The 72,089-nt window shown below is 40.2% G+C and overlaps 2 protein-coding genes and 1 pseudogene across 2 annotated transcripts; all 3 read left to right on the top strand.

Annotated features, from left to right (window-relative positions):
• Positions 1-21,246: 21,246 nt before the first annotated feature.
• On the top strand, positions 21,247-50,718 carry LOC124511667 (zinc finger protein 850-like). Its single transcript, XM_047079057.1, has 5 exons — positions 21,247-21,255; positions 42,860-43,021; positions 43,109-44,684; positions 44,769-44,888; positions 50,660-50,718. Exons 1-5 carry the CDS (start codon positions 21,247-21,249, stop codon positions 50,716-50,718), a joined length of 1,926 nt encoding a protein of 641 aa, XP_046935013.1.
• A 3,443-nt stretch (positions 50,719-54,161) lies between these two features.
• Positions 54,162-60,365, top strand: LOC124511666 (KRAB domain-containing protein 5-like). Its single transcript, XM_047079056.1, has 3 exons — positions 54,162-54,176; positions 59,650-59,776; positions 60,259-60,365. The coding sequence occupies exons 1-3, from the start codon at positions 54,162-54,164 to the stop codon at positions 60,363-60,365; spliced, it is 249 nt and encodes an 82-aa protein (XP_046935012.1).
• A 4,584-nt stretch (positions 60,366-64,949) lies between these two features.
• On the top strand, positions 64,950-65,525 carry LOC124511665 (zinc finger protein 829-like; annotated as a pseudogene).
• Positions 65,526-72,089: the final 6,564 nt, after the last annotated feature.

Genomic DNA, 72,089 nt, shown 5'->3' with positions numbered 1-72,089 from the left:
TACTCCATCGTATATATATGCCACATCTTCTTTATCCATTCATCTGTCAATGGACATTTGGGCTCTTTCCATACTTGGGCTATTGTTGATAGTGCTGCTATAAACATGGGGGTACATATGTCCTTTCGAAACAGCACAACAGTATCCTGTGGATAAGTGCCTAGTAGTGCAATTGCTGGGTCGTAGGGTAGTTCTATTTTTAGTTTTTTGAGGAAACTCCATACTGTTTTCTTTTTTTTTCTTTTTTTATTAAAAAAATTTTTTTTATTAACGTTTATTTATTTTTGAGACAGAGAAAGACAGAGCATGAACGGGGGAGGGTCAGAGAGAGAGGGAGACACAGAATCCGAAACAGGCTTCAGGCTCTGAGCTGTCAGCATGGAGCCCGATGTGGGGATCGAACTCACAGACTATGAGATCATGACCTGAGCCGAAGTTGGACGCTTAACTGACTGAGCCACCCAGGCGCCCCGTCCATAGTGTTTTCCAGAGTGGCTGCACCAGCTTGCACTCCCAGCCACATTTTTTACATTGGTAAAGATTCTCTCCAGTACGAATTCAATGGTGATGAAAAAGAGTTGAGTGATGGACAAAGAGACATATGTGGGGGTCATAAAATGCTCCCCTTCAGTAGGGAATTGTTTACTTCCTTTTTTTTTTATTTCTATTTTTTTATTTTTATTTATTTATTTATTATTATTATTAAAAAAAAATTTTAACGTTTACTTATTTTTGAGACAGAGAGATACAGAGCATGAACGGGGGAGAGGCAGAGAGAGAGGGAGACACAGAATCAGAAGCAGGCTCCAGGCTCTGAGCCATCAGCCAGAGCCTGACGTGGGGCTCGAACTCACGGACCGCGAGATTGTGACCCGAGCTGAAGTCGGACACTTAACCGACTGAGCCACCTAGGCGCCCCTCCTTTTTTTTTTTTTTTTACGTTTTTATTTTTGAGAGAGAGAGACAGCACAAGCAAGGGAGGTCACAGAGACAAGGTGACACAGAATCTGAAGCAGGCTCCAGGCTTAGAGCTATCAGCACAGAGTCTCCAATGTGGGTTTTTAACCAACACAGTGTGAGATCATGACCTGAGCCCAAATCAGATGCTTAAGTGACTGAACTGCCCAGGCACCCCGGAAATTTCTATTTTCAAAAGTAATTGCCACACGACTTTGCAAAGTAAAGGTACTTTTTACATTCCTCTCAGCAACATAGACGATTTCTAATTCCTTAACATTTTTTGGATATTTGGTGTTATCTTTTTTTATTTTAGTCATTCCAGAAAATATTGAGTGGCTTCTCATTGTAAAATATGAAATGGTGTTACTACAGTTATCCTGGTGACTCAAAATGAAACTACTTAAATGTGTAAAGTTGAACAAAAGTCAAAATGGATGCATTCAAACATCAGTTGGCTTGATATTGAAATAACCTTTTTCCTCTCTTCTGCAAAATGTCCCTCCTCCTTCTTAGCCTTTTTTTCAGGAAGCCAGCACCACCTTTAAAACATGATGAACAAGACCAGCAGTGATGTGGGGAACAAAGGCAAAAGAAAAATTAAATTTTCTTACTAGTTTCAGCCCATTGACAAGTCCATGAGACAGGCAGAAGGACCTTCCTCTGGGAGCTCAGCCGCCTAGATGATGAGTCTTTGGTAAGAAGAATGGGCCACCTTAGGTTAACAGTATCCCAATCTCAAGGATCCTGTAAGTCTACATTAACATACTAAAATTCCTTTGGAAACTTCCTTTCTCTACCCCCCAAGATATATTTTGGCAGTCATACTCCAAACATCTGGCCCATGGATATACATTTGAAGGGTCTCATGACTGAGTTTTTTCTAAAAAGTAATGAATGACCTTTTCCTAGCAGTAGCTAGCCCCCTTAAGTTCCTGGAAACCTTGCTTCCAAAAATTCCTTAGAGACCTATGATGGGAGAAACAAAGGCAGATGGAAATGGTAGATAACATTAAACCTCCTTATAACTGGCAGCTCATTAGCAAGTAGTTGAGGCAGGCAGAGTCTACCATTTCTCCAGGAACTCCCTACTGTCTTCATGCTTTGCTAGAAGGAAAAACCATTTTAGTTTACAATAGCTAGGCCTCTAGTATCCTATGAATCTTTAGCATAGGACAATCCATTTGGGAACTTGCCCTTGACTTTACTTCCCTCAACTCCTAAGCATATAATCTGTCTCTCCTCAGGATCTGGAGAAACTCTTCTGCCCAGGGGTCCTGTCCTAGGGCTTTAATAAAACTACCCTTTTGCACCAAAGATTTCTCAGGAATTCTGTCTTGGCCTTTGGCTCTGGACCCCCACCTCCACTCCAAAACCCCATCAACTTACACTATCCCCAACTTGAAGTCCTATAATGAGTCACCTGTCACAACCACAGTGCAGCTCTTTCTGCCCAAAGGACCTGTCCCCATGTTTTAATAAAACCATCTTTTGGCACTGAAGTTGTGTCAAGAATTCTTTTTTGGCCATTGGCTCTGAAGGCCAAAGCTTCAAACTACTTCAGTAGCACAAACACAATTCCTCTTGAAACCAGCTAGACCCTGTATTTCCCTACATAACCCCCCAGCCCTTCCCTCTGGGTGGCTTGCAGTCCTGAAGGCCCTAATGTGCTCCAGTCTCCTTTGCTTGACAAAGCAAGAAAGCTGTTGTTCCTCTTTACTCCCCACTATTTTTCTAATTATGTTTTGGCTCTGAAGCACAGAGGTCAGTTTCCACAACAGAATGTGTAGGAGAGGAAAACTTTTTTCTTGCTCCCTTCTCTATTCTTTGGCTGGTCTAGTAATTAAATTGACTTAAGACAGATTCACAAGACAAAACAATTATTTCTTAATTATGGGAACCTTAAAGATAGGAGTCTCAAAGATGACTGATGCTTATAACATGGGGACATTGAAGAAGGCAGTAGGAATTTAGAATTTCAGAGCAGGAGAAATATATTCAATACAGAAGAAAGCAAAGAGCAACTGATTGTCACATACTGGTTTGCCACACCAGGCACCAACGTCTTATGATATGAACAGTTAATCTCTAGAATTAGCTCTCTTCCTGGTACAGTTGTCCCTCCTAATTTATTCTTGGTTACCATATCAGCCTCGCAAAAGAAGGAACTCCTGGAGCACCTGGGTGGCTCCATAGGTTAAGCATCAGACTCTTGATTTTGGCTCAAGTCATGATCTCCTGGTTGTCTGTGAGTATGAGCCCCACATCATGCTCTGCACAGGTAGTCTGGAGCCTGTTTGAGATTCTTTCTCTCTGCTTTTCTCTCTGCCTCTCCCTGATTGAGCAGTCTCTGTCTCTCTCAAAATAAATACATAAATTTAAAACAGAAAAGGAAGTCCTTCATTTGCAGCAACAATAAACTTAGAGGTCGTTTTGTTTTTGTTTGTTTGTTTTACGTTACATTGAAGCCATAATGCAGCCCCTTTAGCCAAGTAAGCAGTCTTTACCATTTTTTTTTGTTTGTTTGTTTGTTTTTAAATTTAATAGTGTTTTCATCTTGAGAGAGAAAGAGATTGCAAATTGGGGAGGGATAGAGGGAGAGAGACAGAATCCTGAGCAGGCTGTTTTCTGCCAGCATAGAGTCCAAGGTGGGGCTTAAGCTCCGGGAACTGTGAGATCATGACCCAAACCAAAACCATGAATCAGATGTATAACGGACTGTGCCACCCAGGTGCCCCAGGGATCATTAAGTTTTAGCATGCACCTGTGGCCTGCGTAATTGATTAACCAAATCTTTCTTTGTAGATGTGTATATCATGCATTGTTTCTTAGACTTTGGTCCCAAACCCTCTTGCCCAGCCTCCCCCTGTGGCACCAATACACAACATTCCAGCACCCAGTAATGTTTGTAGCTGCCTGAATTGGGTCTACACACAGTTAAGAGGTGTTACACATTACTGTCCTTCCCTTTTACTGCTTAACTGCCCTAAAGTGCCTTTAAAAAAATTTTGATCAGGCAGAAACCTTGAAGCTGGATTTTGGACAAGAGTCTGCTTGCTTCCCAAGTGGCCAGCTTCGTAAAAGGAGCTCCTATTCCTTTTCAATGAAGCTCCTGTTGAGTATTGGCTTTTCAAGTGACTGGCTACCAAATGGGTGGTTAGGTCACAAAATTGTGGAATCATTGGTCAGGAAAGAATTCTTGAGATGTTTTATGGTGCAACTTAGTAAGTTCACTCAAGTAGCACAGGGACAGGATCTGTGGGCAGAAAGAGCTGCACTTTGGCTGTATGAAGATGATGGTTATATACTTAGTGCTCAAGGGGGTGGGTCATGCAGGGAGTATTAGATCATAAATGTTGTTTTCAAGTTTCCACTCCTGAAACTACTATTACAGGATTTCTCTGGTGCTTATCATTCAGTCCAATATTGATAATCAATCAGGTATAGATGCAGTCATGAGACACTTTAAGAATATAGCACCCAGGGGCAACTGGATGCCTCAGTCAATTAAGCATACAACTTTGGATCAGGTCATCATGTTGCATTTCCTGAGTTTGAGCCTTGCTTTGGCCTCTGTGTTGACACCTCAGAGCCTAGAGCCTGCTTTGTATTCTGTGTCTCCCTCTCTGTCTACCCCATCCCACTCATGCTCTCTCTCTCTCAAATTAAAAACCAAAAACATTAAAAGAATTTCTTAATCCTCGGGCTCCTGGGTAGCTCATTCGGTTAAGCTTAAGACTTTGGCCCAGGGCATGATCTCATGGCCCAATGATTTGAGCCCTGCTTAATGTTCTGTGCTGACAGCTCACGGCTTGGAGCTGGCTTTGAATTCTGTGTCTCCCTCTGTCTCTATCCCTCCCCCACTTGTGCATGTGCTCTCTCTTTGTCTCTCTCTCAAAAATAAATAATAATCATTAAAAGATTATTTTTTTTAATGTCACATGGCAGACTCTATGTTGAAGGTGAAGAAGCCTCTTGGACAATGTTACAGGCAGGATCAGCAAGGTGTGTGCTGTGATTCCACAAAGCACAAGTATCCCAGGTACATAACCCCACCATAGGTTGGGTCCACTATAGATGGATGGGTAACTCCAGGGATTCTGATTCTAGCTGACAGGTACCTCCTTCCTGCCACTTACCCCATGATTAGGGTAGTCACGTGCTCTGGGCTCTGTACCTGTTAGAAATTAGTGGGGTCACAATTCAGTAGTCAGAAACAGCAAGTACAACTGCTTCAAACAGTCCACCGAATATTTAGCCAGAAAGCCATGGTTTTCACAACCGTTGCTCTTCTGGAACTGATGCTGCCTGGGATCTGAGAATCATTCTCAATACGATGAGAATTATATTAATCATGTTGATTAAGCACTGTAGCACCGCTTCTCCTACATATCAGTGCTCACTAGTTCTGTGTGCCTCCCCCTTCAATACTCCCTGCTTGGTAGGTGACTTTGTAGATAGTCTTTGGACATAAGTCTACCTTATTCCTGTAATGCCAGCCTCCTGAACAAAGCAAATTTTCCTTTCCAACGGTAAAAATTGGTAATAGGATATCTCACTAAAATGGAGTCAGGGGATATGGCAGGAGATCTTTCTGGTAGTCATCTGCAGACCCAATAGCAAGGGTTGGACTTGATCTTGCTCATGGATCCTACTTATCTATTCCAGCTGAAGGAACAGATGCCTTCCTGATGTTTAAAAAATACTTTGCTTCTGGGACACTGGCATGGTTCAGTCCGTTGAGTGTCTGACTTATGCTCAGGTCATGATCTCATGATTTGTCAGTTCAAGCCACCTGTCAGTCTCTGCCCTGACACTGTGGAGCCTGCTTGGGATTCTCTTTCTCCCTTGCTCTCTGTCCCTCCCCTACAGGTGGCTGGTGTCTGTCTGTCTGTCTCTCTTTCTCAAAATAAATAATTTAAAATATATATATTTAAAAAAATACTTTCCTTCTGCCTGGATGTTTGTTCATAAATGAACTGACTTAGCTAGAAGTAATTTAGATCTTCTGTGGCCATTACTGGTTTCTTTGATCTTTCCCAAGTTATTGTTGTCAAAGATGACTTGCACGACGACCAAGGTACAAAGTTGACAAAACTGAATGGGATTCCTATCTTAATTGATGTTTTCCGGCTTCAAGCACTATCAGAAATGGAACATTGCCTCCTTCCTACATACAGTTTTCAAACAAAAAAGATAAGCAAACTATAATGACCAAAAAGAGCTTCTGTGATCTGTTCTTCCCCTCCCCCATCTACTTTGTCAACAGACACTCCAAAGCCACCTTGTGCTCAGGCCCCACCTCCAGTGCCATCTTCCTCTGTTCTCCCCTCACCTCCACTTTTTTTTTTTCTTTTCCTCCACTTTCATTCTACCTTTTGCTGCACCTTCCTGTTCCCTTAAGTTCCGTCTGCTTTCTTCTCTCCTGAACCTATTAAAACCTGCTCCTTTAAAGGTAAGTCCTTTGAAGAATTAGGTGGACCCATAGTTTCTTTTTTTATTATTTAATGTTAAAAAATTTTTTTTCTGGGTTTATTGTGGAGTTTATTATTTTTTTCTTACGGAAAGAGTTTAATTTACATTTTTAATTTACATCCATGTTCACCTATACTGCAATAATGACGTCAGAAGTAGATTCCTTAATGCCCCTTACCCATTTATCCCATCTAACCACACAAAACCCCTCCAGTAACCCTCTGTTTGTTCTCCATATTTATGAGTCTCTTCTGTTTTGTCCCTCTCCCTGTTCTTATATTATTTTTGCATCCTTTCCCTTATGTTCATCTGTTTTGTATATTAAATTCCTCATATGAGTGAATTCATATGGTACTTGTCTTTCTGTGACTGGTTCATCTCACTTAGCATAATACCCTCTAGTTCCATCCACATAGTTGCAAATGGCAAGATTTAATTCTTTTGATTGCCAACTAATATTCAATTGTATAGATATACCACATCTTCTTTATCCATTCATCCATCAATGGACATTTGGGCTCTTTCCATACTTTGGCTATTGTTGATAGTGCTGCTATAAACATTGAGGCGCATGTGTCCCTTCGAAACAGCATACCTCAAAACAGCATACCTTGGCTAAATACCTACTAGTGCAATTGCTGGGTGGTAGGGTAATTCTATTTTTAATCTTTTGAGGAACCTCCATACTGTCTTCCAGAGTGGCTACACCAGCTTCCATTCCTACCAACAGTGCAAAAGACATCCTTTTTCTTGGTATCCTTGCAAATATCTCTTATGTGCTGAGTTGTTAATGTTAGCCATTCTGACAGGTGTAAGGTGGTATGTTATTGTGGCTTTGATTTGTATTTCCCTGATGATGAGTGATGTTGACCATTTTTTCATGTGTCGGTTGGCCATTTGGATGTCTTCTTTGGAGAAGTGTCTATTTATGTCTTTTGCCCATTTCTATACTGGGTTATATGTTTTTTGGGTGTTGAGTTTGAGAAGTTCTTTAGAGATGTTAGATATTAACCCTTTATCTGATATGTCATTTGCAAATATCTTCTCCCATTCCATTGGTTGCCTTTTAGCTTTGTTCATTGTTTCCTTCACTGTGCAGAAGCTTTTTATTTTGATGAGGTCCCAGGGCTCCTGGGTGACTCAGTTGGTTAAGCATCCGACTTCAGCTCAGGTCACGATCTCACCATCCGTGAATTTGAGCCCCGCGTCGGGCTCTGTGCTGATGGCTCAGAGCCTGGAGCCTGCTTCCAATTCTGTGTCTCCCTCTCTCTCTCTGCCCCTCCCCCGTTCATGCTTTGTCTCTCTTTGTCTCAAAAATAAATAAACGTTAAAAAAATAAAAAAAAAAGTATTTTGATGAGGTCCCAATAGTTCATTTTTGCTTTTGTTTCCCTTGCCTCCAGAAACGTTGAATAAGAAGTTGCTGCAGCCAAGGTCAAAGGGGTTTTTGCCTGCTTTATCCTCAAGGATGTTGATGGCTTCCCATGTTACATTTAGGTCTTTCATCCATTTTGAGTTTGTTTGTGTGTGTGGTGTAAAAAGTGATCCAGGTTCATTTTTCTGCATGTCACTGTCCAGTTCCCCCAGCACCATTTGCTGAAGAGAGTGTCCTTATCCCATTGGATATTCTATACTGGTTTGTCAAAGATTAGTTGGTAATACGTTTGTGGGTCCTTTTCTGGGTTCTCAGTATTGACTACTTCTTAGATTTTAATTTCCACTCCTTGTGATTGTATCAATAATAGTTGGAAGTGGAGGTTTTTTTTTTCTTTCTTTTTAGTGGACGCTTTTTAAATAAATATCGATGATTTATTCAGGATTGTGTTGGTTAACATTTCTTTTATTCTTGTTAGACAATTCTGTAACCATTCTTCATTTTGTCTGATAGGTTCCACAACATTAATTAATTTTGTTTTTGTTTTTTATATACGTTTTCTGCTTGTGGATAACAATTTTAAACTCAGTACATTTTACAACAGTTTAAGGTTTAATTCAAATAGGAATCAGCCATATGTCAATTGCCAATAAATTACTTTTATATTTGTCTATATTAATATTACCCATACACTTTTTGCTTATGATTTACCTTGTTTCTTTTCTTGGTTAGTGATCAGTGGTTGTTTTATCCTGTTTTGGTGAATAGTTATAGTAGAATTAAGGTCATAATCTATTTCTGTATGGAAATATATTCCCATTATATGAGAAATGCCGTCTTAAATAGAAGGTAATATTTTAAAACTCATAACTGTGTATCAACTTTAAGTTTTATATTTTACTCTTAATTGTGGTTGAAACATATGCTATAAAATTTACCATTCTGACCATTTTAAACTGTAGCGTTAAGTATACTTATGTTGTTGCAAAACCAATCTCTGGAATTTTCTCATCTTGCAAAACTGCAACTCAGTGCCTCTTAAACAACCACTTGCACGTTTGTATCTATTCTCAGCCCCAACTACATTTTCTGTCACCCTCCTTCTGTCTCTTTTTTCCTTCCTTTATTCATAAGGTTCACTACATTACATTAGTCGGTTAAGTGAAATCAGTGTATCTGTCTCTGTGACTCATTGATTTCACTGAGCATAATGTCATCCCATTTTAGCCACGTTGTATAATGTGATGAGATAGGTTCTTTCAAAGCTGAATATTCTTCCAGTGTGTGTATATGGTGGTGTTTCTTTACCCATTCATGCACCTGTGAACATTCCTATTGCTTTCCTTATTATTGGGTTTTCTGAATAATGCTGCTAGCAATCTACTTGTGCACATGTCTTTGCAGAACCTACTTTGAATTCTTCTGATGTTATACCCACAAGTGGGATGCTGGATTTTATAATATTAATTTTTTTTGACAAACCTTCATCTTGTTTTCCAGTGTAGTTGCACCATTTGTGTTTACTCTAGCAGTGTATAAGTGTTCCAGTCTGTCCACATCCTTTGCAACATGTTTGTTTAATAGTCCAAAGTAAACTGGTGGAATGTGATAACTCACTGTGGTCAGATTTATATTTTCCTAAGGGATAATGGTTTTGAGCATCTTTCATATGGTTGGCCACTTGTATATCATCACTGGATGGTGCTCATTCTATCCTCCCTCCAAATTTAAATCGTGTTATTTGCTTTCTGGTTGTTGATGCACGAGTTCTTTCTCTATTGTGGATATTACCTCCTTCTGCTCTAAGTGCTCTGCAAAAAATTTCCTTCCATTTCACAGGTTGTCTATTCATTCCTCTGTTTCCTTGGAATTACTTTGTCTGAATTCCGTATGTTTGAGTATATTGTGTGTCTTTTCACTTGGCTCAAGAAATTTTCAGGGGCGCCTGGGTGGCGCAGTCGGTTAAGCGTCCGACTTCAGCCAGGTCACGATCTCGCGGTCCGTGAGTTCGAGCCCCGCGTCGGGCTCTGGGCTGATGGCTCAGAGCCTGGAGCTTGTTTCCAATTCTGTGTCTCCCTCTCTCTCTGCCCCTCCCCCGTTCATGCTCTGTCTCTCTCTGTCCCAAAAATAATAAATAAACGTTGAAAAAAAAATTAAAAAAAAAAAAAAGAAATTTTCTGGTCGTTTTGTTCAGTATCTGACTGTTCAAGAGCATATTGTTAAGCTTCCAAGTGTTTGTGGAATTTACAATTTTCCATCTGCTCTTAAAACTTAGTTTCATTCCATGGTGGACAAGAAACATACTTGTATGATGTCAATCTTCCCAAATGTCTTAAGACTTGTTTTGTAGACTAGCACAGTATCTATACAGGATGATGATCAGTGTGTAATTGACAAGGTTGTGTATTCTGCTCTTCCTTGTTGGAACTGTCTCTTGATGTTTACTATGTGTAATTGGTATGTAATGTTGCTTAAGTGCACTTTTTACTGGAGTGCAATTCGGTCTTTCTATCCAGTTAAACTGGAGTGTTGACCTCTGCTACTCTTATGATGCTGTTTACTTCTTGCTTCAATTCCGTCATGTGTGCTTCACATGTATGGGATCCTTGACGCTAGGTGCACACATAAATATAATTGTTATAGTGCCCTGGTGATTTCATGACTTTATATAATGTCCTTTTTCTCTTGTTGACACTTTTTGACACTTAATGTGTATTTGTTTGATAACAGTATGGTCACCTATGCTTTCTTTTGGCTCCCATTTGCATGGAATGTCTGTTGACACACTTTTACTTGCTTCTTATGTGTGTCCTTAAGTCTACTGTGAGTCTCTTATACACAGGAGGCTGTAGGGTTTTGTTGTTAACTCACTGAACCAGTCTATGCTTTTTGATTGGAGGACTTGAATCCCTTTACAATCAATGTTTTACTGAAAGGGAACCACTCCTGCTACCAATTTTTGATAGTTTTCTGTATTTGTTGTGGCTATTTTATGCCACTTCCTCGCTGTTCCTGTGTCCCATTATGTTTTTGTGGTGTTTGTAATGACATGCTTTGATACCATTCTCCTATCTTTTCTGTGTCTTCTATAGGCATTTTCTATGTGGTTTCCATGAGAATGACTGAAAACCTCTCACACATGCCATGTCCACCACTGCACCACCCCCTTTGTCTTACCGATATCCCAAATTCTGTCTTTTATTTTGCATACACTATGATACGGATTCGTGATTTTTATAGTTTTAAATTTTTTAATACTCTGTCACAGAAATAAAAGTGATTTGTGGTCCCTTATTACAAACGACAGATTTCTCTCTTTGTTTAAGTATTTCCATCAAGCAGAGAGTTTGATATGTTCCTTTTGGGTCAGTTACTTCTACACTCTTTGTACTTTAACCAGAATTTCCCTGTAATTTTTCCTGTAGACTTTCCTGGTAAACTTGTAAGGGTTTGTCTTCATTTCTGGGAAATGAAAGGGAATGTGTTCATTTCTCCATTTTTCAAGGATGGTGTTACCAGTTACAATATTTTGGTTGATTTTTTTTGTTATTTTAGTACTTGAGTGTATCATCCTATGCCTACTTCCTATAGGATGTGTTGAGAAACCACTACTAACTTACAGTGGATCTGCTGCACAAGATGAATTGTTTTTCTCCTAGTGTTTCAAAGTTTTGTGTTCACCTGTGATTTATGATAGGTTAATTACAGTGTGTCACTGTGTTTATGTCTCGGCACTTATCCTGTGTAATAATTCACTGAGCTTCTTGCATGTTTGTTTCTTTCCACCAATGTGGGAATTATGAGCCATTAGTTTTTCATGTAAGCTTTCTGTCCCCTTTGACTCTCGTCTCATATGGGTGCCCTTAATGTGTATGTTGGTTCACTTCTTGGTGTCCCCTAAGTCCCTTGGACTCTGTCCTATTCCAATGTTAATTTGTTCCCTCAGTGGGTAATTGAAAACAAGGGGCCTTCAAGTTGTCCGATTCCTTTTTCTGCATGATCAAGTCTTTTCTTAACCCATTACTACTTTTTTTCTTCTTTAAAAAATTAAATATATATATGTATGTAATCTCTACACCCAACATGGGGCTCAAACCAAGAACCCTGAGATGAAGAGTTGCATGCTTTACCAACCAAGCCAGCCAAGCACTGCCACCCCTTCTACAGGTTTTCAAAATGCACTTACTGGGACTCTTTAACTCCTAAATTTTGTTGCAATTTTTTGATACTTGCTGTCAGTTTGAATTTTTATTTTGGCCATACATAGTTTTCCTGATATCATTTATTTCCCCATGTGTTCTCTCTTCTTCCTCCATGAGCCTGGTTATGATGATTCATATATGTGATTTTATATATGTGATTTCCTACAGTGTGTATTTTGCTGTGTGGGGCTCATTTAACTTAAAATGTCCTCTAGGATTATTCTGTTGCTGCAAAGAGAAAGACTTACCTCTTTCTGAGGCTTTTAGACAAACCACAAATTAGATGAGGGACCTCTACCTGGAAAAGAGCTAATACCAGATGGGAACTTTTTTATTTTTATTTTTTTTATTTTTATTTTTTTCCAACGTTTATTTATTTTTGGGACAGAGAGAGACAGAGCATGAACGGGGGAGGGGCAGAGAGAGAGGGAGACACAGAATCGGAAACAGGCTCCAGGCTCTGAGCCATCAGCCCAGAGCCCGACGCGGGGCTCGAACTCACGGACCGCGAGATCGTGACCTGGCTGAAGTCGGACGCTTAACCGACTGCGCCACCCAGGCGCCCCAGATGGGAACTTTTTATAAAGCATTACCTGCCTGCCATGGCAAACATTGGTTTGCCAAACATTTACTGTTTCCTTTTTCCTGTGAATGCCCTTCCCCCTTTTTGAAATTCTAAATCCTACCCATTCTCCTTAAGACCCAATGGAATGTAAGCATCACCTGCCTGACCTTGATCATCATATCATTGATGTTCCTCTAATTAAATAGTTTTCTCTTGTGGAACTGTCTCGTGTCAGTTTAATTATTGGAACCACCAAAGAATTGAGAAAAGATGAAGAAAAATGTTTTCCTCCTACACATTCATTCTCTTGTTGAAAACTGACGTGTGTACTTCAGAGCCAAAATAACACTGTGAAGACAGAGTTTGGGATAAAGAGGAACAATAGCTTTCTTGCTTTGACAGGTGAAGGAGGCTGTAGCAGATTAGGGTCTTGAGAACTACAAGCCCACCCAGAGGAAGGGGCTGGCGGGGTTGTAGGGAAATAAAGGATTCATCCGGGTTCAACAGTTATTGTGTTTGCCCTGCCATCCTTGTTCATGTTTTCAGTGTGGTCCTCAGTGTCTCATTAAAAAAAAAAAAAAAAAAAAAAAAGGGTAAGAGGCGCGCCTGGGTGGCTCAGTCATTTAGGCATCCCACTTTGGCTCAGGTCACGATCTCACAACTTGTGAGTTCAAGCCCCACTTCGGGCTCTCTGCTGTGAGTGTGGAGCCTGTGTCAGATCCTCAGTCTCCCTCTACTCTTCCCCCACTCCTGTGCCTCTCTGTCTGTGTCTCTCTCCTTCCCTCCCTCTCTCTCTCTCTCTCTCTCTCTCAAAAATTAGAAAAAAAATTAAGGCTAAGAAGAGATGAGTGGAGGTTTACCCAATGGAAGAAAAAGGTTACTTGGTTAAAAATCAAGCCTCCCTGATGGTTTAATGTCGCCAGTTTTATTTTTGTTCAACTTTATACTTTTAAGCGATTTCTGTTTCAGCCACCAGGGCAACAGTTTTAAGACCACTTGATATTTACTGTGAGAAACCACTCAATGTTTTCTAGAATAGCTTAAAAAGAAAATAGTGTAACACCAAATGTCAATGAAAATAATGAACAACTCGAATTATCGCATGTGGCCAATGGGAGTTTGAAAAGTATGTCCTATTTGGATAATTATTTGGGGGTTGATGTGGCAAACAAAGGCTGCAGGAAATGGCAGATAAAATTAAATTTCCTTATAACCTGCAGCCCATTGACAACTACTTGAGGCAAGCAGAGTAAAAGTTTCGCCAGGAATTCTTTACTGTCTTAATGCTAATGCTTTGCTAGAGGGAAAAACAACTTTAGCTTGACAATAGCTAGGTCTCCATATCCTGTGAGTTTTCTTTCGCATATGGAAATCTCTTTGGAAACTTCACCTTGACTTTGCCTCCCCTGATTCCCAAGTATATACTCAGGGTCTCTTCAGGGTCCTGGGACAGCTCTTCTTAACCTTGGGTCCTGTCCCCATATTAAACAAATCCTCTGGGTGCACCAAAGATGTCTTCAAGAATTCTTTCTTGGCCATCAGCTCTGGACCACCCCCCTATCACCCCAAACTTCCTCATTCACATATATCAGGGAAAGCTCCATTTGTAAAGGTGTCTCCTTCTGTGAAGCAGAAAGAAAGAGAATGTGTAAATTTACAGAAACTGATCAGTGGAGAAGGCATGGATTGAAATCTGGACACTAACCATACATATTGTTACTGTGTTTTGCTTGCTCACTTCCCAAATGCTTCCCAATAGGATCCTGTGTGGAGTTTGCATTAATAATCATTGCTGCTACCCTCCCCCTCAGATTCCCTCAACTGGTGTGGGTGGAAACAACAGTGTTGTTTTAGTGAAGTGCTCCAGGGGATTCTGTTAGGGGATTTTTTACATCAATACCCAGGATTCAGGGACTTGTTTTCTCAGCGATTCAAAGAATAAAGAGGTGGACACAAAATGAGCAACAGGCAAAAGTTTATTAGACTATAAGAGAAGAAGACTGGTAGGAAAGCTCTGTTTACAGAGGGGGGCCATTGAAATGTGAATACCAGTGACAATAAGCAAGGGCCTTTGTGGTATAAGGTTCTAGTCTCTCCCCCCTTCCCTTCCCCCTTGTTCCTTCTCAAGTCCTACACTTAGTGGATTAACAACTCCAGGTGCTGGGCTGTCCCTTCCTGATTGGCTCATTTCCGTTGCAGGAGGGGTGGTCTATGGCCGTATTGTTCCTTGTGGGTTTTAAGTTTTATCATCTACTGCTAGTTTTTAGTTAGGTCTTTAGTCAAATTCCCGAGGGGGAGTAGGTGGTGTCTGTTACATTCTTATGAGGAACTTTACAGCTGAGGGGGTTTGCTGTAGTCAGACATTCCCAGCATTGTTCCAAAATGTGTTTTCCCCACCCAGGGGCCTCAGGTCCTAATGGTTCCCTTTCTCCCTACTGAATCCTATCTTTTCCTATGAAAATGTGAAGAGAAGCCAGAGTTAAGCCGAAAGGCTTCCCATTAATTTATCAGAGTTGAGTGCAGCCTTTGGCTCAAGGGTCTCCGGTACAGGAGATGGGGAGGGTCAGGTCCATGTAACACACTGCTCCTATGCTCAAGCAGAATTTGTGGGCTTCTGTGGGAGGGGAGGCCCCCTGAAAGCAGAGACAGGAAACTCAGAGGCTGGTCTGCACATGGGACACCGTAGTTTCTGAACAGCTCCTGACACAAAGGATGAGGAACTTGGGTCTTTTTTGCATTTCAAAGCCCTGCCTGCAGGTGACCAGGTTACTGGTGAAGAGGTTGCAGTGGTGGCTTTAAAGGCATTTGCTCCCACTTCAGCTGGGATTTCTCCACAAAAATCTTCTGAGAAAAATCTTGAAGAGGAGAGGAAAGGAGAAATGGCCAATTCTCAGGTAAGCCTTGAGTCCATTGCAAGAGGACCTGTCACCTTGTTCTCAGGATAATCCATGCATGTAGAAATTGCAGGGCACCTGGGTGGTTCATTCAGTTGAGCATATGACTCTTGATTTAGGCTCAGGTCTTGATCCCAGGGACCTGCTATCCAGCCCTGCATCAGGGTTCCTTCTGAGCTTGGAGCCTACTTAAGATTTTCTCTCTCTACCTGAGTCCCTGTCCTCCATTTGCATGCATGCTCTCGCTCTCTCTCTCTCTCTAAATGAAAAACTTGTAAATACATACCAATGGTTTTATTTGTTTAGTTCTTATGGTTCTGTTTTAGGTTTTCACCTAATTTTTAAATTTTTTTTTCAACGTTTATTTTGTTGAGACAGAGACAGAGAGCATGAACGGGGTAGGGTCAGAGAGAGAGGGAGACGCAGAATCCGGAACAGGTTCCAGGCTCTGAGCACAGAGCCCGATGCGGGGCTCGAACTCACAGACCGCGAGACCACGACCTGAAGCCGCAGTCGGATGCTCAACCGACTGAACCACCCAGGTGCCCCAGGTTTTCACCTAATTTTTAACATTTCAGAAATGATATTCTAGGTTATGTCTTCAGAACACTCCTCCCCTATATCCCAGAGACCTCTCTCCCTTTTCTCCAACCTGGCTTCCAGTAGGGCAACAGCAGTTGTCACTTTAAATTAAATTCCTACAAGTATTGAAAATATTCCCTTTGTGACAGATCCAGAGAGGAAGGTGTTGAGGCCAAGTGTCCTGTTGCTGGTGGGGTCTGGTCCTGGGATAGCAATCAAGGAAAACCATTCCCATTTAGGTCTTATCCGAATGCTTTCTCTGCCCCGGGTAGAGGAGGATTATGAAAATGCACAAATACACAAGATGGATATGAGTCACAGAATAACTTAGAATGTTGCTGCTCTTGAGGATGTGGAAAAGCTATTTTAAGATACACGAGATATTCCAGGACATTGCAAGTATATGCGATAAAGTCTGTATAAATCCACGGTGGCCTTAACTTGTTAATATTATGATTTACTGTTTGGGGTCACAAGAGCACACCGCAGATCCGGTGTCCTGAGGTATGCCTTAGGCACTGATATCCATTTGTTTCCTTACAGCTGATGTTACCTTCTATTACTTGGGTTTGTGCTCTCTGCCAGATTCCTCCCCTGTAATGTTCATATTTTCCTTATCAGTTGTGATGACTTTAGGCTGATTCCCTGAGCAATTTCCAGACACCATCACATTTAAACTAGAAACATCTTTCTCCTAGTTTCTCTTTTCTTGTATTCTTTTTCCTTGTACCTTTTTTCTCTTTTAAGTTTATTTTGAGAGAGAGAGAGAGAGAGTGAGACCAGGGGAGTGGCCAAGAGAGAGCCAAGTCCCAAGTAGGCGACACGGGGCCAGCACTGAGTGGGACAGGGGGCTCAAACTCACAAATCAAGAGGTCTTGACCTCAGTCTAATTCAAAAGTCAGAAGCCTGACTGAGCCATCCAGGCACCCCGTCCTTGTAGTTTCTGAGGAGGAGGACAAATGCAAAACAAATGTGGATAAAATTAAAATTTCTCACAAGTTACAACCACCGGAGAAATACTCAAGACTGGCAGAGGAAGATACTCCTCAAGGAATTCACAACTGCCTTAATGTTGATGCTTTTCTAGAGGCAAAAAGCAAGCTTAGCTTTACCATAGTCAGACTTCTGGGATCCTGGAAATCTTCTTTAACATACGAAATCCCTGTAGACACTTATATTTCCCCCCCCAACTTAAAGTATATAATCAACAGTTCCTCTCAATCACACTGCAGCTCATTCTTCCCACAGATCCTGTCCCTGTGCTTTTACACAAACAGCCTCATTTACCAAAAAGGCTCAAGACTATTTCCTTGAACATTGACCCCAGGCCCACCTCACATTAGTTCCCACCAGACAATGAAGACCCTCAGCGTTGTGTAGTAGATGTAATGACCTCTGGGGGTCGAGGTTCTCAATCAGTCAGACCTTCATCCTTTGTGTTTTTATTTTGCTGCATAGTCATGACACAGGCATACTCTATTTACTTCTGTGTGCTTCAGAAAAAGAAAGAAGAATCACATAATTACCATGTTTGAATGTCTTAAAATCCTGAAATAAAACAGCACAAATGACGAATGAAACAAAATCTTTAATGAGGGGCACGTGCATGGCTCAGTTCATTAAGCGTGGGACTTCCACTCAGGTCATGATCTCACCATTCCTGAGCTGGAGCCCAGCATCAGGTGAACAGCCATGCCTCTCCATTTCTCTCTCCCTCTCTCTCTGCCCCTCCTGGTATTCTCTCTCTCCCTGTGTCTGCCTTCTCTCCCTTCCACCCTGTCTCTCTCTGTCTCTCTCTCTCTCTGTCAATCATAAGTAATAATTAATTAAAAAATAAAATTTAAAAAAGCTTTCAAATAAACACTATATTAGCAGATCATGGAGTACTACAGTCAAGACAACTCTTGAGATACTCTGTGGTGCCAGATAGTTTATTGAAGTAGCACAGGGCAGGACCCGTGGGCAGAAAGAACTGTACTTTGCATGAAGCTTCTATGTTCAAGGGGAGGGTAGGTGCACAGAGTGTTCAATCACAAATGTTTCTTTAAATTTCTACGTGTAAAACTGCTTCTGCAAGATTTCTCTGGTGCTTACCATTCAGTTCAATATGAAGCAGTGGTGACATGTACCCGTGGTCATGAGACCCAGTAAAAATGTAATAACCAGGGATACCTAGGTGGCTCAGTCACAGCTTGGGGTTCTCTCCCTCTCTCTGCCTCTCCACCTTTCATACTGTGCTTACCCACGCTCTCTTTCACAATATAAATAAACTTAAAGAAAAATGTCTGAAACAGCCTTTATTTGATGAATGTCCAAATAATACAACTGTATGTTAGCTTTCTGTGCTAAAGGTGAAAATTTTTGATTGTATCCTTCATCATACTAGAGTCAGAAATAACTGTTTTATTTGTATCTTAATGTGTGTTTGTGTTGATAGTGTGAGTAAAAGACCTAAGCATCATTATCTACAATTAGTTTTATGAGTTTCATGTCACTGAAAATATTTTGTTTGTTTTTGAGGAAGAGAGAGGCAGGGGCAGAGAGAGAGAATCCCTAGCCGGCTCCACACTGTCAGCACAGAGCCTGAGGTGGGGTTTGAACTGGTGAACTGTGAAATCATGACCTGAGCCAAAGTCACGAGGTGGACACTTAGCCACCTGAGCCACCCAGGTGTCCTTCATTGAAAATGTTTCCTAGTCACCAGTATACTTTTCTACGTTTAATATCTATACAACTTCTTTGAATATTTATGGATGTGAGCATGGAATGTATAAAGGTGATGAATTTTGTGTGCATACCTTCTTTCCATCATTCTTCAGGTTTGACACCTGCTATGATCATTTGGTTAGGGGCCCCTCCGTATATTTTAGGTGTCATTTTAGGTCAACTCCAGGTCAGATGACCTGAGTTAAAACCTGATCCCTACCACGTACTGGATGCTTGAAAAAAATATTCACATGGAAATAGAAGAATAATGTGTCTGTTATCTTAGATTATGATTTATTTTCCAATAAGTTATGAAAAACTGTGAATGCTCTCTACTAACCAGGAAATGCTTGGAAAGGTTTATTGCCTTTCTTGCTATTCTAGTAGAACCTGTAATTGCTATGAATCCCATTCAGTTCCAAGTTCCCCAAAAGTTCTTGTCTTTGAGTTCTACTTCTTCGTTATTGAAATATGTATCTCATGGCCCATAGACTAATCCCTTGTTAGAAATGCAGACATCTACCCCACCCTAGAACTCCTGAACAGTATCTGCATTTTAACAAGATCCCCAAGGTCCTGTTGTGAAATTCTAATTCATATTAGAATATGCTAAATACATTTGTCACTCCCCAGAACTTTCCATTTAAGAAATAGATAGCACATGTACTGTATGATGTAAATACAATATTCAAAATGCATATGCCTGTGTTGATGCCTTCATTTTACAAATTCTCTTGAATAAACACAGTATTTATAAAGGTTCTTACCTCCAAGGTAAAGAATATACTAGAGCATAATACTGGGTGACAAATAATCTTACCTCATCAAGCAGAAACCTCACCTAAGCCAGAACCAGTTCTCCTGATATAACTGAACTAATAGAAGTTCAGTCCTTGGTGAATCACAAAAAAACTATACCAGGTGAGGATGTGAGCAAAGCAAAAATGATTTACAAGAAACAAGGAAATCACAGGGAGGAACTTCCAAATCAGATACTCACGGAGGAAGGGGGAATGGTGTCCTTTCATTTAGGGTTAGCGTGGATATTCAGAAAGGGGAGGCCATCATCTTATGCCAAGTGGAGTATAAGGTTGCACATAAGCCTTAAGAGAACAGTTGTGTACATACTGTGCATATTTCATAGGAAATGAGGTTTGTGCTCCTCCTTGGGAGAGATTTTAGGATTATAATGAGGTAAAAGGGAGCTCCTGGGTGGCTGAGTCCATTGAGCATCCTACTCTTAATTTAGGCTCAGGTCAGGATGAAAGTCCTGAGATCAGGCTCCACTCTGAGCATGGACCCTGGTTGGGATTCTGTCTCTCTCTGCCCCCCCTCCACTTGTGCATGCTCTATCTCCCTCAAAGATATAAGATTTAAAATGAAATGTTTGAATGAGATGAAGGGAACTGTACTCACTCCGTAGCTTAGTCTATTATGCATTTGCTTAGGTGTGAGTCAGGGGTTAATCTCCAACTGAGCTCATCCAAGCTCTTCCTCAGGGCAGTCATTACCTTTTGTTGGATGGTTTCTGTTTCCACTACAGGAGACTATACCCATGGGGAGTTTTTTGTGAAGTAAAAGATAAGATAGAAAAAGAGGTTAAGTACAATGTGGAACTAAGATCGGTGGGTACAAACACAAGCATTAAAGTCAGGTCTTGGAGGCCGGCTGGTGACATTAACTGCCTCTTTCATTTGACCTAGCATTAGGAACTCTGCCTGTGGCCACTTGATAACTGTGTTTTTTATTGCAGGGATTGCTGACATTCAGGGATGTGGCCATAGAATTTTCTCAGGAAGAGTTGCAGAGCCTGAACAACAGTCAGTGGGAACTGTACAGGGATGTGATGTTAGAGAACTACGGACACCTCCTTTTCTTGGGTGAGGAATACTCCTTCCACATTGCCCAAACCATACTCAGGGATTTGTTCCTTCCCTTGAAGACTGTCTCTTGGAATCTTCCTCTTTGCATGACTGGGATTCAGATCCCTGCAGTCAGGGAAAGAAGCAGGGGTTTGTGGATGTACAGAAAAATCTCCATGGTGTTTCCTTTTCAGCTTTACCTTCCCTTCCTTAGGGTAACATCATCATTTCTGTACATTAATGACAATTCTAAAGGCTAAGTGGCATAAAACGGTATCTCTTTTGTCTTAAATACCGATTTCTACTCATTATTGTCATGGTAGTACTCGGAAGTGGAGGTCAAGATCTGAACATGGAAACTTCATCCTGTGTGTTCTAAAGAGGATGTTGGCCCACAGCATTTGGGAAATCATTTTCAAGCTTCTACTCTGTCCTCTGTGCTCTACTAAGCACAATAGTGGATCAGAAGTTAGAATCCCCAACCACACTCATATTCTTTTTTTCTAATAAACAGGTCTTGTTGTGTCAAAGCCAGACCTGGTCATCTTTTTGGAACAAAAGAAGGATGTCTGGGCCGTGAAGAGAAAGGAGACAGTAGCTACACACGCAGGTAGGTGGGAATGAAGCGGATGACAGAGGTGAGGTCCAGTCATGAAGGAGGAATTGGACCTCAGAATGTGGTTGAGCAGCTCTCCTTGAATGGAAATTAGGTTGGAAAGGCCAGTATTAGGTCTCTCCTTTCACATCGGGCATCTGCTTTCCAACACATCATGCTGTTACATTCTCAAAGGATTGTTCTTCAGTTTCACTGATGGTCCTTCACGTCCATAGTGAGGTCTTCCAGAACCTTATTGGTTCTCCATTGCTTGGAGGTCTTGGGGAAATCTCTGCATTTCTGAGGAAGTCTAGGTTAATCCATTTCTGACTTCTGTTTTGCTTCTTGTGTGAAGTGTGTGAGGGTAGTGGTGTGCATCTTGGGGTTAGGTGCAGAGATCCCAGGAATGCTAGAGGGAGACATCACAAGTTTTCTTGTTGATCCTTTCCAGGATTAAGGAGGCTTTCATTTTAATCATACAAAATAGAGGCCCAGTAATTTCATCAGGTAATAAAGCAATTCCCTAAAATGAGAAAATCTCGTCCTTTTTTTCACCTCAAAAGTTTATTTCTTGGGCTGCCTGGTTGGCTCAGTTGGTTAAGCGTCTGGGTTGAGCTCAAGCCATGATCTTAGTTTGTGATTTTGAGCCTTGCATCAGGCTCTCTGCTGTCAGTGAAGAGCCTATTTGGGATCCTTTGCTTCTGTGTCCGTCTGGCACATGTTCTCTGTTTCTCAAAAATAAAATATAAAAAAAAAAAAAAAGGAAGTTCAGGATGCCTGGGTGACTCAGTTGGTTAAGAGTCCATTGCATTTGGCTCAGGTCATGATCTCAGGGTTTCTGAGTTGAAGCCCCACTTAGGACTCTTGGCTGACAGCCCAGATCATGCTTGGTTTCTCTCTCTCTCTCTCTCTGTCCCTGCCCTTCACCCACTTCCTCTTTATCCCTCTCTCAAAATAAATAAGCTTAAAGTGTAGGTTCATTTGCTTTGTATTAAGTAAAATAAGAAATTTTCACTCAATGTGTTGCATTCCTCAATGGTGAAATAATTTAAAGCACCCATTATATTCATATAATTCTACATAAATTAATGCCATTACTAGTTAAAACTCATGGCCTATAATAAAATCTCAATTGTTAGTTTATTTCTTAATAATTGAATCCTTTTATGATTTTTGTGTTGTATGATATGAAGTTCCTGTGACTTTGTCATATGTTTTCATTTTGAGTAGTTGTATATGAGATTCCTTTATGATTTATTATATCAATAGTCCTGATATGACATGGGCATGTGCTTTATGAGAAGTGAGGAAGACAATTAGTAAACTTCCTACATTTAGAAAAAGAGTTTTAATTATAAATGTAATTTCACTTCAGGAAAAATTAAGTATTGTTTTTTTTTTTTTTTTTTACTTTTCTCAGAATGTATATGTATTTAATACCAAAGATTTTTTTGATAAAGTGATTGTGGACCTATTTTACAATTTTTTTGAAACTTGTTTATTTAGAAATGAAAGGTTTTGGGGCACTTGGTTGACTCAGAGGGTTGAGCATCTGAGTCTTGATTTCAGCTCAGGTCATGAGTTCATGGTTTGAGTTTAAGCCCTAAGTCCATTTCTGCACCCAGTGTGGAGCCTGCTTGGAATTCCCTTCTCTCTCTCCCTCTCCCTACCCCCACTCCCTTTCTCTCTCAAACTTATTAAAAACTTACAAAAAAGAAATGAAAGGTTTTTATTTGTTTGATTCTAAAGATTGGATTATAGGGGAGCCTGGATAGCTCATTTGGTTAAGCCTTCAACTTCAGCATAGGTAATGATCTTGTGGTTTGTGACTTTGAGCCCCGTATCTGGCTCTGTGCTGAGAGCTCACAGCCTGGAGCCTGCTTTGGATTCTTTGTCCCCCTCCATCTCTCTGAGAGTCTCCCTGGCTTGTCCTCTCTCTCTCTATCTCTCTCTCTCTCTCTCTCTCTCTCTCTGATACATAAACATTAAAAAATAAACAATTGATTATACCCTTAAATCTGAGTGATAGGAGGGATCTATTAACATAACACATTGTTTAATGTCTTAAGTTCTTAATTCACAAAAGTTTTCATTAGAGGTTTCCATGGTTGATTTTAAGGAACATTCTTTACAATTTTAATGCCCATGAAGAAAAGCCATTATTCAAAATGTTCCTTTTTCATGGGTGCACAGTCACAGTTGAAAATTAGAGTTAAAGCTAGGGGTGCCTGGGCTTAGGTCATGATCTCATGGTTCGAGAGTCTGAGCTCTGCATCAGGCTCTATGCTGACACTGTGGAGCCTGCTTGGGATTCTTTCTTTGTTCCTCCTCTGCTTTACCTTTTTTTCTCTCAAAGTAAATAAGGTTAAAAAAAATATATATGTATATATAGTGGGCCTGTTTTAAATAGTCCATCATTTTTATGTAGAATTTTTTGGTTTACATTTTGTCTGGTTTTGAAATTCCATAGTAATGTGCTTCCTTTTGTATGGAACTTTCCACAGCATTATTTAGCTGGGATTTTGCTTTTACCTGTGTATTTTGTTTTAGGGTGACAATTTTCAACTCATTATGTTTTTGGACAATGTGAGTGAGTCTAAGTCAGATCAGCTTTATGCCCTTTGCTAATAAAAGTATCTATGTATTTATAGCAGTATTACCTATGCATACTTGTGACTCATCTTGTGTATTTCTTTCCTTGATTAGTGGTAAATGAATGTTGTATCCTGTTTAGGTGAGATATGCTAATAGAATTAATTTCATCATGTATTTATTGGTGAATGTATTGGCTGCATGTATTTTCATTCTGGTTACCTTAGAGAGTACTTAAAACATTTTAAAGGTATAGCAAACCTTTATGCATGCTGCTAGTGCAGAGCTCAACACAGGGCTTGCTTTTTTTTTTTTTTTAACGTTTATTTATTCCTGAGAGAGAGACAGAGAGAGAGACAGAGAGACCGACCGACCGACCAAGCCCACGCAGGGGAGGGGCAGAGAGGGAGGGAGACACAGAATCTGGATCTCCAGCCTTCTTGCTGTCAGCACAGAGCCCAATGCGGGGCTCAAACTCATGAACCCCGAGATCATGACCTGAGCTGAAGTTGAGCACGTAACCAAATGAGCCCCTGAAGCAACCCTCAACACAGGATTTGAATTCCCCAACTGGGAGAACGTGTCCTAAGCTGAAATCAGGAGTTGGACACTTAACCGAATGAGCCACCTTCATGCTCCTAACACAGTTTTAAGCCGATAGTGTCAATTTTATACAAAACTCTTCTACTTATCATTTCTGCACCAGTACCCACTTTATATTGATGACATCATAAATTCTTTTTTTATATTGCATATATTATTACCCAGATTTGATTTTTATGCTTTTATTTAAGAAAAAGTCTGTAGCAGAAATAAATGTGACTTGTCCTACCTTGTTACAACACTACAGGTTTCTATAATTGTGTAAATATTTATACTTCTCAGAGAGCTTTATGTTATGTCTTTTCAGTTACTGTTTAGAATCTTTTTAGTTCAACAAGGACTTTTTAAAAAATATTAATGTTTATTTATATTTTGAGAGAGAGACAGAGACAGAATCTGAAGCAGGCTCCAGGCACTAAGTCTTCAGCAAGATCAAAACACAGGGCATGGACTCACCAACCGTGAGAACATAACTTGAACCAAAGTTGGATACGTGACCAACTGAGGCACCCAGGTGCCCCTAGAAGGACATTCTTTAACATTTTTGTAGAACAGATCTGCTGATAAACTTAGAGGGGTTTTGCCTTGGCAAAGTCTTCATTTCTACATGCATGGAAAACAGCTGTGCCAGGTAGGGTATTTTTGGTGGATAGTTTTTGATCCTTCAGTATTTGAATACATTGTTTCATGCCTTTCTTTCTATAACGTCTACTGAGAACCCCACTCACAATCTGATAGGAGCTCTCTTGTACAAGATGAGTTGCCTTTGTCATGCTTTTCAAAATTCTCTTTTCACTGGTCATTTTTGGTAGGTTAATTATAACGTGTCACTGTGTTCATGTCTTCTCTTTTTTCTTTTATTTTTACTTAAATTCTAATTAGATAACATACCGTGCAAAATTGATTTCAGTATAATTCAGTGGCTCATCACTTACGTACAGTGCTCATCATAACAATTGCTTTCGTTAATAGCCATCACCAAGCAACCTGTCCCTCACCCAACTCCCACCATTGATACTTATCCTACTGTGAATTTACCGTGCTTGTGAATTTGTCTCTCCTTTCCACATACAAGAGAGCTACAAGCCTTTAGTTCATGGAAACTCTCTGCCCCCTTTCACTCTGCTCTCCTTATGGGGTCCCGTTAATGTACATATTGTTCCACTTGTCGGTGTCCCGTGTGTCCCTAGACTTTGTCCTTTTCCACATTTTTCTTTGGTCCTCTTAGGTAATTTAAAACAAGGGGTCTTTAGATTGTCCACTTCTTTTTTCTGCTTGATCAAGTCTGTTGCTGACTCCTTTGTATATTTTTAAATTCAGAGATTCTCCACTTGAGCTCCCAATTGTTTCTTATACTTTGCCTCTTTGGGCTTACGTTTTGGTCATGCATAGTTTTTCTGCTCTCATTTAGTTACCTGTTTTCTTCCTCCATGGGCATCTTTATGATGATTTCTTCTTGACTTCTTTGTCATACCATTAATACTTCCTAACTAATTTAAGGTCAGTTTTGGAGATTTATTTCATTCCTGTGAGTGAAACAAGTTCTTCTATTTCTTTATGGCCTTGTGGCCTTTTGTTGAGATTAGTGAATTTAAGAAAACAGCTTCTGGGCTTAGGCTTATGAACTTGTTTTTACAGGAGAACACAAGTAATTGGTAATGTCTGAATTTTTGTAATTTCCCAGTTTACGAAAGTACAGTTACTTCTTTAGAGCCCATACCTTCCTCTGTTGTCTTTAGCTCTGTGGTCTCTCCAGTGTGTAAACAAAAGCTCACCTGTTGTCTCAGCATCCATCATAGTGCATCCAGCAGGTGTCCTCATTCCCTCTGCTTCCATGTTCTGCATGACAGAAACAAGTCCCTCAGGCACCTGCAAAAAAGCCAGATCACTGAACATAGAGGTCACTCCTGTGTTCATCTCCTGATGAGAGGTAACAGTTTTCATACAGTGTTGTCATGGAGCGTCAGGAAGGGTGAGTAGCTTTGTGGGCCAGTGTCACAAACTTTGTCTCTTTGATGTTTCTCTTCTTTTCTACTTGCCTGCTTGGGCTGGGTTCTCCTAATTGCCTTCTGGAGCACTCACAAAGTAATTTAGTCCATTTTTGTCTCCATGGGGGAGCCACCGTCCTGATGCTCCCTATTTCTTCACTGCTGATATCCTGTGATGGGTATTAATTTTGGATATTAGCATTTAACATATATGCATGTGAGGATAGTAAGTGAGAGAAGTGATCGTGTATCTTTTACTTGTGTCTTTTCATAACACCATAGGCTTGTTGGCAAAGTCAGGTAAAGAACATTTTTTTTAAAGAGTGATGTAGGAACAAATGCAAGTTGTGGTTCTTAGTATTTACACTCAGTGATGACTTGGATGAAGATGGAGGGTAGAAATGAGGTTACGATGGATATCGCCAAACCGGGCAATTGCCCTTAATGGAACCCATACTGCCAGAAGAGATCAAGCGTATAAAATACTTGGGGGAAAACCCCACCTTAAGTCAGTTCCATTTGAATCCCAGGACCAAAATCCATTTTCGTAAAGTTTTATTTTTTTTTAATATTTATTTATTTATTTTTGGTTGCTTCTCATTTTTTTAAACATGAAATTTATTGTCAGATTGGTTTCCATACAACAACCAGTGCTCATTCCAACAGGTGCCCTCCTCAATGCTCATCACCCACTCTCCCCTCCCTCCCAGCCCCCACAAAACCTCACTTTATTCTCAGTTTTTAACAGTCTCTTATGGTTTGTCTCCCTCCCTCCCTTTTTCTTTTTCCTTCCCCTCCCCCATGGTCTTGTATTAAGTTTCTCAGGATCCACATAAGAGTGAAAATATATGGTACCTGTCTTTCTCTGTATGACTTAGCATAACACTCTTCAGTTCCATCCATGTTACTACAAAAGGCCATATTTCATTCTTTCTCGTTTCCAAGTAGTATTCCATTGTGTATATAAACCACAATTTCTTTATCCATTTGTCAGTTGATGGACATTTAAGCTCTTTCCATAATTTAGCTATTGTTGAAAGTGCTGCTGTAAACATTGGGGTACAAGTGCCCCTATGAATCAGTACCCCTGTATCCCTTGGGTAAATTCCTAGCAGTGCTATTGCTGGGCCATAGGGTAGATCTATTTTTAATTTTTTGAGGAACCTCCCCACTGTTTTCCAGAGGAACTGCACCAGTTTGTATTCCCACCAACAGTGCAAGAGGATTCTCGTTTCTCCACATCCTCTCCAGCATCTATAGTCTCCTGATTTGTTCATTTTAGCCACTCTGACTGGCATGAGATGATATCTCGGTGTGGTTTTGATTTGTGTTTCCCTGATGAGGAGTGACGTTGAGCAACTTTTCATGTGCCTGTTGGCCATTTGGATGTCTTCTTTAGAGAAGTGTCTATTCATGTTTTCTTCCTGTTTCTTCACTGGGTTACTTGTTTTTGAGGTGTGGAGTTTGGTGAGCTCTTTGTAGATTTTGGATACTAGCCCTTTGTCCGATATGTCATTTGCAAATATCTTTTCCCATTCCGTTGGTTTCCTTTTAGTTTTGTTGACTTGTTTCCTTTGCAGTGCAGTAGTTTTTATCTTGATTAAGTCCCAATAGTTCACTTTTGCTTTTAATTCCCTCGTCTTTGGGGATGTGTCAAGTAAGAAATTGCTGCGGCTGAGGTAAGAGAGGTTTTTTCCTGCTTTCTCCTCGCATTTTGATCATTTCCTGTCTCACATTCAGGTCCTTTATCCATTTTGAGTTTATTTTTGTGGCTGGTGTAAGAAAGTGGTCTGGTTTCATTCTTCTGCATGTTGCTGTCCAGTTCTCCCAGCATCATTTGTTAGACTGTCTTTTTTCCATTGAATATTCTTTCCTGCTTTGTCAAAGATTAGTTGGCCATACTTTTGTGGGTCCAATTCTGGAGTCTATATTCTATTCCATTGGCCTATGTGTCGGTTTTTGTGCCAATACCATGCTGTCTTGATTACAGCTTTGTAGTAGAGGCTAAAGTCTGGGATTGTGATGCCTCCCGCTTTGGTCATCTTATTCAATATTACTTTGGCTATTCGGGGTCTTTTGTGGTTCCGTACAAATTTTAGGATTGCTTGTTCTAGCTTCGAGAAGAATGCTGGTGCAATTTTGATTAGGATTGCATTGAATGTGTAGATTGCTTTGCGTAGTATTGACATTTTAACAGTATTTATTTTTCCAATCCATGAGCATGGAATGTTCTTCCATTTCTTTGTATCTTCTTCAATTTCCTTCATAAACTTTCTATAGTTTTCAGCATACAGATCTTTGGTTCGGTTTATTCCTAGGTATTGTATGCTTCTTGGTGCAATTGTCAATGGGATCATTTTCTTTGTCTTTCTGTTGCTTCATTATTAGTGTATAAGAATGCAACTGATTTCTGTACATTAATTTTGTACTCTGCGACTTTGCTGAGTACTGAAACTTGGCTTCATCTTTGCCAATTTTGATGCTTTGATTTCCTTTTGTTGTCTCATTGTTGATGCTAGAACTTCCAACACTATGTTAATATCGGTGAGAGTGGACATCCCTGTCGTGTTCCTGATCTCAGGGGGAAAGCTCTCAGTTTTTCCCCATTGAGGATGATATTAGCTGTGGGCTTTTCACAAATGCTTTTTATGATATTTAAGTATGTTCCTACTATCACGACTTCCTCAAGGGTTTTTATTAAAAGATGCTGAATTTTGTCAAACGCTTTTTCTGCATCAGTTCACAGGATCATTTTATTGACAGGATCTTTATTAATGTGATGTATCACATTGACTGATTTGCAAACATTGAACCAGCCCTGCAGCCCAGGAATGAATCCCACTTGATCATGGTGAAGAATTCTTTTTATATGCTGTTGAATTCGATTTGCTACTATCTTAATGAGAATTGTTGCATCCATATTCATCAGGGATATTGGCCTGTAGTTCTCTTTTTTTTGCTGGGTCTTGGTCTGGCTTGAGAACCAAAGTAATGCTGGCTTCATAGAATGAGTCTGGAAGTTTTTCTTCCCTTTCTCTTTTTTGGAACAGCTTGAGAAGGATAGGTGTTAACTCTACTTCAAATGTCAGGTAGAATTCCCCAGGGAAGCCATCTGGTCCTGGATTCTTATTTGTTGGGAGGTTTTTGATAACTGATTCAGTTTGTTCACTGGTTATGGGTCTATTCAAGTTTTCTATCTCTTCCTGTTTGAGTTTTGGAAGTGTTTGGGTGCTCAGGAATTTTTCCACTTCTTCCAGGTTGTCCAGTTTGTTGGCATATAACTTTTCATAGTGTTCCCTGATAATTGCTTGTATTTCTGAGGGATTGGTGTAATCATTCCATTTTCATTCATGATTTTATCCATTTGGGTCCTCTCCCTTTTCTTTTTGAGGAGACTGGCTAAAGCTTTATCAATTTTGTTTATTTTTTCAAAACACCAACTCTTGGTTTCATTGATCTGCTCTACAGTATTTTAGATTCTATATTTTTTATTTTTTTTATTTAAAAAAAATTTTTTTTCAACGTTTATTTATTTTCGGGACAGAGAGAGACAGAGCATGAACAGGGGAGGGGCAGAGAGAGAGGGAGACACAGAATCGGACGCAGGCTCCAGGCTCTGAGCCATCAGCCCAGAGCCCGACGCGGGGCTCGAACTCCCGGACCGCGAGATCGTGACCTGGCTGAAGTTGGACGCTTAACCGACTGCGCCATCCAGGCGCCCCTATATTTTTTATTTTTGCTCTGATCTTTACTATTTGTCTTCTTCTGCTGGGTTTGGGGTGTCTTTGCGGTTCTGCTTCTATTTCTATTAGGTGTGCTCTTAGGTTTTGATTTGGGATTTTTCTTGTTTCCTGAGGTAGGCCTGGATTGCAATGTATTTTCCTCTCAGGACTGCCTTCGCTGCATCCCAAAGCATTTGGATTGTTGTATTTTCATTTTCATTTGTTTACGTATATTTTTAAATTTCTCCTCTAATTGCCTGGGTAACCCATTCATTCTTTAGTAGGGTGTTCTTTAACCTCCATGCTTTTGGAGGTTTTCCAGACTTTTTCCTGTGGTTGATTTCAAGTTTCATGGCACTGTGATCTGAAAGCGTGTATGGTATGATCTCATTTCTTTTATACTTATGAAGGGCTGTTTTGTGAGCCAGTATGTGATCTATCTTGGAGAATGTTCCATGTGCACTCGAGAAGAAAGTGTATTCTGTTGCTTTGGGATGCAGAGGTTTAAATATATCTGTCAAGTCCATCTGATCCAGTGTATCACTCAGGGCCCTTGTTTCTTTATTGATTGTGTGTATAGATGATCTCTCCATTGCTGTAAGTGAGGTATCAGAGTCCCCTGCAATTACCATATTCTTATCCATAAGGCTGCTTATGTTTGTGATTAATTGTTTTATATATTTGGGGGCTCCTGTATTCAGCTCATAGACATTTATAATTGTTAGCTCTTCCTGATGGATAGACCCTATAATAATTATATAATGCCCTTCTTCATCTCTTGTTACAGCCTTTAATTTAAAGTCTAGTTTGTCTGATATAAGTATGGCTACTCCAGCTTTCTTTTGACTTCCAGTAACATGACAGTTCTCCATACCTCACTGTCAATCTGAAGGTGTCCTCCGGTCAAAATGAGTCTCTTGTAGACAGCAAATAGATTTTTTTTTTTAATCCATTCTGATACCCTACGTCTTTTCGTTGGAGCAATTAGTCCATTTACATTCAGTGTTATTACAGAAAGATATGGGTTTAGAGTCATTGTGATGTCTTTAGGTTTCATGCTTGTAGTGATGTCTCTGGTCCTTTGTGGTCCTTGGAACATTTCACTCACAGAATCCCCCTTAGGGTCTCTTGTAGGGCTGGTTTAGTGGTGGTGAATTCCTTCAGTTTTTGTTTGGGGAAAACTAAAATACATTATTGTAAATCTTTAAAAATATTTTACTCATTTTTGAGAGAAAGAGTGCAAGCAGGGGAGAAGCAGAGAGAGAGATGCATATTCAGAAGCAGGCTAAAGGCTCTGAGTTATCAGCAGAAAGCCTGATGTAGGGCTTGGATACTCGAACCATGAGATGGTATCTTGGGCTGAGGTCAGATATCCGACCAAGTGAGCTACCCAGCTGCCCCTCCAAAATTCATTTTTATTCTTAAATATTCTCTGAAAGGACTTTGGAAATTCTTGAAAATGAACAAATCCATGCCAAAACTAATCATTGAAATCATTTCAAATATAAAATTGGTTTAATCCTTCATTCACTTATTCACTGAAATGTTTCTAAAAGTTAGAATTTGGGGCGCCTGGGTGGCGCAGTCGGTTAAGCGTCCGACTTCAGCCAGGTCACGATCTCGCGGTCCATGAGTTCGAGCCCCGCGTCAGGCTCTGGGCTGATGGCTCAGAACCTGGAGCCTGTTTCCGATTCTGTGTCTCCCTCTCTCTCTGCCCCTCCCCAATTCATGCTCTGTCTCTGTCTGTCCCAAAAATAAATAAAAACGTTTAAAAAAAAATTAAAAAAAAAAAGTTAGAATTTTTATCTTCCTTTTTCAGTGTCTAAATGTGGTTGTTTTGAGAGGTCTTTTTTTTTTTTTTTTTTTAATTTTTTTTTTTCAACGTTTATTTATTTTTGGGACAGAGAGAGACAGAGCATGAACGGGGGAGGGGCAGAAAGAGAGGGAGACACAGAATCGGAAACAGGCTCCAGGCTCCGAGCCATCAGCCCAGAGCCCGACGCGGGGCTCGAACTCACAGACTGCGAGATCGTGACCTGGCTGAAGTCGGACGCTTAACCGACTGCGCCACCCAGGCGCCCCTTGAGAGGTCTTTTCAGAGGATTAATTATTCTTCCACCTTGCCTTAGCCTTCCTTTTCCAAAGTCTCTAATAACCAGACAGTCCGTATGCAAACATCACTGTTCAATGTTATCACATAGTGCCTAATTTGGATTGAGTTTTTATGTGTAGTGAACTTCAGAAGGCCTTTAGTGAGAACTCTATCTTTCATAATTACCAAGGTGTTTAGTATGGAGATACAACTTTCCAATGCCAAGAATCTGGCAAGAAACGTGAAGCAAGGGTCAAATCCTCAATTTCAGAGAACTCCGTTTACAAACATCCAGTATTAAAAGTAATAAATGTGGGAAAGTGTCTTATGAAAGTTCAAATCAAATTGCACATCATTGCGTCCTTACTGGAGAGAAGACTTAACAATGCAGCAACTCTGGTAAACTTTTAACCAGTCTTCAAAACTTGCTCAACAGCAGAGATTTCATAATGGGAAGAACGCTTACAAATGTAACAACATGGCAAAGGCTTTCAGTACCACAAAACTTGTCAACACGAGGTGTGATATATACTGGGGAGAAGGCTGAAAAGTGTTTTTAAAAATGTGGCAAAGGCTTTGGGCAGAACTTCAAACTTTGTGACCATCATAGAGTGCATACTGAAAGAAAGATTACCAATGTAAAAAATTTAACAAAGCATTTAATCCTCATCAAAACCTTTCAACATGAGACCGTCCTGAGGAGATAGCTTACAGATGTGAAGAATGTTGGCAAACTCTACCCACAACTGAACTCTCATAAAACATCAGAAAACCACACTGGATATAAACCCCAGAAATGTAATGAATGATGAAAAACTTTGTGTTTAATGTATATTTAAAAAACAACAAACTTATTTGAATATAAAAACACTACAGTTGTGAACAATTGGCTAGCTGTGTAATGGAAGGTGAAATCTAAATAAACTGAGAGAATTCTCAGCAGAAAAAAGTCAATACCACTTTTGAGATATGATTCTAAATCAGAGTATTCATTATAGATGGAAATCCAAAGTGAAAACATTCAGATCACTTATTTAGCCTTGGACAATGGAGGTGCTATGGGGTGCCAACCCCTCCACAAGTGAACATCTGCTTGTAACTTGCGAGTCCCCAAATTTAAAAACATAGGTACTTTCCCATGGAAATAGCCTATTGTGGACCAGAAGCCTCATCTAGAACAGCCAATACCCCATTTTTAATACATGGCCTATATTATATGTAGTATTTTTATAATAAAGCAAGCTTGAGGAAAGAAAATATTAAGGAAATAATAGTGAAGAGAAAACACATTTACAGTATATATACAAATTTGTGTATAAGTGGACCCACACGGTTCAATTCCATGTTCTAACATGGTCAACTGTGTTTGTTAACGTGTGTGAAAGGATCAAGAAAAGATGGATGTGTGTCTGGAGAGGAATAATTTCACCGTCTCCTTTTTCTTTTGACCATAATTGCAATTTTGGGGGTGAGGGGGTGGAAAATATTATTAGCTCGTGTGCATGCAAAAGGATTTGATTGTTTCTGTCTCTCAGACATGCAGGGCTGTAGTATGATGGGGAATTCTCATACCAACTTTTCCATAGAACATAATGGACACTGTCATGTACAATGTATGAAGAAAGTCTACATTCACATGCTGTTTGTGGCTGATCTATAACAGTGATGTAAGTCACCATGAAGTGATCGTTCAGGGCATCATTATTTGTATTAAAGTAAGATAGAGGAACATTCTGAATTTTAAATAGATATGCCAGTTTTTTTCCAAGGAGATTATGTTGGCTGTTGATTAAAATTTGCATGCATCTTCATAATAGCAATCGATAGAAGTCAAGAATATTAGGCAGTTGAAATAGAGATTTTCACACATCTTAGGCAAGCATAGCTAACTCTTGCATAAAAGGGTATAAAATTATTGTAAATCCACATTTATTCAATGATGAGCCTCAGCTTGCACAGCATGGAAAGCACAACTCACAGATTCTTATATCAGAGGAACAGAATAATTCTTGAATGCTTGAAATGGGTGTTTTGACCAAGGATCGCACAGTGGTTTTGCAACGGTATATTTAGCATGTGTTTGAACTTAATACATTTTGATTAAAAACACTGAATAGATTTTAATGTGTTAACACTGTGTTAATGAATGAACTGTTCCCCTACACCAACCTTAGCCTGCCCCACCTTCATTAAGGTTGTAGGTAAACAGTAACACAAAGTGCACTTGACCATTGAGCAACATGGGTTTGGTCTATGTGGGTACATATATAGTCAGGTTTGTTCATTGTACAGAAATTTATTTTCTCTTCTGAGTTTCTTAACATTTTCCTTTTTTGAAATTCCTTTACTATAGGAATGTCATATATAACACATATAACATAAAATATACATTAATCGATCTTGATCAAGTTCCTTGTCATCAGTAGGCTATTAAAATATAGTGTTGGGGAGTCAAAGTAATACACAGATTTTCAATGGCATGAGGGTGGCCACACTGAACCCCTGAATTGTTCAAGGGTCACTCATGCTTGGGAAAGCAGTGGGATGATATCACTAATAATCTATTCTCCGCAAGTTTATGTATTCTACCTTCCTTATTGTGACTGCTGGAACATTAGGGTGCTGTTAGTATGGAGGACACGGAAGTATTCTTGAGAGCATAGCTAGTCAATTTCTTCTTTTTATTTTTTTTAACATTTTTTCATTCTTGAGAGACCGAGCATGAGTGGGGGATGGGACAGAGAGAGAGGGGAGATACAGAATCTGAAGCAGGCTCCAGGCCCTGAGGTGTCAGCACAGAGCCCGATGCAGAGCTCAAACCCACGAACTGTGAGATCATGACCTGGGCTGAAGTTGGACACTCAACCGATTGAGCCACCCAGCTGCCCCTAGAGCATAGCTACTCAATTTCTTGATACTGTGGCCATGGGATCCATTTTGTATAACCACACTGGCTACAGGGGGATTGAAGGGACTCTAGCTAGACCCAGCAGCCAATAGAGTAGATAATGCCCTCAAAGTCTCAAAGTAGTTCCTGCTTGGGCTTCCCCAATAACCTTTGTGAAAGAGCACCCACTCCCAGTGTGTCTACCTTCAGCATCCCTTAGGGAAGAGCCCCGCAGAGTTCACCATGCCTTTCTCATGTGGGTTTGAATTGTACATTCTAGACTTAGCTTAGGAAGTGCAAAGCACTCCAACTGTAGACCCTACAAAATGCATCTGCCCCAGTTCCTGCCACTGTCTCTGCCTTCACTCAGCCTTGACCTCAAGGCATATTGGGTACATCCTCTAGGATCAGTGAGTAGCAAACTTTATTGTTTCACGTTCTTTGTTTTCTTTTATTCAACCATGGCTCACAATCCAACGTCCCCAGGTTCTATTTAACTCCTAAGGGAACAAAGTTATTACAACTATAATTATAAGCCATATGTACAGAATTATCAATTATTGTTTTTAACATTTTACACTTTTTTTCTCTGCTTATGTTGTTTTTAGGAGTATGCAGAACACAAATTTTTATGGTTTGGGTACGTACAGAATACAGTATGTTATATTAAGCTAAAGATACATTTTAGTTTTTTGTTCTTTTGTTTTTAATCTTTTTTGATGTTCATTTAGTTTTGAGAGAGAGAGAGAGAGAGAGAGAGCATGAGCAGGGAAGAACCGGCAAGAGACAGAGACAGAATCCAAAGCAGGGTCCACGTTCAGAGCTGTCAGCAAACAGACCAACATAAGGCTTGAACTTATAAATCACAAGGTCATAACCTGAGCTGAAGTTGGATACTTAGCCAACTAAGCCACCCAGGTGTCCTGCTAAAGATGTAATTTGGAATAAAAGAACTAACTAGAAAGAAGTGCAAGTATAGGGGTGTGTATATTTAAGTGTGTGTACCTATATCTTCAGAAGGAAAGGGAATATTAGATCCAATGAGGTAATTTCAAAATTGATGCTGATGTAGTAAACAAAAATGTTACAGATTGAAAATGGAAATAATTTTCTATAGATCATATTCCATTCATTTCTCCTAAATCTCCTGCATCATGGCTTGAAAATCTCCCCCATGCAAATCCTGTCTTGTCTACCTGCCTATTAGTTATGTAGCATATACTCTTTTCCTCATTCAAATGTTTAGGAACTGCTGCTTATCAGGTATACTCAGGGATGTTAAGAATGGTTTGCATGAAATGACATGGTGTTCCAAAATTAATTTGATTATGGGAGTAGTTCAACAGTGAACATACTAAATTCTGTATAGTTTTATTAATACATTTCACTTCTCTCAATTGGAGAAGAACACGAAGTAAGATTTCTTTAGTTACTGTTCTTTTTCCTTCTTGGAAGTGATATCATCCAAGTTCTCCAATTGGAGAGTGACAACTTCAGAGTGAAAACTTGCAGATTTATGTGTCATGGGTTGTTTTAACATTGACTTGAGACCAAGCATGCGATGTTGCTTGGTGCTTACTAGATGTTCTACATGTAGGGAGAAAACAATCTTGTATTAGGAATAATTCTGCAGCCCAACAAATACTGAAAAACGTCTAGGCTGAAGCATTGTCATGAATTCTTCACGTGGGGAGAGGACACCGTCCAAGATGTGTTGCTGACTCTGGATGGAGAAGGATACATTTTGCTTGTTTTCTTTCCAAATCATCTCCAGTTTTTTTAATGTTCTCATCTCCATTACAGTCATGCAGGCATCACAGCTGTCCTTCTACGCTGTGTTGTGGATATCCCATTTTTACCGCTCTCCCGCTCCCACATAAGCCTCACAGACTCTGGTAGTTTCTTCGGTGTGATTTGGAACTTTTAATTCATTGGGAAATGGTTGTTAACAGGTATGGAGGCCATACCTGAGATTTAAATACAATGTGGTCATCACTTCCCTGGAGGAAAAGGAAAACATCAATGGGCCACAGGATTTTCTCATTCACTTGGCATAGAGAGAGTTGTGAGGACAGATAGAATATGAGGATGCTATCCTTGACGAGGATGATAGGTCCTACTAAAAGCACATATGGAGAACTCTTGAAATGCAGGGAAAGATCTGGTAGGAAGCCTCCTTTATTCACTGTAAAGTCTTAGGAAGATACTGGTGATGAAGAAATGTGACAGACATGGGGACATGGGAAATGTGGTAGGTTCTCAGATTGAGGGAAGTCAGATCCTTTCCTCATATGTTCATGAATTCCCTGGCAGTCCTGAGGACCAGTTGCTTTGGATGCCATAGGTAACCATCCTCTCGCAGGCCCAGATATGTGGCAGTAGCTGGAAAGGGGAAATACGAGGATTTAAACATTGTGGCCACTGCTTTAAGATGTCATGTGACAGAATGGAAGTTGAAGATGAAGCAGGCTTCTGAACACTAATAGAACCAGCAAGGTGGGTGTGGTGTGTCCACAAAGCACTGGCATCCCAGGTATACAACCCCAACACCTCTCTGATCCCTAAGGTTGATGACCTCCCAGGTATCTTGACTGCCTGCCAGCAGGGACCTCCCTGACTTCCATGCAGCCCCACGGTCAGGGTAGTCCTGTGCTCTGGACTGTGTGCAAGATACAGATTAGTTGGGTACCAGATCCCCAGTCACCAGCAGGGAGGATGTCTGCTTCACAGAGCCCACCCAGTTTTTGGGTTAGATGTCCCTGTGTTGTTTTACAGCCCATGGTCTTTGTCACCCATCCTGACTTGAGTGGAAAGAGGATTTTTATCAGTTGTAGAAAGTGATAAGATAAAGTTGGGTAGCATGTGATAGTCACATTTCACATTGGTTCAATTGAAAGATAATCATTTTTCGGTACCTGTTATTCTGTGGTAAGCCACACCATGAAATGTTGATATGTACCTACAGAAGAGACAATGTAAATGGAGGAATGCCTGGCTGGCTTAGGCAGTAGAGTACCTAACACTTGAATGCTCGGCTGGAAGTCAAAACCCTATGTTGGGTGTAAAGGTTACTTCACACACAAAAAATTAAAAATAGAGCTGCGTCGCTTAGTCAGTTAAGCCTCTGAATTTGACTAGGTCATGATCTCACAGTCCATGAGTTAGAGCCCCACATCGGGCTGTGTGCTGCTTCAGATTCTGTGTCTCCCTCTCCCCCTCTCCTGCTCATTTTCTATCTCTCTCTGTCTCAAAAATAAAGAAAAACTTAAAAAAAAATTTTTTTTAAATAAAGAATAAAATGCACAGAGAACTCCCGTCAAAATCAACACAAACAGGCCCAAGCCAAGATATATTAGAATTAAATTTACAAAATACGGTGATAAAGAAAAACTCTTCAAAGCAGGAAGACATCTTTCACTTATCAGGGAGAACCATAAGGTTACCTGGTGGTTCTTCAACAGAAACTTGGCAAGCCAGAAGGGAGTGGCATGATCTATTCCACTTGCTGACTGGGAAAAATAGGCAGCCAGGAATTCTCTATCCAGCAAGCCTATCATTCACAAGGGAAGGAGAGACAGAGTTTCCCAGACAAGCAAAATCTCAAGGAATTCCTCACCACTGAACTAGCCCTGCAGGAAATGTCAAAGGGGAATCTTGAAGTGCAAAGAAGACACCAAAAGTGACACAGAAAAAGGATCAAGAAAGTTTCTAGAAACAATGACAAAACAAGTAATAAAATGGCAATAAATGTATATCTATCAATAAACACCTACAATGAAAATGTACTATATATTCCAATCAAAACACATAGAGTCTCTGAATGGAATAAACCAACCAAACAAAAACAACAAAAAAATAAACCCCAGGCCCATCTATATGCTGCCTACAAGAGACTCCATATAAACCTGCAGACACTTATAGATAGAAAGTGAGGGTGGTAGAGAAACCTTTCTCATGCAGATGAAGGTCAAAAGAAAGCCAGAGTAGCAATACTTAGGATGGACAAACTACATATTTTGTTCTTGTGTGGCAATTATCCTGCTTTGGTACCAGGGTAATGCTGGCCTCCTAGGGTTATTTTCAATGGGTTCCCTCTATTCTACTTTTAAGATTTTCATGAAGATTGTCCTAAATTTTGTTTTGTTTTTAATGTTTGTCAGAATTGGCCAATGAAGACAAGAGGTTGTGGGCTTTCCTATACTGGGAGGTTTTTTATTCCAAATTCAACTTATTTTTTTGTGAGGGTCTAAGAAGATTTCCTATTTCTTGAGCTCAAGATTCATTTTTCAATCTTGGTAACTTGTGCGTTGTTTAAATTCACATTTTTTTCTATTTTGTCTAACTTGTTAGTATATAATTGTTGATGTGATCTGTTATCACACTATATATTTCTGTGGTTATCTGTTGTGAGGTTTCTGTTCCATTTCTCCACTTGGTGCTTGAATTCTCTCTCCTTTTTTCTTAGTTAATGGAGTTGAAGAATTTCCAATTTTGTTTGTTTTGAAAAACCTTGGCATTATTTTTCATATTATTGTTCTGGTATCTTATTTCTAATTTTTAAGTTTTTAGTTTTATTTATTCATTTATTTTGAGTGAGAGAGAGAGAGAGCACATGAAAGTTGAGGCAAGGGGCAGAGTGAGAGAGACAGAATCTTAAGCTACTCACTGAGACTGAAGCCCTACCTGGGACTTGATCCCACAACTCTGGGGTCATGACCTGAGCTGAAATCAGGAGTTAGACACTTAGCAGAATGAGCTACCCAGGTGCCCCAACTATTTTATGAATTTCTGATTTTTCCTTGGTATTTCCTTCTCCTGCAGAGCTGAATGTGGGGCTTGAACTCACCAACCACAAGTTTGTGAACTGAGCTAAAGTCAAATGCTCAAACGACTGAGCCCCTCAGGCAACCCTGTTGTTGTTTTTAATATTTATTTGTTTTTGGAAAGAGAGAATCCCAGGCAGGCCCTGCATGGACAGCACAGAGCCCGAGAAGGGACTGGATGTCACAAACCATGAGATCATGAAAGGAGCCAAAATCAAGAGTCTGATGCTAACCTACTGAGTCACCCAGGCGCTCCTTAAAGGCAAAGACCGTTTTGTGCGTTTCATTCACATTGCAGAATTTGGGTTCCCAATTCTCTAGTTTACATTTGCACACACATTCATTGCCAAGTGATTGTGGGAAGGGTGCACTAGCTGAGGGAAATTTGGGAGAGCCACAACTGCTGGCCTATGAAGCAGACTCAAGCCAGAAATACTGAACTCAGACTATGTGCCTTAAAAGATCAGCAAAATAGTGCCAATCATTCTGGGTGACCTTGGGGAGAAACAGGCATGCTTGCTATTGGGGGTGAAATTATCTAAGTAGCTGTGGAAGGCAATTTGGCAATATCTAGCAAAATTATGTATAGTTTTTTGTCTCTTCACTAACAGCTTTCCCTCAAATTTACCTACACAGTACTTGCAAACTTGCACAACAGTGACCTTCAAGTATTCACCACCCCTATGTAAAAGCCAAAGATTGGGAACAACCCAAAATACTTTGGTAGAAAACCAATGAAGTAGAATAATGCCCAAATTTAAGGGTGCAGGAAAATAATCTACATTTATAATTGCATTAAAAAGAAACACTCTTGGAGAGTACCTAAGGAAAGGAAGCTTTGTATTTTGGTAGAGTATTACTAGGTGGGTATGTAGATAATTATACGGATAATAATTTTATAATCCTTTAATTATAATAGGAGGGAGACTTTTCTATCATTTTAAGATTCTCATCCTTAGGATCTATTAAAAACTTGAAAGTCAGTGTAAATATTAGTGTCACCTAAGAAAATAGCTTATTCCAATAAAGCAACAACCAGTATTCTCCCCTTAGACCACAGTTCTCATTATATTGCAATTGTTGGCAGGTGTTCAATAATATCCTGCCCAATGCCGTTACATTCAAAATGTGCCCCAAGCCATAGAATACCACCATGAGGTGACCAGGATCTACTGGCTAGCTCTTACATGGAAATGAGATGCTGCTTGCCCACAGTCTACCTCATCTCAAATGAGCCCCTCCCCAGACGATGGAGGCTTGAGCCCCAGTATTGCCTCTGGTCCTGGCAACCAATGATTCTGCCAGGACAGGCCTGCAAGGACCAAATGTTCAAGGCAGACCACCCATTGTAAATAATCAAGCCCTCTTACCCTGTGGAGCTGTGCCAACTTCCCCTCCTGACACTCCAAATACGAGGAAATCTATCTATGTCTAGTTCTTCAAAATCAGAGGCACAGTTGTTGTAACAATCATTTCTTGGGGATGTGGAAAAGAGGAGAATGATCTTTCCCCCAAAATCTTGGGCAGGAGCTGCTTTCTGACCACAAGAGTACTGTACAATTCTCAAGGGTGTAAGGGAGGGCATCAAAATGCCATTGTGGTACATGCCTGGGCTCTTGCTCTAGTCTCCAAATGAACTTGAACAGTGTGCCAAATTGCACCTTTCTTTCCCCAGGTACCCAATATCTCTACAGTGTGTTAAAGACCCTAGATTGATAGGTAGGTAGGTAGCTAGGTAGCTAAGTCGGTAGGTAGACAGACAGATTTCTTCATGATGGAGTCCTGGTAGGTTTTATCTTTTTGGAAATTCATAACTATTCTTTGGTATCTACTTCTTGCCATATAATTATCGTGGGCTGGATTTATTTTTATTTCTATGGGATCAGTTATACTGTGTCTGCCTTCACTTCGTCACTTGATTTTAGTTAGTCTTCTCTATCATTCTGGCTTCATTAGACATACACCTGTTGATTTTAGGGGGTTTTCTGAACACCAACTGTTTCTATTGTTGATTTTTCCTATTTTTGCTTTATTCTATAGTTTTCATTTCTGTTTTACGTTTCAATTGCCTTTCTTCTAATTTTGAGCACATAGCACATAGGGTGCTTTTCTTCATTTTCTGAGATACAAAAACATGATTTGTACTACACCAAGAGATCCTACAGAATTCTCTACTAAGCTATGCTGTCAGTTCCTTGTGTGCAAGTTTATGTGTCCATGGAAGAAGCAAGTCCTGGTGATTTCTTCTTAGCTGTCTTCCTGATATTCTGATTGATTTTAAGGTTCTATATTAGAAGTTGTCAGTCCTTCATCTGAGAGTAGTACCCTGGAATGATTTTACTTTTCTGATATTTGATCTCAGTCAGCTATATTTTCACATGGTACCAAGACATTCCTGCTAAAGTCATGCATTGACGCTTCGTTCCAAAAAGGGTCATGAGTAGATATAAACACAGTTCCCTTGAGAAAGTACACTTAATCACAGACTGGAACAAGGTTGGGGAGAGTGAAGGCCAAAAGTATCTGGGGACTCCTTCCCAGAGAATGATGATGAATGTAATAAATATGGGGAAGTCTTTTATCAAAATGTCAACCTTATTACACACAGGAGTATCCCTAAGGGAGAGAATCATTATAAATATATTGAATGTGGGAAAATTCTTAACCAGTCTTCCAATGTTGGTGGTCATCAGAGGATTCATGAGGGAAGAAACCATTGCAGATGTAATCAACCTGGGAGCATGTTTAGTCATTCATCAAGATTCAGTACAGGTCAGACAACTGGTACAGGAGAGGAAAGCTATATAGGTAACGTATGTGGCAAAGCCTTTGACCACCAGCAACTGCATACTGGACAGAAACCTACAAATGTGAAGAATGTGGCAAGGTCTTTAAATTGTCTCAACCCTTATTCAACATAAATTAACTCATACTGGAGAGAAACCTTACCAATGTAAGGAATGTGGCCATGTCTTTAACCAGTTCTCCATCCTTACAGGACATCAAAGAATTCATACTGGAGAGAAAACTTACCAAGAAAAAGAAGGTGGCAAGTCCTTTATCTGGCCCTCCTCCCTTTCAGGACATCAAAGAATTCATACTGTAGAGACACCGTACAAACTTCAACGGTATGGTAAGACCTTTCGGCATCATTCACAACTTTCTGAACATCACACGGTTCATGCTGAGGAGAAACCTTATCAATGCAAAGAATGTGGCAAGGCCTTTAACTGGCGCACAGCCCTTAGGAGACATCACAGAATCCATACGGGAGAGAAAACTTACCAATGTAAAAAATGTGGCAAGGCCTTTGTGAACTTCTCAAACTTGACACAACATCGCAGAATTCATACTGGAGTGAAACCTTACCAATGCAAAGAATCTGGCAAGGCCTATACGCGACAGTCAAGCCTTACCAAACATCACAGAATTCATACTGGAGTGAAACATTACCAATGTAAAGAATGTGGCAAGGCTTTTGGGTCCTTCTCAAACTTGAAACAACATCGCAGAATTCATACTGGAGTCAAACCTTACAAACGTAAAGAATGTGCTAAATCTCTTATCTGGCACTCAGGCCTCAGGACACATGACAGAGTTAATACTGGAGAGAAACCTTACCAATGTAAAGAATGTGGCAAGGCCTTTAGCTGGCTCTCAGCCCTTACAGTACATCACAGAAGTCACCCCGGAGAGAAACATTACCAATGTAAAGAATGTGGTAAAGCCTTTTACTGGCACTCAGCCATTAAGTTACATCAGAGAATTCACAGTGGAGAAAAACCTTACCAATGTAAAGAATGTGGCAAGGCCTTTAGCCAGAAATCAAACTTTAAAGGACATAAAATAATTCATACTGGACAGAAACCTTACCAATGTAAAGAATGTGGCAAGGCCTTTACCTGGTCATCAGTCCTTAAGATACATCTCAGAATTCATAGTGGAGTAAAACCTTACCAATGTAATGAATGTGGCAAGGCCTTTTACTGCCCGTCACATCTTGATGTACATCACAGAGTCCATACTGGAGAGAAACCTTACCAATGTAATGAATGTGGCAAGACCTTTAACCAGAAATCATACCTTAAACAACATAAAGTAATTCATACTGGACAGAAACCTTACCAATGTAAAGAATGTGGCAAAACCTTTAACTGGCAATCAGCCCTTAAGGCACATCACAGAATTCATAGTGGAGAGAAACCTTACCAATGTAAAGAGTGTGGCATTGCCTTTAGCTGGCTCTCAGCCCTTACAGAACATCACAGAATTCATACTGGGGTGAACCCTTACCAATGCAAAGAATGTGGCAAGGTCTATACACGATATTCAAACCTTAGCAGACATCATAGAATTCATACTGGAGTTAAACCTTACCAATGTAAAGATTGTGGCAAAGCCTTTAACTGGCAATCGGCCCTGAAGGCACATCACAGAATTCACAGTGGAGAGAAACCTTACCAATGCAAAGAATGTGGCAAGGCTTTCATCCGGCCCTCAGCCCTTACAGTACATCACAGAATTCATACTGGAGTGAAACCTTACCAATGTAAAGAATGTGGCAAAGCCTTTAACTGGCAATCAGCCCTGAAGGCACATCACAGAATTCACAGTGGAGAGAAACCTTACCAGTGCAAAGAATGTGGCAAGGCCTTCATCCGGCCCTCAGCCCTTACAGAACATCACAGAATTCATACTGGAGTGAAACCTTACCAATGCAAAGAATGTGGCAAGGCGTATCCGCGACAGTCAAGCCTTACCAAACATCACAGAATTCATACTGAAGACTGACTTTACCAATGTAATGAATGTGGAAAGACCTTTTCCCCTGAGGCACATCTTAATGTACATCACAGAATCCATCTTGGAGAAAAAGGTTACCAATGTCAAGACTGTGGTAAGGCCTTCTCCCACGAGGCACATCTTAATGAACATCACAGAATCCATACCAGAGAGAAACCTTACCAATGTAAAGGATGTGGGAAAACCTTTCTTCACTGTTCATCCTTGACTTATTAAATAGAATTCATACTAGAGCAAATCTTCTAAATGTTAAGACTGTGACAGAATTTCTAAGGATTCCTCAACTCTTATTCCACATCAGATAATTCATACTGAAGAGTAATGATACCCAATGATACCCATTGGAAATTGTTAAGATAGTAAAGCAATGCTTTACAAGTAAACCCTGATTCTTCATCAGAGAACATTAACTGGAGATGATCTTACCAATACAAAGAATTAAGCAAGCCTTTTAATCAGTACTCAAGCCTCATCCAATATCACAGACCTCATACTGCAGAGAAAACTTACAAAGAATGTGGTAAAAAAAACGTTTCAGACTGCTCAAGCCTTACTCATTGCCATAGTTCCTGTTGCACAGAGACATTACAAATGTAGTGAATGTGGCAAACCTCTAGCTGGATCTCACAACTGTCTCAATATCACAGTTATGATACAAGAGCAAAACTGTAAAATGTAAAGGGAGTGGCCATACCTTTAACTGGAATTCAATCATGACTCAGTATCCCCAAATGCCTACTTGGGGGTAATGTATGAATAAGGAAAGACCTTTTTAAATATACACTTCAGAAAACAAAACCATACAGAGAGGAAAGTAACCTGAAAGATATAGTTAGTCGTCTAATTACCTGAACATCAACTGTCAATAAACGTCACAGAATTCACAGTAGAAAGAAGTACATTGGCCACTCTATTCAGACATTATCTCCATAAAAATATTTAACCATATGGGATAAAACAAAGTTGAACACTTAGATAATGAATATGCGGGTATGCCTGAAAATAGAGAAGGGTAGGTGTTTTGTGTAGGAATAAGTAATTTCAATGTGCTTTTGTTTTACCTTGGCCCTCTTTAAGATGTTGACTAGCAAGTAATACTGTATTTGTGCCCTCAAATCACTTCAGACAATTCACTGATTCCCAGTGGGTGTTGAAAGTATGTGGCTGATTTCCTGCATCAAAGATATCAGATGCCCTTCCCTCTTAGGTGGGACTCCTGCATACCTGATCTTCCATGGAAGATGAAGGACAATATGATGTAGAATCTATGAACAAACTTAAATAGAGGTGTCGTTTATGTTTCTAACACTGATGTAAGTTATTATGAAATGGGTTTTCAGAACATCATTCTTGAACATTTATTAAAACTAAAAACATTTCTGAATGTTACAAATAAAATGTTTTGTTTATTGGTTTTGTGCAGTCCAGGCACATACTGAGACAAGTTCTTAACAGATGTAGTTAGAAGCAGAGAATACCAGTTGATGTGGTTGAAAGGAAGAAACCTTCACAGATATCAGAAAGAGAGTAAGTAACTCTTCCCTAACATGGCATAGGATTGTACACTGACATCTTTTAAGAATTACCTCAGGTCTCAAAGTGTTCTGGTATGCAAAATTAAGGTGTTAACAAAATAGATTTTTATAAGATGTCTCCTTAAAGCCTCTTGGTAACCACAAAGCAAAACCTGTAGTAGATACACAAAACATAAAGAGAAAGGAATCAAAGTACACCACTAGAAAATCAACAAATCACAAAGAAAAAGACCAAATGGATAAGAAAGGGGCAAGTAATTGTACAACACCTAAAAACATGGAAAACAATGACAAGAATAACTCTATCCATACCTATGTCAATACTTACTTTAAATATAAAGGGACTAAATTCTCCAACCAAAAGATACATTGGCTGAAAGGGAAGAAGTACACAAACTAAGGATATGTGCTGCCTTCAAGAGACTCACTTCAGCTGTAGGAACACACTGAGGCTGAAAGCTCAGGTGTGGAAAAAGATCTTCCATGCCAATGGAAAACAAAAGAATGTGGAGTAGCCATGCTTCCATCAGACAAAACAGACTTTAAGCCCAAGACTGTAAGAAGTCACAGTGCATGTCCTTACACAATAGAGGGGTCACCTCATGCAGCATTTTTAGTTATGTGGTGTTTGGCAGAATGGCAATAAGGTGTTCACCCATTTTTGTTTGGGAAGGACACCAAGAGTGTGTTCATATAACTCATATAGTGTTTAACACTTTAAAAACCAACACATTTTTCCATTAATGTTGGTGGTGTTTGTGCAGGTATCTGAATTGTAGCTTGTGTAATGTTTATGAACATCTGTATCTTAGGAGTCTCCTAAATGGCTAGTTGATATTCAAAGACGTATTCCTGTGATTTGAGGTTTGGGGGTAAAAAAAGGAACCCTGAATGACACTTTGAGAAACACCTATTGCTTCCAGGTTTTGATGAGTGTGGAAAAACAACTGTTGCAATGAAAATGTGGGTACTGTACTGTAACAAGTGACCAATGGTTTCTGAAAACCAACTTGTAGAGGCTAATAAATCTTTCCCACAGTATTCCATTTGCTAACCTCTTGCTGTAATACACTGCATTTTTTTCCTCTCACATGTCATTTACTTTACATTGTTATCTCATGTTTTAAGCCCCCAAATAAGCTATTGGTCCTTTCAGGCAGGTTACCAGAATACCTCTCTGTAAAATTCCTAATATTCAATTCTGAGGACTTTTCTTTGTATGAAATTGCCAATCATCACTTTTTATGGATCACCTTTGCAATACTTGTGCTGGTGGATTTATTTCATGTTGGGTTCTTTCTGAAATGATAGATGAAAACCTTACATTCTACTTGGCTCACACTTTGTAGACCTCCGTACCTGTTACTAAAGGTTTTATACATTATATATGTATTCACCAAATAGAAAACATGAATCCTTTCATGTTAGAGAAAGGTAGCTAATGCATGTATTTAGATTTTGTCCGTGTTACATTAAAGCGATAGATTTGTATATCCATGTAGTGTCTGCATTGACAAGACATTTAATTGTGTTTATTGCTTTTTACTCCTTGAGCTACTTAATAATCTTTTTGTGCATCCAATTATTGTGTTGATGTGGTCAACGTTTGGTACATTAGAGTTATTTATTTTTAAAATCTTGTTTTGTTTGTTATATATATACATATATATCTTTTATAGTTTTTTAAAGAAATACAACCAGCTTTCCCTAAAAAAAGAATAAATAGAGGGGTGCCTGGTAGCTTAGTGAAGTAAGCTGCTGACTTTGGCTCAGGTCATGATCTCACGGTCTGAGTTCGAGCCCTACATCGGGTTCTATGCTGACAGATCACAGCCTGAAGCCTGCTGCAGATTCTGTGTCTCCCTCTCTCTCAACCCCTCCCCCAGTCAAGCTCTGTCTCTCTTGCTCTCAAAAATAAATAAACATAATTTTTTTTAAAAGAACTAATAGAAAATAAAAGAATCAATTCAACACAAAGATAGAACTTCGGTAGATATTTGTCCACCCCACACAAAAGCACCTCAATATAAAGCAACTATTAACAGACAAGAATAGAGAAAAAGACAAGATATATAAGCAGGAGACTTCAATTGTGCACCTTCCCATAATGAGTAGAGTATCCAGACAGAAAATCAATAATATCAGACTTCAATGCCATTATGTAGGTGTATTACAACATTCCATCCAACAGTTGCAGGAAACACATTCTTCTCATGTACATATGGAACATTGTCTAATATATGTTACATGTTGGGTCACAAAATCATAATAAATTTAAGATTGAAATCCTATGAAGCAGGGTGCCTGGGTGGCTCAAACGTGTCCAACTCTTGACTTTGGTCAGGTCACAATCTCACAGTTCTTGGGTTTAAGCCCCCATCAGACTCCACAATCACAGGGTGGAGCCTGCTTGGGATTCTCTCTCCCTCCCTCTCCTTCCGTCCCTCCCCTCCTCATATGCTTACTCTGGTGCACTTTATCTCCAAAGGAACAAACTTAAAAGAAAAAAAAAATCATGAATATCTTTTTCAAACACAATGACATAAAACCAGAAGCCAATTAGAAGTACAAAACAAAATAAAAATCTCAAGTGTGTGAAAACTCAAAAAAAACACAACATTCCTAAAAGCCAAGACTTGAAAAACATTTGTGGCCCCTGTCAGAAAAGTAGATAATGTGGTATGTATATAAGGTGTATGCTGGCTTTAATTCACAATACTGTATTGCCTATTTGAAAGATGCTAAACGGAGTAGCTTTCTTGGGTTTCTTATCACACCCAAGAAATTTCTAACTGTGAGGTGATGGATGTTAACTAGGTTTATTGTAAATACTTTGCAATATATACATGTATCAAATCCTTAAGTGACACATTATATTAGACTAATGTGTACAACTTCTCTCTGAATAAAAGTAGAAAAAAAAAACGTAAATAAGCAGACTAGTGGTTGTGCATACATAAAGATAAGGGAATGAGTGTGGTGACCCAGAAGATATTTGCCTCATGAAACCTTGATTTTTAACCTCACAAGACCCTGAACAGAAAGTAAAGCCAAGTCCACTGAAATTCACACTTAACAACAACACAGTTGTATTAACATTCGCTCATAAAATCATGATGACTGGTTATGGTAGTGATAGAAAACAACTACCTTAGGCATATCATGAATTATAATATGAAAATTATAAAGTATATGCTTATAAAATATTTAAATAAAAAGTAACATTAATTCCTGTCAAAAATAGCTAGACCTTCGGAGATAACTATTTTTCAAGTAGAGGTGGATATTCCGTCTTATGCAAATTCAGAGTGTATGTGAAATTGCCCTTGAAATTGAGTAACACACAGGCACTAAAGTATCTTGTGCTTGGTTCAATGTTTCTATAAATATTGTCACATCAAACTTATTCTCAAATTGCTTTTCTTAATGCTACACGAGGGTGGTATTTTCACATCAGTGAAAATCGATTTCACAAAAACCAAAACGCATCATATACCACGGTAATTGTAAAGAAAACGTGCTTGTTACAACAGTTTCTTGTTTATATGCTTACATAGTTGAATGTGTCTGACTCTTCCTAACACACACATCATGAAATGTGATCTTTGAGGTGAACACATGTGACTTAACTGGGTGGTTCTGGAGATTGTTGCATCATCATGACTGCATTCTTATACTGAATGGACTATTTCTAAATGTCCCCTGCTAATGGATTTAAAATAAACACCACATAATATCCTACCAACCATGTTTCCACAGTTAAATGAAATAGGGAAGCCATAGCCTGCGGTGGTTTTAATGCCCCAAAGCCTCTGTAGGGAAACCTTGACGTAATTCGCAGTCACTGCACTGGAGAGGACAAAAATTAACTTAAGAACAAGCAATTACAGTCAACTAGGCCTTCCAAAAATCAAGGAAATGCTTAAGGTGTATGCAATAAAACACTCCTTCCTTTGCTTCCACCTACTCTGTAAAACCCTTAACGCTACCTCCTACAAGTGGACATGCTCAATCATCTGAATAGATCAATTAAACGGTCAAATTAACCCTTGAAAATGTGAATGTACATCAGTTCATCATTTACCAGCACACAGTATCACCTTCCATTTTGCCCACTTGCATTGTGGGTCTAAGAGTCAGTGTGACCTCTTTCCCTGCCCCTCGCTGCTCAGTCTTGCATGTGCGCTTAAGACCTCAATAAAAGTGCCCTCACTTGCCCAGACTTCACTCTTGGTAATGGCTCCCCACCGCGCCTGCGCAGACAGGTTGCCACCAAGTGCGGCACATGCGCACAGGGGACTTGTAGCACAGACCTCTCCTCTTGGGACTAAACCTACAGTCACGGGCTTCTTTCACCTGCCCAGGTCTATCCAGCATGAGCCTTGCATCTTGGCTCAACCAGACCCATCAATCCCACCTTACGTGGCCCTTCTCACACACCACCCCCAGCCCCATTCCTGATCCATGCTTCGGGCCTAACACTGGGCACAGAGCCCAGCTACCCCTGAATTTGCACTGGGAAGAGACCCTCTGCCTAAATGCAGCTTGCAAAGCCCAACAGAGAATTTTCCCTTCAGATTCTGTCAAAGTTGACCTGTTGGGCCCTGATATTGCCCTCCATGCCTCCACAGTCAGTCCCTGATCCTCCTTTCAAAGAACAGCTCAGAGGACAGAGTTTCCGGCAGCTCCACCTACTGGGTGGCCCAAGTTGATGCTCAAAATTTCTTGAGGCTCAGACTCAGATAGAGGAGAGTCAAGCACTTACAACTTGGTGAATCCTTTTCACCTATCTGGTTAAAACAGTGCTTCCTAGGTAACCCAAAGCATCCCATCTTCCGTTCCCGGGACATCCTTTGAGAGTCCACATTTAGAATTAACCAAACACTGGGCGCCTGGGGACGCCTGGGAGGCTCAGCTCACATGGTTAAGCCGCTGACTTCTGCTTAGGTCTTGATTTCACATTTGGTGGGTTGGAGACCCACTTTGGGCTCTGTGCTGACAGAACCTGGAGTCTGCTGCAGATTTTGTGTCTCCTGTCACTGCCCCTGCCCCTCCTCCCCCACTCTCTGTCTCTCTCTGTCTCTGTCTCTGTCTCTTTCTCAAAAATAAATAAACATTAAAAGAATTCTTTAATAAACCTAACCAAATAGGTAAGGAAAATTACTGGCCTATTAAATATCCCTCTAATCCACCCTTCTTTTCTGTTTCCAAATCTTTTATCTATATTTGTGCCATTAAGTCCAACATTGTTTCAAGATTACTGATGATACAAAAGAAGATAAGCCATCTCTAAACCCAGGAAGGCTCACCGAGCATCCAAAACCCACCTGGAACAAAGGAATGTGCAGTACCCAATTCCCAAGGTTTTAGAAAGATTAACCCACGTAATATATGTCTGATTCCCTGCACAGTATCTTGGACAGACTGCATCCTCCTATACCTAGACCATGGAAAAGATGCTCAGTAGACATTCGAGAATGAGTACCTATTATTTACCCCAAACAGCCTTGCTCAGACACCCCTGCCTTATCTAGTCCCTTTCCAACTTGCAGAGGATGAGCAGAAAAGGCCATCTTTCCAGAAGCTGTTAATCTTCACACTGGCAACAGCAGTGTTTATGTTGAGATAAGATGGTTGGGTGTAAGGGGCTCGGGTGTGCTCTCCTGCTTTCTCTAGCTTAGTGCTACTGGAAATGTAGTCTTGGGTTACCAGCCTCAATGGCTGTTAAAAGTACAAACTAATGACCTTCGTTTAGTCCTAGGGAATCATGATATCTGAGTGTGGGGCCCTAGAATCTTTTTTAATGGTAACCTGAAGTGATTGGTATATACATGAAATTTTGACAAGCAACATTTAGAAAAGTTCTTCTCAGCTTTGCCTTCCCGTTGGGATACCCTGTGTAGTGTTTTGCACTATCATCTCCAGTGTCCCAACCCCAAAGATTTTGGCACTTAGTTCTTGATGGGGCCCAGCATCAATTAGGTATTAATGAAGTGACCCAACTTATTCCATTGTGAGGCCAATGTGAACACTGAGGCTCCCAGGTTCTTTTTTTTTTTTTTTTTTTTAATGTTTATTTAAGAGAGAGCAAGGAGGGGCGCCTGGGTGGCGCAGTCGGTTAAGCGTCCGACTTCAGCCAGGTCACGATCTCGCGGTCCGTGAGTTCGAGCCCCGCGTCGGGCTCTGGGCTGATGGCTCAGAGCCTGGAGCCTGTTTCCGATTCTGTGTCTCCCTCTCTCTCTGCCCCTCCCCCGTTCATGCTCTGTCTCTCTCTGTCGCAAAAATAAATAAACGTTGAAAAAAAAAATTAAAAAAAAAAAAAAAAAAGAGAGAGCAAGGAAGTGAGCCAGGGAGGGGCAGAGAGAGAGAGGGAGATAGAATCTGAGGCAGGCTGCAGGCTCTGAGCTGTCAGCAGAGAGTCCAAAGCAAGGCTCGAACCCACAAACCATGAGGTCATGACCTGAGCCAAAGTTGGACGCTTAACTGACTGAGCCACCCAAGCACCATGCTCCCAGGTAGATTTCTGAGGATGGGGGACAGGGTCTGGTCAATAAGGAAACCTCTATGGGGAAAGCTGCTCTGTATACTATTTGACATGGGAGATTCAAACTACCCACACATTCCTGATGTACCAGTATTTGTGCATGTCTGCAACAGACAAGGGTACCCAAAAGTGGGAGAGGAATAAATCACATTGGGGCCTCCACTTAGAAACTGCCTGTGTGTAGAGATTTTCACCTGGCACCCAAAAGCAACGGAATAGCCTTCAGATCACACAGACCCTCACTGGCCATGGAGAGGCATTTGGGTTTCACTGTGAATGCCATGGAAGACATTGGCACAGAAGGGAATTTTTAGAGGATGTAGGAACATGAGAAGAGGGAGACAGGATAGTCCCTCTGTGACCACCTCTGTTCACCAGAGAAATAAACACACCACAGAAATAAACCTAGGTTTCCAGAATCAGTCCACTGAAGCAGAGCTTTCAAAACCACAGTTTAAGGTCAAGTTTTCTCCTTTGATCTTTGGCCCTTTGTCATCTGGTGCATTCATTCCCACTTACCTGTGTGTGTGGGTACTGTCTCCTTTCTCTTCACATGCCAGGGCTTTTTCCTTTTCCAAAAATCTTGACTAGATCCAGAGAGAGCAAGACCTATTCACCAAAAACAAAAGAAAACAAAGCAAAAAACATGAGTCTTGCTGGAGAATCTAGGATTTCAACTCAAGCATTATGTTTACCAGAGAAGACAGCATATTACAAAAGATATACAAAATTATTTCTCAAATTCCTGATGGGAACCTGAGGGGAAGTCGGTGGTAACTGTTACATCCTTAAGAGGAACCTTACACCTGAGGGGGTTTGCTGTGGTCAGACACTCCCAGCATTGTTCTAAAAAGTGTTTTCCCCACCCAGGGATCTCAGGTCCTAATCCTTCCCTTTCTGCTTACTGAATCCCATCTTTCCCTATCAAAATTCTAAGTTAGGCCTGAGTAAGCAGGAAGGTTTCCCATTAATTTATGAGAGTTGAGTGCAGGCTTTTCCTCAAAGAGAGGTAACAGGGTCTCCTGTACAGGAATTGGGGAGGGTCAGGTCCATGTAGCACACTGTTCCTATGCTGTAGCAGAATTTGTGGGCTCCTGTGGGAGGGGAGACACCCTGAAAAAAGGGGAGGGAAACTCAGAGATTGGTGCCCAAGTGGGAGATGACAGTTTCTGAATAGCTCTTGACACAAAGGACTGGGAACTTGGGCCTTTTTTGCATTTCAAAGCCCTGCCTGCAGGAGATCATGTTACAGGTGGAGAGGCTGTGTTGGTGTCTTTACAGACATTTTCTCCTACTTCAGCTGGAATTTCTCCACAAATTCTTCTGAGAAAGAAATCTTGAAGAGGAGGTGAAAGAAGAAATGGCCAGTTCTCAGGTAAGCCTTGCGTCCCAGGCCGGAGGACCTGTCATCTTTTTCTCCTGAATTCCGTGCATATAGAAATTGCAGGGCACCTAGGTGTTTCAGCCATTTGAGCATCAGACTCTTGATTTGGGCTCAGGTCATGATCTCAGCCTTGCATCAGGCTTCCTTCTGAGTTTGGAGCCTACTTAAGATTTCCTCTCTGTCCCTGTTTCCCTGTTCTCCATTTATATGCATCCTCTCTCTGTAAGAGAAATTAAAAAAAAAAAAAAGGCAACGATTTTTTTTTTTTTAGTTCTGATGGTTCTGCTTTATGTTTTCACCTAAGTTTTAACCTTCTCAGAAATGATATTCTAGGTTATGTCTTTAGAACACTTCTCCCCTATATCCCAGACACTTTGCTCCATTCTCTCCAACCTGGCTTCCAGTAGGGCATCAACAGTTTTCACTTTGAATTAAATTCCTGCAAGTATTGAAAATATTCCCTTTGTGACAGATCCAGAGGCGAAAGTGTTGAATCCAAGTGTCCTTTTGCTTGTTCTGGGATAGCACTTAAGGAAAACAGTTCCCATTTAGGTCTGATCTGGATGGTTTCTCTGCTCTGGGTAGAGAAGGTTTATGAAAATGCACAGATACACCAGAGGGATATGAGGCACAGAATAACCTGGAATATTCCTGCTCATTAGGATGTGGAAAATATACTTTAAAATAGTCTAGACATTACAGGACATGGAAACTATATGTGACTGAAGGCTGTATAAATGCACTGTATCCTCAAAGTTGTTTATATTCTGATGTACTGTTTGGGGGTCACAAGAATACACTGGTGATCGTGTGTCCTGAGGTGTGCCTTAGGCACTGATATGAACGGTGTACTTACAGCTGATGTTACCTTGTATTCCTTGGCCTTGGCTCTCTGCCAGATTTCCCCCCAGTAAAGTTCATATTTTCCTTCTTATCAGTTGTAATGATTTTAGGTAGAGTTCCCGAGCGATTTCCAGACACCGTCGCATTTAAACTGGTACCTTCTTTCTCCTGGTTTCTCTTTCTCTGTAGTTTCTTTCTTTTTTTAAGTTTATGTATTTTGAGAGACACAGAGCAGGAGCAGTGGAGTTGCAGAGAAACCATGAATCCCAAGCGGGCTCCACAGGGTCTGTGCAGAGCATGACTCAGGCCTCAAACTCACAAAACCATGAGTCCTTGACCTGAGCTGAAGAGTCAAATGCTTAACTGACTAAGGACCCAGGCACCCCTCCCTTGCAGTTTCTGTGAGGAAAACAAAGGCAGAAGAAATGTAGGTAAAATTAAATTGTCTTACAACTTACAACCCACTGAGAAATACTTAAGACTGGAAGAGGAAGATATTCCTCAAGGAATTTACAACGGCTTTAATGTTAATGCTTTTCTAGAGGGGAAAAGCAAGCTTCCCTTGACAATAGCCAGACTTCCAGGATACTGTGTGTCCTCTTTAACCTACGAAATCCCTTCAGAATCTTTATTCCACCCCCCCCCCAACTTCAAGTATATAATGAATGTCTCCTCACAATCACACTGCAGCTCATTCTTCCCACATGTCCCGTCCCTGTGCTTTAATAAGATCAGCCTCGTTCACCAAAAAGGTCTCAAGAATAGTTTCTTGAGCATTTATTTACTCCTGGCCCACCTCACATCAGTTTCTACTGAGCAATGAAGTCCCTCGACTTGTGTAGTAGATGTGATGACTTATGGGAGCAAAGGTTCTAAATCAGTCAGACCTTTATCCTGTAGGTTTTTATTTCACTGCATAGTCATGACACAGACATACTTTTCTATTTACTTGTTTGTGTTTTCAGAAAAAGAAGAATGACATAATTAATATGTTTGAGTGACTTAAAATCCTGAAATACCATAGAGCACAAGTGATGGTTGAAACAAAACCTTTCAATGAGGGGTGTCTGGGTGGCTCAGTCAATGAAGTCTCCACTCTTGATTTTGGTGCAGATCATGATCTCAGTGTTCATGAGGTAGAGCCCCATGTTAGGCTACGTGCTGACAGTGGGAGCCCTCCTGGGATTCTCTGTCTCTGTCCCTCCCTTGAATTCACTCTTTCTTTATCAAAATGAATAAACATTAAATTTAAAAATGGCGGGGCGCCTGGGTGGCGCAGTCGGTTAAGCGTCCGACTTCAGCCAGGTCACGATCTCGCGGTCCGTGAGTTCGAGCCCCGCGTCGGGCTCTGGGCTGATGGCTCAGAGCCTGGAGCCTGCTTCCGATTCTGTGTCTCCCTCTCTCTCTGCCCCTCCCCCGTTCATGCTCTGTCTCTCTCTGTCCCAAAAATAAATAAACGTTGAAAAAAATAAAAAAATGGCTTTCGAGGTGCCTGGTGGCTCAGTTGGTTAAGTATCTGACTCAACTCAGGTCACCAATCTCACAGTGCATGAGTTTGCGTCCCACAACTAACTAACTCTCTCTCTCTCTCCCCTTCTCCCTCTCCCTCTCCCTCTCCATCTCCAAGCCTCCTTGGATTCTCTGTCTCTCTCCCTCTCTCTTTCCACCCTTCCTTACTTATGCCTTCTGTCTCTCTTTCAGTAAAGAATAAATAAATTAAAAATCTAAAAAACAAAAAAAGGTTTCCATGAAATACTATGTTACGGGATCACTGAGCACTATGGTCAAGATACTGTTCTTGAGGTACTGTATGGTACAAGACAGGGAATTTACCAAAATAGTACAGGCACAGGACCCGTGGGCAGAAAGAAATGTACTTTGGCTGCATGAAGCTTATATGTTCATGGGGGAGGGTAGTTGCACAGAGTGTTCAATCGCAAATATTTCTTTAAATTGATACTTGCAAAACTACTGCAAGATTTCTCTGGTGGCTATCATTTAGTTCAATAATAACTATTGGTGAGACATACGAACATTCAGGAGACCCTTTTAAAAATGCAGCATCCAGAGGCACCTGTGTGGCTAAGTCACAGCCTGGAGTCTGCTTTGATTCTCTTCCTCTATCTGCCCCTCCCCCTTTTACACCATGCTCTCTCTCACAATATAAATAAACATGGAAAAAGGAAAATTGAATGCACGACCCAGTCTTTATTTGATGCTTATCCAAACTATGCAGTCCCTAGGTCAGACTTCTGTGGTGAAGGTGAACATGTTTCTGTTTGTATCCTTCATCATAGTAGAGTCAGAAAAAAAAAAAAAAACCAACAAAACTGTTATATTCATATCATTCTGTTTGTGTTCATAGTGTGAGTAAAAGACCTAAGCATTATCACCTACAACTAGATTGAGGAGTTTCATGCCATCAAAATGTTTTTTGATTGTTTTTTTTAATTTATTTTGGGAGAGACAAGGGGGGGCAGAGAAAGAGGGGAGAGAGACAATCCCAAGCAGGCTCCACACTGTCAGCATAGAGCCTGAGGTGGGGCATGAACTCACAAACCTTGAGATCATGACCTGAGCTGAAATCAAGAGTTGGACACTTAACTGACTAAGCCACCTGGTCACTGCTCATTGAAATTGGCTTTTAGTCATCCTGATAATTTTCTATTCTATCACGTTTAATGTTATATAACTCCTTTCAAAACGTATGGATGTGTGCATGGAATGTATAAACGTGGGTCCATTTTGTGTGCATACCTTCTTCTTTCCATCAGTCTTCTCAGGTTTTAACACCTGCTGTGAACATTGATTTGGGGTCCTTTGTGTATATTGATCTGTGTGTCCTTTTAGATCAACTCTAGGTCAGTTAACCTGGGTTAAAATCTGATCCATACCAAGTACTGGATGCTTGACAATATTCACTAAAAAGGATAATGTGTTTCCTCTCTTGGATTAGTATTATTTATTTTCCATGAATTTATGAGAAACTGTTAGATGCTCTCTACTAGCCAGGAAATGCTTGGAAAGCCTTGTTGCCTTTCTTGCTATTCTAGAAGAACTTGTAATTGGTATAAAACCCGTTCAGCTTCAAGTCCTCAAAGAGTTTTCGAATTTGAGTTCTACTTCTTCATTATTGAAGTATTTGTATCCCTTGTCCCATAGACTAATGTCTTGTTAGAAATGCAAAAACCTACCCCATCTCAGAACTCCTGAACAGAATCTGCATTTTAACAAGATCTCCAAGGCACTGTTGTGAGTTCTATTCAGATTAGGATATACTAAGTATATTTGTAACTCACTGATACTTCCCACTAAGAAATAGACACCACATGTACTGTATGATGGAAATACAGGATTCCAAAATGTGTATGCCCGTGTTGATGCCTTTATTTTACAAATTCTCTTGAATAAACACAATATTTATAACGGTTCATACCTCAAATTCAAGAATATATTAGAGCATAATACTGTGTTACAAATTGTCTTACTGCAGAAAGCAAGAAACTCATCTAAGCAGGAACCAGTTCTCCTAATATAACTGAACAAACAGGAATACAGTCCTTGGTGAATCACAAAAAAACTATACCAAGTGGGGATGTCAGACAAAGGAAAATTGATTTACAGGAAATAAGGAGATCACAGGGAATAATGCCAAAAGCAGAGACTCACAGAGGAATGGGGAATCATTTCCTTTTAAAAAAAATTAAGTTTATTTATATTGAGAGACAGAGAGAGCAGGGGAGGGCCAGAGAGAGTTGGAGAGAGAGAATCTCAGGCAGGCTTTGCACTGTCTGCTCTGTCAACACAGAGCCTAATGTGGGACTCAAACTCACAAACCATGAGATCATGACCTGAGCTGAAACCAAGAGTCAGATGCTTAACCAACCAAGCCACCTAGGCGCCCCGGAATGGTTTCCTTTTATTTAGGGTTAGGGTAGATATTTAGAAAATGAGCCTGGGGATAAGGTTGTACATGAGCCTTAAGAAAACAGTTCTATACATTCACTGTGTGTTACATAGTAAATGAGGTTTGTGCTCCTCCTTGGGTGGAGATTTTAGCATTGTAATGAGGTAAAAGGGAGCTCCTGGGTGTCCCAGTCCCTTGAGCTTCCGACTTGATTTAGGCTCAAGTCATGATCTCATAGTCTTAAGATCAAGCCCCAAGTCAAGCTCCATGCTGAGCATGGAGCCTGGTGGGATTTCTTCTCTCTGCCCCACCCATACTTGTGCTCTCTCTCTCAGGAAATAAACTTAAAATATATATATAGTGAGATAAAGGTAACTGTTCTCACTTCATGCTTACTCTAATGTTCATCTGCATAGATGTGAGTCGGGGGTTAAGGTCAAATTGAGACAATGGAAGCTCTTCCTCAGGGCAGTCATTACCTTTGTTGGATACTTTCTGTTTCCACCACAGGACAGTATGCCCATGGGGTGTTTTGCCTGAAGTAAAAGGTAAGGTGGAAAGAAGAGGTTAAGTAAACTGAGGGACTAAGGTCAGTGAGCACCTGAAGGTAAACACTGAAGGTGTGTTCCAGCTGGTGTCATGAACTCCCCCTTGCATCTTAGGGATCCTGATGACCTCCTTCTGTGTCCGCTTGGTAACTGGTATTTATTGCAGGGACTGCTGACCTTCAGGGATGTGGCCGTAGAATTCTCTCAGGAGGAGTGGGGATGCCTGAACCACAGTCAGCAGGAACTATACTGGGATGTGATGTTAGAGACCTATAGACACCTCCTCTTCTTGGGTGAGGATAACTCCCTCCAGATTTCCCAAACCACACTCAGGTTTTGTTCCTTCCTTTGAAGACTGTCTCTTGGAAGCTTCCCCTTTGTATGACTGGGATTCAGATCCCTACATAAGGGAAAGAAGTAGGAGTTTTTAGATGGAAAAAAATACCTTCATGATGTTTTCTTTCAAGTTAGTTTTCCCTTCCTTAGACTAACCTCATCATTTCTTAGATTAATGGCAATTCTAAACATTGAGTGCCATAAAATGGTATTTCCATCTTCAATACCTATTTCTACTCGTTATGGTAGTGGTAATACTTGGAAGTGGAGATCAAGATGTAAACCTTGGAAACCATCCTGGGTGTTCTAAAGGGGCTATTGGGCAACAGAATTTGGGAAATCATTTTCCAGAATTGTACAATGTCCTCTCTTCTCCACTGAGTCCAGTTGAAAAGTAAAATCTCCAGCAATACTCCTATTCCTTTTTTCTAACAAACAGGTCTTGTGTCAAAGCCGGATCTGGTCATCTTTTTGGAACAAAAGAGGGAGCTCTGGGATGTCAAGAGAGAGGAGACAGTAGCTACACACCCAGGTAGGTGGGAATGAAGCCGATGACAGAGGTGAGGTGCCGTTGTCCAGGAGGAACATAGACATGAAAATGTGGTTTGAGCAGCCCTTTTTGAATGGAAATTAGTTTGGGAAACCTAGTTTTATGTATCTTCCTCTCACAGTGGACTTCTGCTTTCCAACACATCATGCACTTATATTCTCTAAGGATTCTCCTTCAGTTCCACTGTAGGTCCTTCATGTCCACAGTGAGGTCCTCCATAATCTGACTCGTTCTCCGTTGTTTTGAGTGTTTGGGGAAATCTCTGCATTTCTGAGGAAGTCTATGTTAATTCATTTCTGAGTATTTGCCTTGTGTGAGACGTGTGTCAGGGTGGTGGTGGGCATATTGGTGGTTGGCACAGAAATCCCAGGAACACTGGGGCAGATACCACATGTTATCTGGTTTATGCTTTCCAAATTTATGGAGGCATTAATCTTAATCATACAAAATTGAGACGCACTAGTTTCATCAGATAATAAAACACCCCCCTAAAATGAGAACACGTAACCCTTTATTTCATTTCAAAAGTTCAGTTTTGAGGGCGCATGGTTGGATCAGTTGGTTAAGCATATGATTTCAGCTGAAGTCATGATCTCACAGTTAGTGAGTTTGAGGGCCACACAGGCCTCTGTGATGACAGTACAGAGCAAGCTTGGGATTCCATCTCCCTCTCTCTCTTTGCCTCTCCTCTACTTGGTGTTTATCTCTCTCAAAATAAATAAAAATAAACGTAAAAAAAGTAAGAGTAGTTCATTTTTTTTTTGTATCAACTAAACTAAGAGATTTCCGCTCTATATGTTTTGTTCCTCAATGGTGAAATAATTTAAAGCACCTATTATTTTCCTAGAATTCCTACACAAATTAATGCCATAGGGCAGATACAACATTTAGAATTTAAAACTCACAGCCTATAATAAAGTCTCAATTGTTAGATTATTTCTTAATAGTTTAGTCATTGTATAATTTTGCCTTGTATAATATGAAGTTCCTGTGACTTTGTCATATATGTTTTCACTTTCTTACTAGTTAATATATGAGATTACTTTATGATTTATTAGATCAAAATTAAAAAAAATAAGTTTATATTTGAGAAAGAGAGAAAGTGATCATGAGCGGGAGAGGGCAGAAAGAGGGAGAATCTGAAGCATCCTCCAGGCTCTGAGCTGTCAGCACAGTGCCTGACATGGGGCTTAAACCCACAATTCACATCATGACCTGAGCTGAAGTCTTATGCCCAACCGACTGAGCCACTCAGGTATCCCTAGATCAAAAGTTCTGATATGACATGGGTGTGTACTTTATTAGAAATGAGGTAGATTATCAGTAAAATTCCTATATTTAGAGAAAAATGTTTTAATTATAAATGTAATTTTACATCAGGAAAAATGAATCATTAGTGTTTCTACTTCCCTCAGAATGTATCTGAATTTGATCTCAAAGATTTTTTTTTTTTTTGTAAAGTGCTTGTTGGCCTGTTTACAACATTGATGGTGTTTGTTTATTTAGAAATGAAAGGTTTTGAGGCACCTAGGTGGCTCAGGGGGTTGAGAATTTGACCCTTCATTTCACTTCAGGTCATGATCTCATGCTTTGTGAGTTCTATCCCTGTATCAAGCTCTGTCCTGACAGCATGGAGCCTGCTTGGGATTCTCTCCCTCTCTCTCTGCCCCTCCTACTTTCTCTCTTTGTCTCTGTCTCTGTCTCTCTCTCCCTTTCTCTCTTTCTCTCTTTCAATACACTTGAAAAAACTTAAAAGAAAGGAAAGATTTTTGTATGCTTGATTCTAAACAATGGATTATACCCCTAAATTCTGTGTCATTGGAGGGATATAGTAACATAATACACTATTTAATGTCTTTTAGCTGCTTAATTTGTACAAGTTTTCCTTAGAGGTTTCATGGTTGATTTTAATGAATATAGTTTACAATTTTACCATCCATGAACACATGCCAATAATTGATAATGTTCCTTTTTTCATGGGTACACAGTCACAGTTTAATATTAGGGGTACATAGGATGTCAGGGTGCTCAGTTGGTCAAGAGTATGGCTATTGATTTCGTCTCTTGATTTCATGGTCTCACAGTTTGTGAGTTCAACCCCTCTGTTAAGTTCTGTGCTGAATATAATGTTTTGTTACACCTTTAAGATGTTTTAAGTAATCTCTAAAGAAACTGCAATGAAAATATGTACACAATACATCCACCAATAAATAGATAATGAAATTAATTCTATTATTATGACAACTCACGTAGACGTGAGACAACATTCACTGATGACTAACTCAGGGGAGAAAAACACAGGACGATTCACAAAGTATCATGGGTAATATTTCTACACATGAATACTTAGATCATTTTATTGGCAAAGGGCATACAGCTGATTCATTTTTGAGTTACAGTGACATTGTCTGAAAATGTAATGAGTCAAAAATTGTCACCCTATAACAAAATACACAGGTAAAAACAAAACCACACTTCAAGCTGAAGTTGAAAAAGAATGCTGTGTAAAGTCCTATACAAAAGGAAACACATTACTATGGAATTGCAAAACCAGAATAAGACAAAATATAACCCAAAAAATTCTACATAAGGTGAATTATTTAAAGGAAACCTAGTATAATTTTATTTTTTTGTTTTGAGAGAGGGAGCACAGGGAGGGGAGGAACAGAGAGAGAAGGAGAGAGAGAGAGAGAGAGAGAGAGAGAGAGAGAGAGAATCCTAAGCATGCTGTGCACTGTCACCACAGAGCCCCATGCAGGACTCAAACTCCTGAAATGTGAGATCATGACCTGAGCCGAAATCAACTGTCAGACTCTTAACCAACTAAGCCACCACCCATGAGCCCTTTTGTGGCTATAATTATAAATTGTTTGCTTTTCATAAGTTTTTAATCTTTTTTTAATTTAGTTTTGAGAGGGAGAGACAGAGTGTGAGTATGGGAGGGGCAGAGAGAGAGGGAGACACAGAATCTGAAGCAGGCTCCAGGCTCTGAGCTGTCAGCACAGAGCCCAACACAGGGCTCCAACTCACGGATGATGAATTCATGGTCTGAGTTGAAGTCAGACGCTGAACCTACTGAGCCATGTAGATGCCTCTGTAGATATAATACTAAACTGTGACTGTGTATCCATGAAAAAAGGAACATTTTGAATTATTGACATGTCTTCATGGACAGTAAAATTGTAAAGTATATTCATTAATATCAACCATGGAATGCTCTAAATGAAAACCATTATGAATATAGCACTTAGAAGACATTATTACACACAATTTTTAAAAAATCAAACAAGAAAAACTTTCATTTAATTTATGGTTTTTATTCTTCCGTGTATTTTGAGTGACAGGAAAGAATGGAGGAGGGGCAACGAGAGATGAGAGAATTCCAAGCAGGGCCCACACTGTCAGTGCAGAGCGGGATGTGGGGCTGGAACTCACAAAGGATGAAATGATGACCTCAGCTGAAACCAAGAGTCAGATGCTCAACCCTCTGAGCCACCCAAGCACCCTAAAACCTTTCATTTCTAAATAAACAAACATCATCAAAGTTGTAAAATATGCCAACAATAAGTTTATAAAAAAAAATTTTGGATTTAAATTCAGATACAATTCGAGTGAAGTAGAAAAACTAATGATTCTTTTTTCCTGAAGTGGAGTTCTCTGATTTCAGTTTTGTGTATAAGAAATATTAATTGTATTCATCTGACGGCAGAAAGTGGAATGATTTTACTTTTATTCATTACCTTTCAGCTGTATCTTCAAATGATACCCAGAGCCCCCTTCCAAAGATGAGCAGAGAAACTTCTTTCCAAAGAGTGTCAGTGGGTAGAGAAAAACATAGTACCCTTGAGAATGGATGCTTAATGATAGACTGGAACAGTTTTGGAGAGAGACAATGCCATCAAAGATCTCATGGAGCACATATGCAAACAGAGACAACTGCCCACTATATGAATCTCACTGCCCCAAACAGTGAAGGATATAAAACATTTTGGAAACCACCCCCCTTTCTAAGTCCACTACTTCTGCAAGGCAGTGTGTTTCTATAATCAAAGGCTCAATTCAAATGGTCAGACATATTTGCAGAACAAAAATTTGGAAAATCTGGAAAGTGACCTAGCCCATGCTGAAAATTCTTATTTGTACTATTTTGACAATAAGATTGCATTAACCTTTCAGTCAAATATTTCCGAAACCAGAGATTGAAAAAGGAAGACAAAAATGGTAAGTGGTATACATTTGAGGGGTCCTTCCTTGAGCAGTCGACCTTAAAACAAAACCACAGCATTTTCAATGAAAACAGAATTGCTCATTGTAGTGAATCTGGGAAAATATTTAACCAGGATTCAAACGTTAATAAATTTCTAAGGACTCATTTGCCAGAGAACCTTTGTGACTGTACTAAATGTAGGGAAGTCTTTTATTAAAGCTCAAACCTTATTAGACAGAAGAGAATACATTTGGGAGAGAATCCTTCTGAATATACTGAGTGTGGGGAAATTCTTAACCAGTCCTCCAATGTTGGTGGTCATCAGAGGAGCCACGTGGGAAAAAACCCATACACATGCAATGAACATGGAAACATGTTTAGTCAGTCATCAAGACTTAATATCAATAAGACAATCCATATTGGGAAGAAAGTTTACATTTGTAAGGAATGTGGCAAAGCCTTCAACTGGCACTCAACACTAATTCTACATCAGCAAACGCATACTGGAGAGAGACCTTACAAATGTGAAGAATGTGGTAAAACTTTTAAGTATGGCTCATCACTCAATGGACATGGGAAAATCCATACAGGAGAGAATCCTTACATACATAAAATATGTGGGATGGCCCTTACCCAACACTCACCTCTTACTGAACATCACAGAATTCATACTGGAGAGAAACCTTACAAATGTAAGGAATGTGGCAAGGCCTTTACCCAGCACTCAAACCTTACTTGATATCACAGAATCCATACTGGAGAGAAACCTTACCAATGTAAACAATGTGACAAGGCCTTTAGCCAACAATCACACCTGATTAAACATCACAGAATTCATACCGGATTGAAACGTTACAAATGTAAAGAAGGTGACCGGGTCTTTAATGAACCCTTGACACCTTACCTGACATCACAAAATTTCTACTTTACAGAAACCTTAACAATGTAAAGAATGTAGTAAGGTCTTTAATCACTCTTCAACCTTTACTCATTATCACAGAATTCATACTGAAGGGGTGCAGTTTGTCAGCCAAAAATATGTCTTGTTATTTAAATTTTTTTAAAAAAATAATTATTTATGAGAGAGAGACAGCACCAGCGGGTGAGGGGCAGAGAGAGAGAGAGAGGGAGACATGGAATATGAAGCAGTCTCCATGTTCTGGGCTATCAGCACAGAGCCTGATGTGGGGCTTGAACCCATGAACCCTGAGATCATGACTTAAGCCAAAGGCGGCAGATGCTTAACCGACTGAGCCACCCAGGTGCCCCCAACATTGCTATTTTGAGGAAAAAACAGACCAAAAAAAAGCTAGAAACCCAGTATAAGTTTCTTATGTAAGACACATTTTCAAGCGTGAGGAAAAACTCCATTTAAGGGTGTTTCTTTCTGTGTAAAGGAAAGAGGGAGAATGTGCAAATCTCCAGAAACTGATCAGTGGAGAAGTAATGGATGTAAATCTGGACAACAACCATAGCCACGGTTACTGTGCTTTGCTTGGTCACTTCCCCAAATGCTCCCCCATAGGATCTATCACATGTGGAGTTCTAAGAAGGATCATTGCTGCTGCCATCCCCCTCAGATTCCCTCAACTTGTTGGGTGGAAACAACAGTGTTGTTTTAATTAAGTGCTCTGGGTGATTCTAAGTGAGGTCAGGGTTAAGCAGGAAGACTTCCCATTAATTTGTGAGAGTTGAGTGCAGGCGTTGGCTCAAGGAGTGGTAACAGGCAGGGTCTCCTCTACTTGAGTCTGGGAGCTTCAGGTCCATGCAGCACACTATTCCTATACTTTAGTTGAATTTGTGAACTTCTGTGGAAGGGAGCCCCCTGAAAGTAGAGAAGGAAAACTCAGGCATTGTTCTCCAAGTAGGGACTTACAGTTTCTGAAAAGCTCAGGACACAAAGGACTAGGAAGTTGGGCGTTTTCTGCATTTCAATGTCCTGTCTGCAGGTGAGCACTTTACACGTGAGGAGAGTCAGCTGGTGGCTTTGAAGGCATTTTCTCCTGATGCAGCTGTGATTTCTCCACAAATACCTTCTGAGAAAGGAATCTAGGAGTTAAGGTGAAAGAAGAAATTGCCAGTTCTCAGGTAATGAAACAGGGTGCTGTCGAAAAAACCCCCAGACGCTGAATAGAAGTGAGGCAAGATTTTATTCACGGCCGGGCCAAACCTGATCTCCTGATCTTAAGGAGAAAAATGCAGAGAATGGCCCCGAACAAAGGTAGCAGTGAGCTTATATGGATTTTAGCAAGTCAGAATACATCATTATTTGGTTAACCAATTACAATTTACAACATTTCATGGTAGCCAATTATATTGTGACACACAGACATTAGTTTTGGTGGGAACCTATCAATTTAAAGGTCTTTGTCTTAAGAGTGTTTAAAATGACCAATCATAGTTAGACATCTGAGATACCGTGGGGCAGTGAGTAGGTGACTTTTTATATGTTGGTCTTGCCTAGGCCAGATCTTGGTAGAAGGTGTGGGGGAGCGTTTTGCATCCTAAGTCATCTATTTAGCAAGCAGGCGAGGTCACAGAAGCGAGATAGGGTGGTTGGTAATTTCTGATAACCCTAATAGGGAACTACATAAGCCTTTTATCTCAATTATTCGTGAAAGGTGAGTTTAAGCCAAACTTATACAATAAGCTTTCTGATATCTTATAAGTTGACCTATTACAGTAAGGCTGGTGTCCCAGGTAAAAGTCCCTGTCATTTTTTTCTCCTGAAATTCCATGCATTTAGAAATTGCAAATGTTGATTCCTTCTGATGTTTCTGTCTCATATTTTCACCTAATTTTTAAAAGTCTTCTTATAAATGATACACAATACTCAATGATACTTAGAGCACTTCTCTAAAGGCCCAGAGTTTTCTCTCTCTTGTCTCCCACCTGTTTGCCAATAGGCCATCAACATTTGTCACTTTGACTTAAAGTCTTGCACTTATTGGAAACATTGCCTTTGTCACAGATCCACATGGGAAGTTGTGGAATCAAGGATTCCTATTGCTGGTGGGGTCTGTTCCTGGGATTTCAGTCAAGGAAATAAGTTCTTTTTTTTTTTTTTTTAATTTTAGCTTGTTTTATTTTTTATTTTTTTAAATTCACATCCAAATTAGTTAGCATACTAATGATTAGTAGTGCAATAATGATTTCAGGAGTAGATTCCTTAGTGTCCCTTTCCCATTTAGCCCATCCCCTCTCCCACACCCCCTCCAAGAACCCTCTGTTTGTTCTTCATATTTATGAGTCTTTTATGTTTTGTCTCCCTCCCTGTTTTTATATTATTTTTGCTTCCCTTCCCTTGGGTTCATCTGTGTCTTAAAGTCATCATGAGTGAAGTCTTTGATATTTGTCTTTCTCTGACTGACTAATCTCACTTTGCACAATACCCTCCAGTTCCATCCACGTAGTTGCAAATGCCAAGATTTCATTCTTTTTGATTGCCTAGTAATACCCCATTGTGTATATATGCCACATCTTCTTTATCCGTTCATCCATCGAGGGACATTTGGGCTCTTTCTGTACTTTGGCTATTGTTGATAGTGCTGCTATAAACACGGGGGTGCATGTGTCCCTTTGAAACAACACACCTGTATCGCTTGGATAAATGCCTAGTAGTGCAATTGCTGGGTCATTGGGTAGTTCTATTTTTAATTTTTTGAGGAACTGCCATACTGTTTTCCAGAGTGACTGCACCAGTTTGCATTCCCACCAGCAATGCAAAAGAGATCCTCTTTCTCTGCATCCTCATCAACATCTGTTGTTGTTAATGTTAGCCATTCTGAAGGTATAAGGTACTAAGTCATGGTCGTTTTGATTTGTATTTCCCTGATGATGAGTGATTTTGAGCATTTTTTTCATGTGTCGGTTGGCCATCTAGATGTCTTCTTTGGAGAAGTGTCTATTCATGTCTTTTGCCCATTTCATCACTGGATTATTTGTTTTTTGGGTGTTGAGTTTGTAAGTTCTTTATAGATTTTGGATACTAACCCTTCATCTGATATGTCGTTTGTAAATATCTTCTCCACTTTTTGTTTTGATGAGGTCCCAGTAGTTCATTTTTGCATTTGTTTCCCTTGTCTCTGGAGACGTGTTGAGTAAGAAGTTGTTGTGGCCAAGATCAAAGAGGTTTTTGCGTGCTTTCTCCTCAAGGATGTTGATGGCTACGGAAATAAGTTCTTAATTAGGTACTGTCTGTATGCTTTATTAGCTCTGTGTTGACAAGATTAAGAAAATACACAAATACAATGGGTATGAGAGCCAGATTAACTCAGAAAGTTCTCAAAAAAAAGGTGGGAGTGGGGGATGCAGTATCCTGCTCTTTCAAATTTTAAAATGATTGTCTGTTTAAAATATATTCTCAGTGGGCACCTGGGTGGCTCAGTTGGTTAAGCTTCCAACTGCAGCTCAGGTCATGGTCTCATGGTTTGTGAGTTCAAGCCTTGCATTGGGCTGTGTGCTGACAGCTCAAATCTTGAAACCTGCTTCAGATTCTATGTCTCCCTCCTTCTCTGCCCCTCCCTCGTTTGTTCTCTCTCTCTCTCTCTCTCTCTCTCTCTCTCTCTCTCAAAAATAAACATTAAAATAAAAACTAAAATATATTAGATATTACAGGACATGGAAACTATATGTGTTTGAAGGGTGTATAAATCCACTGTATTCTCATAATTTGATGTATCTTCTGATTTGATGTTTGGCGGCCATAAGAACACACCAGTGATAATGTGTCCTTCGGTGTGTCTTAGGCACTGATATCAATTCATTTTCTTGCAGCTGTTGTTACCTTCTTTTACTTGGCTTGATGCTGTCTGCTAGATTCCTCCACTATAAAATTCATATTATCCCTCTTGTCATTCCTGAGGATCTTAGGTGGATTACTAATGTGACAAACTATCATGTTTACACAGAACTTCTTCTCAGTTTCTTTTGCTTGTAGTTTCCGTTGAGAACAAGGGCCAAAGATATTTAGAGAAAAGTAAATTTTCAATTGCATCCCAGTGATAAATATTTGAGACAGCCAGAGTATGACATTCCTCAAGGAATTCACAACTGCCCTAATGTTAATATTTGCTACAAGTAAAAAGCAACTTTAGCTTGATAACAGCCAGACCTTCAACATCTTGTTTAACATATCTTGTTTAACAGTATCTTGTTTAACATATCTTGTTTAACAGTATCTTGTTTAACATATGAAAATCCGTTCACTAACTTTATCTCTGCCAGCCCCCCTCCCCAATGTTAAAGTATATAATGGATGGCTTCTCATGTGGACAATTCTGGTCTTCTGTTCACAAGTCCTGTCCCCATGCTTTGATAAATACATCTTTTTTGCACCATAAATGTCTCAAGAATGCTTTCTTGACACTTTGCTCCCAGCCTACATCACATCAGTTTCTATTGGACAATGAAGCCTCTCACCTTGGAGTAGTAGAGATATTGACTTCTGGGAGTGGAGGTTCTAAATTAGATCTCCAATCTGTAGGTTTGTATTTTCCTCCACACTCAGGTCAGAGAAAAACCTTTCTGTTTACTTTTTTGTATTTTCAGGAAAAGAAACATGTTTGAATGTCTTAAAACCCTGAAATATAATAGAGTCATAGATAGAAACTATACCACCTGGGGTCGTCACAGAAAGGAAACTTGATTTTTAATCATTAAGGAGATCAGAGGGGATAACTTCCAAACCAGAGTTGCACAGAGAAAGGGGGGGGGATGGTTTCCTTTTCTTGGGGTTAGGGTGGATATTTAGAAAGAGGTGTTCTGTCATTTATGAAGAGTTGGGTACAAGGTTGCAAAAGCACCTTAAGACAACAGTTACTTAAATACTTTGCATCTTATGTAAATGAGGTTTGTTCTCCTCCTTGGGTGGAGAGTTTAGTATTATAATGTGGTGTGTGTAACTGTCTGTCATTCCCTGGGTTATACCTTGGTCTATTCCCATAGGTTTGAGTCAAGGGTTAAGCTGAAACCAATGGGCCCAAGCTTTTCCTCAGGGCAGTCACTACATTTTTTATTTTATTTTATTTTTTTCAACATTTATTTATTTTTGGGATAGAGAGAGACAGAGCATGAACGGGGGAGGGGCAGAGAGAGAGGGAGACACAGAATCGGAAACAGGCTCCAGGCTCTGAGCCATCAGCCCAGAGCCCGACGCGGGGCTCGAACTCCCAGACCGCGAGATCGTGACCTGGCTGAAGTCGGACGCTTAACCGACTGCGCCACCCAGGCGCCCCGTCACTACATTTTTTAATGTAGTTTCCATTTCTACCACAGGAGGCTATGCCCATGGGGTCTTTTGCCTGAAGTAAAAGATAAGATGGGAAGAAGAGGATAACTAAAATGTGGGACAAATGTCATTGGGCATAATAGATTAGTATGAAGGTCACATCTTGAGGTCTAGCTGGTGACATTACCTCCCTCTTTCATCTTAGGTACCAATATGAACTCTACTGATGGCCACTTGGTAACTGTGGTTTTTATTGCAAGGACTGCTGACATTCAGGGATGTGGCCACAGAATTCTCTCAGGAGGAGTGGAGATTCCTAAACCACAGTCATCGGGAACTGTACAGGGATGTGATGTTAGAGAACTAAGGACACCTCCTCTTCTTGGGTGAGTGTAACTCCTTCCAGACGTCCCAAACCACACTCAGGGTTTTGTTCTTTCCTTTGAAGACTGTCTCTTGGAAGCTTTCCTCATTGCATGACTTGGATTCAGATCCATGCAATGTGGGGAATAAGTAGGGGTTTGTTAGATGTAGACAAATACCTTCATGATGTTTCCTTTTCTGCTTTAGCTTTGCCTTCCTTAAGGTAACATCTTATTTCTGTAGATTAATGGCCATTCTAAATATTGAATGGCATAAAATGTTATTTCCCCTGTCTTAAATTCCAATTTCTACTCATTATTGTGATGATACTTTGGAAGTAGAGATCAAGATCTAAACATCAGAAATCCCTCCTGCGTGTTCTAAAGGGTCTATTGGGCATCATCATTTGGGAAATAATTTTATAGAATTCTACAGCGTCATCTTTTCCCTACTAAGCACAATAGTATATCAGAAGTTGGAGTTTCCAACCACACTCATGTTCCTTTTTTCTAATAAACAAGTCTTGTTGTGTCAAAGCCAGCCCTGGTCATCTTTTTGCAGTAAAAGAAGGAGCCTCAGGATGTAAAGGGAAAGGAGACAGAGGCCACAGACCCAGGTAGGTGGGCATGAATGAAGTAGATGACAGAGGTGAGGTCCAACTATGAAGGGGGAAGATAGACCTTAAAATGTGGTTCAAGTAGTCTCTTTGAAATGGAAGTTAGTTTGAGAAGCCTCATTTTCTTTTTCTCCTTCTCACAGAGGGACATCTGTCCTTCAGCTTCTCCTTCAGCTCCAATGATAGTCCATCACATGTACAGTTAGGGCCAGGTGACTCCCCTTGGAGTGGGTCAGCCTCCATAATCTGAGAGCTTTTCCATGTTTTGAGGGTCTCAGAAGGAATCTCCATATTTCTGAGGAACT

Source organism: Lynx rufus, unplaced genomic scaffold (assembly GCF_022079265.1).
Source record: "Lynx rufus isolate CCGP_SWC_20201006 ecotype Redwood Valley unplaced genomic scaffold, mLynRuf1.p SCAF_16, whole genome shotgun sequence".
In the NCBI taxonomy this organism is placed as follows: Eukaryota; Metazoa; Chordata; class Mammalia; order Carnivora; family Felidae; genus Lynx; species Lynx rufus.
The sequence above is the reverse complement of the archived record's forward strand: the minus strand, read 5'-3'. Positions and strand labels throughout refer to the sequence as shown.

Coding starts and splice junctions, on each gene's coding strand:
- LOC124511667 (XM_047079057.1), top strand. Junction 43,022..43,108: donor GACATCAAAGAATTCATACT/GTAGAGACACCG, acceptor GTTCATGCTGAG/GAGAAACCTTATCAATGCAA. Junction 44,889..50,659: donor CAGAGAGAAACCTTACCAAT/GTAAAGGATGTG, acceptor TGGCTCAACCAG/ACCCATCAATCCCACCTTAC.
- LOC124511666 (XM_047079056.1), top strand. Junction 59,777..60,258: donor TAGACACCTCCTCTTCTTGG/GTGAGGATAACT, acceptor TCTAACAAACAG/GTCTTGTGTCAAAGCCGGAT.